At 40.8% G+C, this 72,089-nt stretch overlaps 1 protein-coding gene, 1 long non-coding RNA gene and 1 pseudogene across 12 annotated transcripts in view; 1 reads left to right on the forward strand and 2 right to left on the reverse strand.

Annotated features, from left to right (window-relative positions):
- Positions 1-1,342, reverse strand: part of LOC116637234 — an 8,538-nt gene extending 7,196 nt beyond the window's left edge. For 4 of the 6 annotated variants that reach the window (XR_004300435.1, XR_004300431.1, XR_004300430.1 and 1 more), the window contains exons 1-2: positions 1,181-1,342; positions 1-484 (exon numbers count right to left, since the gene is read on the reverse strand). The exon at positions 1-484 is cut by the window's left edge. This is a non-coding gene — a long non-coding RNA (uncharacterized LOC116637234). The remainder of the gene's footprint in view (positions 485-1,180) is intronic. The other 2 variants (XR_004300434.1, XR_004300436.1) reach the window with 2 other exon arrangements.
- Positions 1,343-3,110: 1,768 nt separating this feature from the next.
- LOC116637230 lies at positions 3,111-5,047 on the forward strand (annotated as a pseudogene).
- A 2,127-nt stretch (positions 5,048-7,174) lies between these two features.
- On the reverse strand, positions 7,175-49,545 carry IWS1 (interacts with SUPT6H, CTD assembly factor 1). 6 transcript variants are annotated; one of them, XM_032412682.1, is made up of 15 exons: positions 49,457-49,545; positions 49,220-49,366; positions 47,106-47,221; positions 30,266-31,415; positions 28,877-29,069; positions 28,278-28,335; positions 22,962-23,059; positions 22,014-22,164; positions 21,459-21,541; positions 20,225-20,354; positions 19,224-19,341; positions 17,175-17,286; positions 16,333-16,389; positions 13,501-13,612; positions 7,176-8,898 (listed from the first exon to the last, which is right to left on the reverse strand). In XM_032412682.1, the coding sequence occupies exons 2-15, from the start codon at positions 49,251-49,253 to the stop codon at positions 8,767-8,769; spliced, it is 2,544 nt and encodes an 847-aa protein (XP_032268573.1). In that variant the 5' UTR covers positions 49,254-49,366; positions 49,457-49,545; the 3' UTR covers positions 7,176-8,766. The 6 variants fall into 6 exon arrangements, 5 of the variants coding, with proteins under 5 accessions (XP_032268573.1, XP_032268574.1, XP_032268567.1 ...); XM_032412683.1 differs by having other exon boundaries at positions 28,877-29,066; positions 49,220-49,527; XM_032412676.1 differs by having other exon boundaries at positions 49,220-49,527.
- Between the last annotated feature and the right edge of the window lie 22,544 nt (positions 49,546-72,089).

Consider the following 72,089-nt stretch of genomic DNA (forward strand, 5'->3'; position numbering starts at 1 on the left):
TCCACAGCAGAACTTTTTGAACTCCAGTGTTATAGCATCTATCAACACAGCTTTCAGTTCACACCTACAGGATCAGGACATACTGGGACCTTCAGTTTGACTCCAACATTCTATCCTCTTGAGAAGAGGGGCTTGCCCTGTCAGACTGGTCCTTCTCTTACAGGGAATTTTCTCTTGGGGTTCCCACAATCTCTGCAGGTGGGTCTCTGCCTGGGCCATGTCAGCCTATGCGTCCTATCAATAATCAAACCCAATAGTGGAGAGAATTCAAGACTTTTCCCCAGGATCCTCAGCCCTAACAAACATCAGTGACTGTAACATCTGAAGAAGGTTATCATCGAACTATTTAGCAGTATGGCTGAATCCCAGCCCTTCCCCAGCCATGACCCTCTGAGGCCCTTCATTAGGATATTAGCGTTATCAGTGTCCTGAGGTCTTCCATGTATTATTCAAGGTATGGTATCTTGAGTGATAACAGTAAAACCTGGAAAAGAATGGACACAGGTGTTCACTTCAGATGGTACAAGTTTAAACAAGGTCCAAGAACAGCTACAGATCAATGTAAAAACTCTAAGCATCTATTTAAATCCCGGTATTTCACCCAGAAAACACCACAGCATAACTGAAAGCTTTGGAGGCAGAAAGAATGGACTCTGGATCCATGGGTGGTTTGCTACTTACAGTGTGACTTTGGGCAGTCATTTCACTTTGAACACATTTTTCTCACTTATGGAAAGATAAATGGTGGCTTCTTGTGAAACCTAAATAGGGTGATTAACTGAACACCACAAAGACATGAGGCCCAGCTGTGGTTCCTCTCCCTTTCAGCAGAGACATGCACAGGATGGTCCTTATAATACCATCTAGGCTATGGGATCAACTTACAAGGTTTTGCTGTTTTGCTTTAAAATTTTTTAAAAAGAAAGTTGGTTGATATGAGATCAATTTCATTCTGAATTCTGCTCTAAGGATAACATGATTATGCTGAAAGTCTACCAAATTTGATCCCTTTTTAAGTATCATACTGAACAACACTATTTCTTAGGAAACCCCTGAATGGTTTTTTCCACCTCAAGGTTTTTTCTGACTTCCTCAATAAAAACAGAATAGCAACACTTAGGAATGGCCAGAAAATATAAGCCAAGAACTAAAAGTCTGAACAATAAGAACTATCACATACTTCATGTGGAAAAAATCCAGCTGAAAAGGTGGCCAGGATCAGAAACCAGGAGACCTGACCTTGAATTCTGGCTCTGCCACTCACCAGTTGGGTGGCACCTTGATCTCTGTGCATCATTATCTTCATCTGTAAAACAGAGACAGTAACATCTCATAGAATTAAGTATAGGGCGCCTGGGTGGCTCAGTTGGTTAAGCGACTGCCTTCGGCTCAGGTCATGATCCTGGAGTCCCGGGATCGAGTCCCGCATCGGGCTCCCTGCTCAGCAGGGAGTCTGCTTCTCCCACTGACCCTCCCCCTCTCATGCTCTCTCTCTCTCATTCTCTCTCTCAAATAAATAAATAAAATCTTAAAAAAAAAAAAAAAAGAATTAAGTATAATCAATGTCAAAATGTGAAGTGCCATATGTTAGGTCAGCTCAACAAACTGAATGGTGACAATCAGATGGACATGGTCCTTGACCCCTGGGAGCTCACAGCCTCTTTGATTTGGTCCTTCCTCCGAACATGGGTTTCAGAAGAGACCAGCTTGGAACAGCTGTCCATAACTACATTGGTCAACTTACCAGATAAGTTCCTCAAAAGACCAGTGTTTACTGACCTCTGCTGGTCTCACACAGAACTGGTCTGGGGAACTCTATTTCTGTACTATCTCTAGCCAAAAAAGTAACTTCTTTCTCAAAACACATACAAAAAAAAAAAAAAAAAAAAAGAATTACAAAGAAATCACTCATTCGCCAAACTCAAAGGGCAGGAAAGCATAAACTCTCTTCTCTTCTCTCCCAACTCTCAAACCATGAGCACTGATTTCCCTCACCCACAGAGATCCTCACATGTTGGGAGACCAAACTCTCTTTACTTTCAATCCACTGCGTTTTTTTTGTTTTTGTTTTTGTTTTTTAAGGATTTTTATTTATTTATTGAGAGCGAGAGAGAATCATAGAGAGAGAGCATGAGAGGGAGGAGGGTCAGAGGGAGAAGCAGGCTCCCCGCTGAGCAGGGAGCCCAATGCGGGACTCGATCCCAAGACTCCAGGATCATGACCTGAGCTGAAGGCAGTCGCTTAACCAACTGAGCCACCCAGGCGCCCAATCCACTGCGTTTTTAACATGTCATCATCGTAAAACATTTACAAAGTATTTTATTTAAAGCCTCACCCATTGCTCTCTAGTCAAATAAACCCAAGGAATAACTAGCTGTCTTAGGGCCTGATGCACTTTGAACCTCCCTTGGTGCACCCATAACTGCAGCCCCACCATGGAAAGAACCTACAGGTTCAGGGCCCCAGGCTTTGTAAGAACTGAGCTAGTCCTGGGGAGCACAGACCCAAACCCTCATCTCATAGAGTGAGTGGTGTTTTCACTGGTTGCTCCTTCAAATCCTGCTTTAAAGCAGCAAGAATGTTTTTATTTTATTTAAGGTTTATTTTAGAGAGAGAGAGAAGTGGCAGAGGGAGTCTCAAGGAGACCCTGCACTGAGCACAGAGCCTGACATGGGGCTTGATCTCACAACCCTGAGATCAGGACCTGAGCCAAAACCAAGAGCTGAACACTTAACCAACTGTGCCACCCAGGTGCCCCAAAGCAGCAAGAATTTTTTTTAAAAAATCTTTTAAGTAAATCCTTTTACAAACTATCACCCCCAAGTTTTTGTCAGATCTTTACATTTATGTACTCAGCTTGCTTAAAACGAGGCATACAGGTAATGCTGTGACATAGCCCACCACTTTTTTTTTTAAAGATTTTATTTAATTATTTGACAGAGAGAGACACAGTGAGAGAGGGAACACCAGCAGGGGGAGTGGGAGGGGGAGAAGCAGGCTTCCCGCCGAGCAGGGAGCCTGATGCGGGGCTCGATTCCAGGACCCTGGGATCATGACCTGAGCCAAAGGCAGATGCTTAACAAATGAGCCACCCAGGCACCCCACCACTTTCTTTAAAAACCAATGAACATATGAAATGCACATGTGGAGCTCAATGGTACCAAAATCAGCCAACTTAAGACAACTTGCTACAGAATCACAAGCATTTTTGTAACATTTCTAGCTCATGTCAACACTAGACAATTCCACCTCTCAGGACTTCTCTAACATCTCAGCAATTCTTTTATATACAAGTAATCTACACTCACTTCACTACACACTACACTCTACCTGTGCATCTGAGGCTGGAAGACATCTGCTACCACAAGAGGGAAATATCACAAGAACAGAGGCAGTATGGAGCTTGGCCTGACAATCTCTGCCTGTCTGAGGAAGAGTAGTATGCAGGTGGGTGGGGAGAAGGCAATTTGGAAACAATGGTTAATCTGATGCCCTCCCCCATTTTACTAGTAAGGGGTCTCTCTGGCTCCCAGGGCACAATCTCAGCAGGCCAGGAGGTAGTCAGATGATATAATTAAAATGATGCAAGAAAAAACCCCTGTCAATTGAGAATTCTGTATCTGGCAAAACTATCCTCCAAAAATGAGGGAGAAATTAAGCCAGATAAACAAACACTATGGAAATTCACTCACTAGAAAAGCGCTACAAGAAATGCTAAAGGTGGTCCTCCAGGTTGAAAGGATACTAGTAACTCAAAGCCATACAAAAATGTGAATTTTTCCAGTAGAGGTAAATATATGGACAAATATAAAACCCAGTATTATAACTTCTTTTACAGGATTTAAAGTAGAAAAGCATAAAAAATAACTGTAAATCTATGTTAGTGGGTACACAATATATATATTCTGTATATACATATAGTGATTTGTGACATCGATAACATAAAGGCAGGCAGACTACAAAGTAGTTTTTGTATGTGATTGAAATTATTTAAAAATATTTATAACTTAGGATGTTATAAGTAATTGCCATAACTACAAAGAAAATGTCTATAGAATAGACACTGAAGTGTTGCTCAAAGAAATGAGATTATACAGAAAGACATCCTGTGTTCATAGACTGGAAGACTTCATATTGTTAAAATGTCAATACTACCCACAGTGATCTATAGAACCAATGCAGTCCTTGTCAACATCCCAATGACGTTTCTTGAAGAAACAATAAGCCATCCTAAAATTCATATGAAATCTCAAAGGACCCCAAACAGCCAAAACAATCTTGAAAAAGAACAAAGTTGTAGGACTCACAATTCTGGATTTCAAAATTTACAAAGCTATAGTAGTCAAAACAGTGTCATGCTCTTTCCCTGCCACCACCAAGCTGCTCAGAGGCAGGGTTTCAGGTACACTCAAGATTGGGCTCTACCCTAGCCCACCACCATGGCTGAGGAAGGCATTGCTGCTGAAGGTGTAATGGATGTTAATACTGCTTTGCAAGAGGTGCTGAAAACCACCCTCATCCACAATGGCCTAGCACATGAAATTCACAAAGCTGCCAAAGCCTTAGTCAGGCGCTAAACCCATCTTTGTGTGCTTGCATCCCACTGTGATGAGTTTATGTATGTCAAGTTGGTGGAGGCCCTTTGTGCTGAACACCAAAATCAATCTAATTAAGGTTGATGACAAGAAATGAGGGGAATGGGTAGGCCTCTATGAAGAGAGAGGGAAACCCCATAAAGTAGTTGGTTACAGTTGTGTGGTGGTTAAGGACTACGGCAAAGAGTCTCAGGCCAAGGATGTCATCCAGGAATACTTCAAAATCAAGAAATGGACAAATAAAAAACTTGGTTCTTGTTCCTAAAAGTGTCACGCTAGTGCAAAGACAGCCGGATAGACTGATGGAAGTGAGCCCAGAAATAAACCCTTGTATACATGGCCAAATGATGTTTGACAAGGGTATCAAGACCATTCAGTGGGAATAAAGAGTGAAAAGGCAATCCACAAAATGGAAAAATATCCGCAAATCATTCATCTGATTAGTTATTATCCAGAATATATACAGAACAACAACTTACTTTAAAAATGGGCAAAATATTTGGGGCGCCTGGGTGGCTCAGTCGGTTCAGCGTCTGCCTTCGGCTCAGGTCATGATCCCGGGGTCCTGGGATCGAGCCCCGCATTGGGCATCCTGCTTGGCGGGAAGCCTGCTTCTCCCTCTCCCACTCCCCCTGCTTGTGTTCCTTCTCTCGCTGTGTCTCTCTCTGTCAAATAAATAAAATCTTTAATAAATAAATAAATAAAAATGGGCAAAATATTTGAATAGGTAATTCTCCAAAGAAGGCATCAAAAGCACTAATAAGAATATGGAAAGATGTTCAATGTCACTAATCATCAGAAAAATACAAATCAAAACCACAATGACATACCATCTTGCACTCATTAGGACGGCTACTATCAAAAAAACAGGAACAAAACCAAAAATAACCCAAAAAGCAAAACATAAGTAAGTGCTGATGTGGCTGTGGACATATCAGAACCCTTTGCACTATCGGTAGAAATATAAAATGGTGCAGCCATTTTGGAAAACAGCATGGCAGTTCCATAAATTAGAATCGCCATATGATCCAATAATTCTAGGTCTGGGTATATACTTGAAAGAACTCACAGCAGGGTCTCAAAGAAATATTTGCACACCCATATTCATGGCAGCATTTTTCACAACAGCCAAAAGGTAAAAGCAACCCAAATATCCATCAACAGATGATGCATGAATAAACAAACCGTGGTATATACATATAATACAGTATTATCCAGCCTTAAAATAGAAGGAAATTCTGACCCATGCTTCAAAATGAATAAAACTTGAGGACATTATGCTAAGTGAATACACCAGTCAAAAGGATAAACAATGTATGATTTCATTTACATGAGACAGAGTAGCCAAAACCAGAGACAAAGTAGTATGGTGACTGCCAGGGCTGGGGCAGGGGGAAGAGAATGTGGAGTTACTATCCAATGAGTAGTTTCATTTTTTAAGATGAAAAGATTTCTGTAGAGGAAAGGCCGTTGATGGTTGCAAACAAAAGTGAGTGGACTTAATGCCACCAACTGTACACTTAAAAACTGTCCTTTAAGATGTCAAATTTTATGTGTATTTTATATATTTATAATTAATGTAAAATAATTAAAATTAGTCCACAATTAATTTTAACTGGAAAAAAATGATTCTGCATCATTCCATTCAAGTGGTCAAAGTTACCACCACCAACACTGGAACAAACTAAAGGTCTTTGTGGAGAGAAATATGCTTAAATATTTGGGGACCAAGAGGCAAGCTGTTAGCAAGTTACTCACATGTATAAAGTAAATGCTACAAATGTGAACAATTGGTTAAATATAGGCAAAGGGTCTACGGGAGTTTATTCTACCATTCTTGCAACATAATTCTAAGTTAGAAATATTTCCAAAATTAAAAATTAAAAAAAAAGCCATTCTGTTAGGCCAGGTTTGAGAGTTTCTAACCCATGGACCAAGGATCATTTATATAGAAACAACCTTTTCTTCAACATAGTATTAAGAGAACCTTCCGCATCATTTTGAATTCCTCACTTACGATTATCACTTTACTATCTGGCACCATGTTTTACCCCATATCGGTGAAATAATCAGGTAATTGGAACTTACCCCATCAAATGGCAAAATGCTATATCAGTAAATTTAAATCTTTTTTAAAAAGCACGACTCTTACCTTTCTTGTTTAGAATTTTTAATGACCAGGGTAATCAACATCTGCTTCAATAGGTGGCTGTGCTTTTATTGCTCTCACAAGCTTTTTTAAAGGCTATTTATATAAAGCAAAATGACTGCAGAAAATAATTGTTTCCACCTCCACCTAGAGATTAGTAATCACCTGGTAACATTTTCATGCACCTGCCTTTTACAGCTCACTGTCCCATCTGTGCTAAGCATGTTGAGTGTAAATGCAGGGGCGCCTGGGTGGCTCAGCTGGTTAAGCATCTGCCTTTGGCTCAGGTCATGATTCCGGAGTCCCAGGATGTAGCTCGCCACCCCCACCCCCACCTCAGCCCCGGCTCAGCAGGGAGTCTGCTTCTCCCTCTCCCCTCTGCTACCCCCACCTCATGCTCTCTCTCTAATAAATAAATAAAATCTTTTAAAAAAAGAAAGTAAATGCAGAGATTCTGAGAGATTCTTTTGAGTGAGTGCATACACTTCATGCCATTTTAGCTGTTCAAAGGCTTTTATGGCAAGTATGATTTTCACGTTTTTTTGAAAATCAAGGTTGTCAAAAACCCTATTCCAATTTGTATGAGTAGAATTTCTATAATTAAAATGAATTATTAGTTCTTGGATTTTGTCATTTTGACTAACTGGAGATTTTTCATAATTAAATCTGCAGAGACTATTAAGGTAAGTTTAAAGTATCACAAAAATAGAACAGTATAGCCATAAATATAATTATCTCTAACCCAACTGCCCAACTGCCATCAGTAACTGGTACAGTGATTTTCAGTTACATCCACATTTCCTCTAAGGCAGTATTTCACCACCTTTTTTTTTTTCATTATAGCACACTTCCCATGAGAAAACATCAATGTAATTTAATTAAAATCAAGTAATTAAAATTTCCCTAACAAGAGAAATAGTTAAGAATTAAGATTTTGTCATTATTTCATTTCAACCCCAACTAGAATATTGCAATTCAATTCTGACACTAACCACCTGGGGTTAGCACTGGACTCAACAGGTTTAAGGGCTCAGTCCTCCACAAGACTGTTCCCATTTTGGATGCCAGCTGCCAGTGGGTCCATTACCACTTCTGACTGACTGGTTACAAATCTGGGGGTTCCCATGATCCCCTTAGGTTCAAGAATTTGCTAAAATGACTGACAGAACTCAGGAAAGCACTATGTTTATGATTAGTTTTATTACAAAGGACTCAAAGTAGGAGGACCAGCCAAATGAAGAGACAAAGGGTGAGTTATGGGAGGAAACAGAGCTTCCAGACCCTCTTTGTGGAATGAAGGCACATCATCTCAGCTTATCACTGTGCTCGCCAATCTGGAAGCCCCAGTGAGCTTGAGTGTCCAGTTTTTAACTGGGGTTTCACTATTCAGGCACGACCAATTACATCATTGGGCACATGACTGAACTCAATCCCCTCACTCCAACCCATCAGGCCTGCCCAAAATCCCAACCCTTGAATTACTTGGTAGATCTTTCTGGTGACAGCCCCCATTCTAAAGCTGTCTAGGGGCCTACCAAGAGTCACCTCATTAGCATCACAAAAACATTCTTATCATCCAGGAAATGCCAAGGGTTTTAGAAGCTCCTTGTCAGGAACCCAAAACAGAGACCAAATTCCTTATTGTACCACAGTCAGGAAGGCTGAACATGGAAGATGGAAGGGTCACAAACCACTGAAATATCTAAGATTTTTTTTTCCCCTCACCAAGAACCAATTTTCACCCCCACTGAGAATACATCCTCTAAGACAATGAAGAGACAGCCCCCCAAAACCAGAATGAAACTTTATTGTGTAAAGTTTGTAGAAGTATGACTAGTATTCTTCTGTACAAAGTACACAACAAACAGTTTTAAATACAAGTGAGAGAAATGCGAATCCTATGACAACATCTGATATAAGCAGAACCATTTACAGATACACTAAAAAATTTTTTAAAATATCATCTTTCTCCAAAGAGTCCATTGCGCATTTCTTAGAGATGGGGACACATCCCAGGCAAGGTCACAATGGCATTTTATTGCCCTCGATGCTGATTTTCACTGCGTGTGCAGATCTGCTTTTTTTCCTGATATCTGTGAACTTTCTCATCTGTTTATCCAGTCGACTGATACCCTTCTTGGAGGTCCCCTGAAACTAAGAGTGGGGTAAAAATTAAAGAGCAAATTACTGAAATACACAAATCTAGTTTTGTCTTTCATGTTCTTTTATCTGAAAGTTAACAGTCAGAAGAGCTTCAATCTCTGTAATAATCACAATATGCTTTGGTGACCTCAGGAACAACAGATCAAGTGTACACACCAGTGTTAGCCATGTACACATATTAAACTCTCTCAATGAAGATTAACAGTTGTCTGTGTCTTATTTTAAAATTCTGCCTCAGTCCATAGAAACCTCCTAGATGAAAGGGGGAAAATTTAAACTATGATCACCCCAATTCCATTAAATTACATTTTGACTATATGCTTTTCCCTTTCGAAGGTCAAACATGGACCAGACCACTTGAGATATTCACCTCCCAACAGTGCTGGCATGAAGAATAGTGATCTTCGAAAGTCATCTGAGAAAAAGCCTTAAGCATAATGAATGAGGTGAGAGGTGAGTAAAGTGAACCCATTAAGTGCTGAAGCTCTAGTTTCAGACTTGGGGTGAATCCCCACTTTGACTTAGCAAGTTCTAGAACCCTGGGCAAATCAGGCCCCTGGTCTGTACTCCTTTCAAGACTGCTGGGAGAAGTAAATGAGATAATAGTGTCAAATACCAGCACACAGTGCTCAAAATAAATATCAGCTATTACTACTATTACTACTACTTTGGAACCAATTAGATTTATGTTAAATAAGTACACCTGATACAAAAAGAAAAGTAAATGAAATCTTTTGATCCAAGGGGCTTACTACTTCTTGCATCCCTTCCTGCTTGCCTTATATGTTTAAAGGTTTGTTATTAGGTTATTTCTTTTATAATTTGAAATGACTATGGGTCTTGAAAAGATGCAGTCTCCAAGAAATTGACCTTTAGAAATGATGAAAAGGTCTGCCACTTACGTCAAAGACCAGGGGGAACTCTTCTTGTTGACTATAGTGTTACTGACAATTCCTATCTTTAAGAATGTTTAGTGGTTTAAAAAGAGACTGAGTTTTTCTACTTCTCCCCAGATGTTTACTACTGAACCACCTGTGAAGCTCAATTCCAAGACTGCTCAAAGAAGGTAGGGCTCAGGAGGAGACACTCTGGGGTTGGTTACCAGTGTGGTGACGTTCCTTTTGAGTTGAGAACCCTCCCAAGTCTTATCCCACCTCTAGACCCAGCATGCACCTCAGACAAGGGCAAAGAACCCTAAGTCAGTCTTGAACAAGAGTGATCATCCACCCTAGATTTTCTAAAACAATCCCAAGTCCAAATAGTCATGTCAATTTAACACTTGGCACTAGTACTCTGAGTTAGCATAAACATTCATTATCAGATGAGAAGCAGCTATGCTACCATCACCCTATCAAATCCCCAGATTTCCTGGACAGTCCTAAACATGTGACCTCCTTTCAGACAATGTGCCCTGATTCTTAGTACTTATAGTCAGTCCACATCAGAAGCCTTACCCGCTCAGATCTCCAATTACCCAACTCCCAGCAGCTTTACACACCAGCAGGAATGTCTCCCAGCACCCTAACCATGTGAGCCCTCTAGCCTCTGCAAAAGGGACACACCCAGGTAACGCTGATCCATTCTTATTTATATAACTTTTAAGACTTGTAGCTGGCAGACGCCTAGTTTCCCCAAATCGGAGAACACATAGGATATAGTACCTGACATGCCAAATTCAATAACCTCTCTCCTGATTCAACTCTGTACCACCTCCTTAGGACATTAAAAGTGTATGCTGCACTGTTTTATCAGTGAAAAAACAAAACAGCTTAAAAGATTAGCAAGATGGGTGTGCTTAAAAAAAATTATGGTACAACTGTATTTTGACAGAATATTAAGTCACTGAAGAATGTTTACTTAAATGAATTTTTATCATGTTAAGTAAAACATAAATCCAACAAAGTATAAAACAACAATTTTGCATAAAACAAAAACACCAAACCACAAAACTAGTAATGTTTATGTACAATATAAAAAGGACAAAAAGGAAATAACCCAAAATGTTAATATTAAGGTGTGGTGGAATTACAAGCGACATTAATTTTATTTGTGCTTTCTGCATTTAAACGTTTGTATAAAAACATACATTGCATTTGTCATTTTACTGTTATCTTAAAAGCACTCCATGGAATAAATTAACATATAAACATACAATGTAGGGTAGGTTACTGCATTATTTAGGAGTGAAAAATCAGAAACCACAGAGGAATAAATAAACAAATTATATATTCACAAGATAGACTAGTATGCAGCCATTATAAATGATAAATGATAAGGTGGTTTAATGAGGGGAAGCGACCAAAATTATATACAGTATAATTTTATGAAAGTATCAGTAGAAAAAAAAGGGCAAAAACTGTAACAAACTGCTTTTGAATGGTGGGTGATTTCTCTTTCTAATCTCAAAATTTTCTGTAATTATAACCAGAAAAAAACAAGTTTGAAGCATTACTGGAAATACATTTAACACATCAAACTGTTAACAGTGGGGACTTCGAGGAAGGGCTTTGGGAATGGGATTATTCTATAGTGTTTTATATTTACTTATGTACTTTCAAAAATAAAAATGACATTTAAAACAAAGAGAGTTTCATTTGAAAGCCATTTACTCACTCCAATCTTCTTCTGGAAAATACATTTTCTAATAATACTCATTAGTGTCTGCAATGTGGAAGCCCTGAGTGAATTCGTAAGGACTCTTCCTGAACAGGAAAACAGCGTCAGGTGGTTTAAGGACAACACCCTAAACTGTAACATGAAACCACCAGCCCCCAAAACATGCCTAGACTCGGGCCTAGATAAATACTGGCACATTATGATCTTGGGAGTGCTAGGATGAAGGAAAGGAAAGCAGCTTGAATTTCCCTCTTCTCCTGCTAGTCATCTCTCTGCTCTAGCTGGGCCACTTGTTCCCACCTGCCCATCACCTACTGGGAGAATGGGATCAGAACCAGCAACACTGGCAGACGGACACATGCCCTTCGGGACACAGGCTTCCAAAGAAGACTGGCCACTGAGAGTTTTTTATTACATTTTCTCTGCCTTACTGTAGTTCTCAATTCTCAAACGTAAGTGTGCTGGGGAAGAAAAAATACTACTAAGAGAGGGATAGCAAGAGGGGAAAAGACAGTGAAAAAAGTAAAGATAAAAAGAAAAGAGGGGCGGTCGAGGAAGAGCAGGGGTATCAAGGGATGTGGATATGGGTAAAAGTACAAAAAAGGGGAAGGAAGTATGAAAAAGTTCTTGGCACTGAAGTAATGCTCTTCTATCTCTCATTTATTCTCAGTAAGTAAGAAAGTGCGCTTTGTTCTGATTGCAGCTTAACAGCAAAAATGAACTGGCACAAAGGTGAGTGTCGTCCGTGAAAACAGCTGCCCAAGCAGGGGTCATGGAGAAGTGACAAAGGGAAGGAAACACACTCAGACTCTCATTAAGAGCACACTGCTACAAAGGTAGCGCTATTCATCTCAGAGCACAGCAGGGAGTGAGTGTGGCTTTAAGGAATGGTCCCAATGTTTTCATTTCCAACCATGTATTAAATATGTAATAATCAAATTTATCTCTTAAATATTCAGTGTAAGGCTTTATGCAATGGGTCCTCTCAAATGCACACTGATAAGCCACTGACAATGGAGGGAAAAGTCACCTCCCTTCCACCAAGAAGCTACTCATTACTTGTGTACATGCCTGTAATGCAGACCACTATGAGTCTGGACCCTAAAAAAGCCTTTTTAATAAAAATGGGTAACAGGAAGATCAAAATGCTTATCGGGGAATTAATTATGAGTTTCCGGGGTACTAATAAAGGAAGGGACTTCCATTTCAATTTCTAAATATTCAATAGGACTCGAAAGTCACGAAGTGTTTGTTAAGGTCATTATTTCAGTAACTGTAAGTGGGCCGGGCCTTTTCTGGTTAAGAAAGCACACGCACACTTGTTTCCACTCTAGCTGCTGACAATTCAAGCTCATGCACAGAGCATGCTTCCTTGGGGATACCTCCCGGATACACTCTGGTAGGGCCAGGACTACAGGGGCATCCTGTTGCCTTCAATGCTGAACTTGACAGCACGGTGCACTTTGCTGAGTCGTTTCTGTTCTGCAAATCGCCTCTTATGCTTTTCCAATCGGCTTAGGCCCTTTTTAAGAATACCAGGCTAGAAAGAGTAGTTTGAATGGAGAATAAAAAAAGATTACTGAAGAGCAATGAAGATCACGGAGTAGTATTTACAATGATGACAGAGGAAGTGTTTACCCTATATATTTCACAACAGAATTACTTAAAACAGTTGAAGAGAAAGGGAGGGGTAGATTGAAGAAGCAGGGAGTACTGTTTCTCATGGTTCTAAAAAATGACTGCATGAGAACACTCTAGGCTTCAAGATTCAGTTGAAATAAAGGGATCGATAATGCTGCTTTAAGTCTGAAGTAAAGCTCACAAGCAATGAATGATCTGGCTAGCTAAGACACCAGAAAACAGCTCTCTTTAAATCAGATAAACCTCAAGAGCTGTTAAGAGTTATTACACATGAAGTAAAAGACAAAATAGTAACTTTCACTTGAGATCCACCTCGCTATTTCCCTGCCTGCTTACCCTGGATGACTCCATTTCCACATTCCACTTAGGTCTGACAACGTAGTCCTTGTTTGAGGGCATGGGGACCCTCGCACGGGCACAGAATCCAGGATCTCCAGGTCTGAGAGCCCTGAGAATGGGAAGAAGAGCATGCTATTATGTAGCCAACCACAGCTGGGTCAGCTGATTCAGCTGCCCAGGTATTTCAAACTTCCTCTGCCTCCCCAGGTTACCCAATCCACCCTCCTGCTGTAGCTGACTTCGCCATCACTCACATTACTCTAAAAATTCTTCAACTTCCCTCCCAAAACCAACTTCCTCTGCATTTTCAGGAGTCCTTTTAGCCTCTCCGCAGCTTCAGATATAATCAAGCCTCTCTCCTTTCCAGGGCTGGTTCCCACATCAGAACCCCAAATTCCAATTTCTCTGGCCTAGTGGAGTCCCTCACGGGCTCACTTGTGAGGTGAAAAATCTGGTAGCCAAAATGATCCCCTAAAACTGAGTATGCCCATAAAGTAGTTTTTGTGGTGTTCCATACGCAATACAATAATTTTTCCTTCTTTTTAAAAGTTGAGATAATCAGAGATTCACATGTAGTTTTAAGAAATAATAGAGAGAGAGCCAGTGTCTCCCCCAATGGTCAAAGATGCAAACCTATCCTACAAGAACTAGGATACTGACGTTGATATAAGTCCATCGATTTTTATTTACATTTCCCCAGTTTTACCTGCATTCATTTGTGTTTCTGTGTTTATTAGTTCTATGCAATTTTATCACATGTGCAGGTTCATGTATTCACCACAAGGGTCCTTCCTATTGCCTTTTATAAAAACACATCCACCCTCCTACCCCATCTGCCAGCCCCTAACCCCTGGTGACTACGAATTCTGTTCTTCATTTCTGTAATTTTAGCATTTCAAGAATGTTATATAAATGGAATATACATAATCTTTAGAAACTGGCTTTATCCACTAAACACAATGCCCATGAGGATCCATCCAAGTTGTTACATCTAACAATATTTTATTCCTTTTAATTGCTCAGCAGTACTCTATGGTACCATGTACCATAGTTTGACTATTCACCTGCTGAAGGACATCTAGGTTGTTTCCAGTTCTGGACTATTATGAATAAAGCTGTACACTCATATATAGGTTTTTTGCACAAACATAAGTGTTCATTTCTCTGGAAAAAATGCCCAGGAGTGCAAGTGCTGGGTCATATGGTGGTTGCATGTTTAACTTTATATGCAACTGCCAAACTGTTTTCCAGAGTAGCTGTATCATTTTACTTACAGCAAGGTATGAATGAGGTTTCTCAACATCCTTGCCAGCATTTGATGGTGTGACATACAGTTACTTTTATGTACAAATTTGAGACTAAATTAAGACTAGCATCCTTTAAAAGTAAAGCCTATTTGTAAATGTCTGGGTATTCCAATCACTCAACCTTTAGGTAACTATTCACCCTACCAGTAAATGAAAAGTGGGTATACAGTGTCTGTGTGGGGGACGGCTGGAGTGGGAGAGAAGGATAAAAAATTCTAAATAATTTCTATTCCCTTGTACAGAGTGCAATCTTTTTTTAAGAGAGAGACAGTGTGACAGAGAGCAAGGGAGTGGGGAGGGGAGAGGGGGGAATCTTAAGCAGGCTCCACCCCCAGTGCACAGCCCGATCTCACAACCCTGAGATCATGACCTGAGCCAAAATCTAGAGTCAGACGCTTAACTGATTGAGCCACCCAGGCACCCGAGTTTAATCTATTCTTAATATCAAATACATGAATAAATTAAGTGGCTAGCCAAAGAAAATTCTCATAACTTATTCTCCCCTAAAGCTGCCACCTGTCCCATCATCAAACCTATCCGTAAACCAACAACACTGGCGCCCTCTACCTCCTCTCCCTCTCTCTTGCAATCTGGGTGCTGCCTGACTGCCAACACTCACTGCACAAACTCCTCTGTAGCCTCTGCAATGGCCCATGCCCTTTGCCACTGCCCCTCTCCAGCATGGCCTCATTCTCTAGGGTCTCCTCCAACATGCAGGACAACACCCACTCACTTACCTTCACTGGTTACACCCAGTGGTGTGGTTTATTTCTTACTCTATACTTTCTCGATTCCATAATCGTTTCTGTGGAAATAACTATCAAATCTATTATGTTTCTAGCCCCAAATCCAAGTTTTAGACCCATGATATTTATAGGACTATTTCATTAGGCATCTCACATTTACTAATGCCCAAAGCAGAATGCACCTATGTCCAAAAAATCTACTCTTCTTCTCCACTTGAGCAAATGGTAATACCACTGTCTTGGTTACTTGGGGTAAAATTTTGATTGGTGTCTTCAACGTTAGCCAAACTCCTCGCCCACGGAGTCACCAACTCTTGGCAATTTTGCTCCTGCTAAGTCTCCTAACCTTCCGCTTCCCCATTACCACCTCAGTTTCACTACCTTCAGCTCCTCTGCACTCTAACCCACCCTACACCACAATGCCACCAGCACCAGCGTTCCAAATAAATCTGGAACTTCACATCTATGCCCACTTTCCAAGGAATCACAAAGAGAAGTGACAATTCCTCATCTTGATTTAAAGCCGTTCAAAATCTAGCCCACATCTATATTCTCAAACTCATCTTCCACCATCTCAATCTTTACTGAAGGAACTATTTCTAAATCTTATATCCTCCAGAGCACCACCTTATTTGTGGATATTCAATAAATGTTAAACTAAAAACCATCCCCCACCAACATAAACATAACATTGTTTCATTTCCATTTTTCTTACAGCAGCAAGCAGAAGATTTTCTATTTGAAGTCTAAGAAGAACAATTAATAAAAAATCTTACTTCTCTTCTCCTGTCAGCACCTTTTCCAGGTCTCTTCGGGGTGTCTGACCGCCAGTGCTGTGAAAAAAGTAATCAATTACCAGGAACGTTAGAACCTTATAACTAAGAAAAAAAAAACAGAGAAGTGAAATATCAAACTTGGACCAAAACTAGGTCCTTTACACTGAATCTGGGAAAATTACTCCAAATCTTGTAGAAGTATGACTTCTTTTAATGATTGTTTGCATACCAGGTTTCATCATGGGTGAGCAGTAACTGCCATTTTTGTAACTTATAACCCTGCCAACCTGGATGCAACTGTATCCGGTTTGCTGATACAAACAACCAGCAACAATCTTTTTTCTCCTAAGAATCTGAAAATGGGCCCGAGAAAGTTTTTCTTGCAACTGGCTGGAACAACACAAGCAACCTCTGAAACTGTGGCAGAGACCACAATCTGCCAGATCAAACCAAAAAAGGAGGGAGTGTGGGCCCTCACTGTACAGTACCACATTTAAACTAAAAGGGTATGAATACACAGACATACCAAGCTGAGAGAAAAGACAAAATCCTATCACTTTGCAGGATTCTTTTTTTTTTTTTTAAGATTTTATTTATGTATTTGACAGAGAGAGACACAGCGAGAGAGGGAACACAAGTATGGGGAGAGGGAGAGGGAGAAGCAGGCCTCCCGCCTAGCAGGGAGCCCGATGTGGGGCTTGTTCCCAGGACCCTGGGACCATGACCTGAGCCGGAGGCAGACGCTTAACGACCAAGCCACCCAGGCGCCCCGCTTTGCAGGATTCTTAATGACCTTATTTACAAAACAACTGAGTTATGAGAACAATATTTACTCCTCATACCTGTTCATTCTCCGTCGTTGAGGCATTTGTTCTAGATCTCTCTGCTCTCTTTCTTCTCTTGTCATACCTTTGTAGTTTGAAGTAAGACCAAATATAGGCCGAGACCATTCATCTGTAACAAGGAAAAATCAATTGTTTAGACTAGAAAGTAGCATTTCTGCTACCGTTCTCTGAAATAATCACACCCTAGTGTGATGTAATATTCCAGGCATTTAGAATATACTTTCCCTAAAGATACCATTATTTCAGGACCATTTTAGGATAAACACAGCATGTAATACCAGTATCATAACCATCTTCAGCTGATTCAGAAAATTCAGTGTCTTAAAGTCATTTAAGCCTTCACCACAGAGGTTTAAAGAAAGTAGTATCTGACTCACTTTGACAGTCATCAGCTAACTGTGTTGGTATTTCATAGACAGCCTAATTTGTAAATTTACTCTACTGAAAACAGAAAATCTTGAACTTCTTCTAGCTTCCTATTCTAACCAAAAACAAGCTCGCTTATTTCTTGTCAAATGGTCTAAATCTTCAAGAATTGCATTTTAACAGTGCAGCGCAGAGTCTAGATTTCATTAAGTCTAAGGAAGCTGCTACAGTGATGTGACCATGAACCAAAGTACAACATGCCCGCTGTTTAGTCAGTAAAAGTCCATGGGTGACAACTGATGTTTTTGTTCTCAAACATAATGTAGCTTACTGCTGCATTTAATACACCATCAAAACAAGCAAGAACCTTCACAGACAGAATATTAGGTGTTATCAAATAAGGAAGCAGGGAGTCTCAGGGAGTCTACATATCTTTACACATATAGTCTACCGACCCCACTATTAGATTCAGAATTACTGTTACAGTAAGTCATGGGTATTGGTGGGAATATTCTGCCTCTCTCAGATTAGGGCAAAATGAGAGTTGAGAACCACTGCATAAAAGCATTAGAAGTTTATCATATAATAGCGCACTGCAGATTAACAAGATCAAAAACGTTAATACTTCTCTGGTTCATAAAAAAAATAAATTTCTCTAAAAAATTTTGATAATCTCGGGGCGCCTGGGTGGCTCAGTCGTTAAGCGTCTGCCTTCGGCTCAGGTCATGATCCCAGGGTCCTGGGATCGAGCCCCACATCGGGCTCCCTGCTCAGCGGGGAGTCTGCTTCTCCCTCTCCCTCTCCCCCTGGCTTGTGTTCCCTCTCTCGCTGTGTCTCTCTCTGTCAAATAAATAAATAAAAATCTTTAAAAAAAAATAAAAAAAAAAAAAAATAAATAAAAAATTTTGATAATCTCAAAAATCAGTAGAAAAATAATTACTGTATTCACATATAGGAGTATTTTTTGATATACCCTTGAAGTTTAAAAAATTCCTTTGCAACATGGAGCACAGGAAGAATTAAGAATGACAAAAACATACATGGTTTTCATTCTTAAAACTAAAGGATTTCATAAATGATACAGTAATTGATTAGATTAATTCCAGTTAGACTCCTGGATTTCTCGGTTATCTTTAAGTAAGAACATGCAGAACACTCTGGAGACCACTATAAAAGTAACAACAATAGCACTAACGGCTAACATTTCTTGAGGCCTTACTATGTGCTAGGCCCTGTGCTTTACATATATCCTCTCATTTAATCTTTACAATTCAAAGTGAACACATCATTATTTTACAGAGGAGGAAACCAAGGCTTAGAGCTTAAATCACTTGCCTAAAGATACGCAGTAGGGTAGGTGGTGAATTCAGGATTCGAACCCAGGTATGACTGACTCTAGGGCCTGTACACTAACCCCGTCCCTGTACATGCTCTTGATCCAGGATTAGAAAACTTTTCACTTGCTATCCTTAATACTGATAGCATACTTAAATATGCTGAGGAACATTTTAAGTCTAAGGCTAAAAAAGCTGGTACCCACAAAAAATTGCCAAAAAAAATTTCTATTCTACTTCATGAACTCATTTTAAATGAATACTGGTAAAAATATAGTTTGTTTTTATACATACATGTCTTTCTGATATACACAAACACAACAAACAAAAAGCAAAATGTACATACTGATTAATTTCCCTGCCATATCCTTGTTGGACCTTGATTCCTTGGGGTGTTTATAGAGATACATCACTGCTCGTCCAATCCCACTATGCTTCAGGGTCTCCTGGCTCACACTAGGTAGCTGGGGAACACAAACACATACATACACATTAATCACTCAAAAGCTGGGAGTCCTGCCAATCTATTCTAGAGGACCTCCAACACCTGGTTCTTTCACAATAGAATAATGAAAATTCCATTTTCAGGATCTGCAGACATTGAACACAAAGATACTCTGTGTTCACACCAAGAGTTGAGAGTTCAGTATTACACCGAGTCAAAGTAAAACTTAACAATGTGGAAAGTGTAAACTAACCATACTCAGAGGTTAGCAGTTTAATCCAAGCGTCAGTACAGGCCTCTGAATCAAATAGACCTAAGTCTGAACCCAACCATAGCCATCTGCTAGGTATGTGACCTTGGACAAGTCATTTAACTTCTCTGAGTCTTCATTTCCTCATCTGTAGAATGAAAACAATACACCTACCTTGCAGGTTTGTTGTGAGGAATAAATGAAGCAATACATGTATAAACACCTAGCACACAGGAAGTTCCTTGGGAATTCCTTCAGAAGTTAACTAGCCTGCCCAAGGTGTCACAGCCACATAAAGGTGGCCCAGCTCAAGATTCACAATCAAGTTTATCTGAATCTGAAGTTGGTGCCTTTTCTACTTCAAGTGCCTCCCTAAAACATGTCCACTGCTGTACGCTTCATCTCAGATAAATAATAGCAACTCCAAGATCTTTTTCCTTCAATACTATAGTTACATGAAATTTTATAAGGCCTTCCTTTTTATGCTCATTTTATTTGGTATGTTTCTAATAGACATACATAATGAAACCCCTCTTCTGGCAGACTACGGCAGAGAGAATGTGTACGTACATGGTGACACAGAGGCTGTGATGATACAAACCACATCAGATAATTAATGAAGAACATATACTCAAGATTATTTGCCTCTAACCTCTTGCAGAATCTTCAACAGCTCCTCTCGAATCTTTAATGCTGGCAAACTCCTATCTGGTAGAGGGGAGAGCCATTCTTTGATGGCAGACATCACACCACTGTCGATAAATGTTTCTTTAAGGTCCTGTCTATAGTTAATTAAAAAAAAAAAAAAAAAGTCAAGTCTATGAACCTTGGTTCTACCATAGCTTCCTCTGGATTTTCTTATATATTTAGTGGTATTTCAAAAAACTGCTTCTCAAGGTACTCATATACATTATTTACTGAGTACCTATTCATGTTTCAAAAGCAATATAAAATTTAGTTCCTACTTAAAAAAAAAAAAACAAACAGATTTGACAGGCAAAGATCATTTGTTAAAAACTTGAATTATACAAGATAGGTTAATGCTGATATGCATGGTACAGACAGTTAAGAATAAAGAGCTCCAATTATTACAACTAAAAAAAGTAATCTTTAATCTCTCAGAATAGAGATTCTCAAACTGGCTTAGGTGATAGAGAACCCAGAATTGTGCTATTCTTTGCAGGATACCTAACTTGGTTAGGTTCAAGGAGAAATCAGTTGCTCAGGAATATGAGTAAACCAATGAAAGAGCCTAGTATTAAGATCTATCAAAAAAAGGTCCTTATCCCAGAAGACCAGTGACATACTTCATGATATAACTGGTCATATAAGCCTCCTACAATACATGCTTCAAGTAGTCCCCCCAGAATTTGCTCTGGTGCTCAATCACACTAGGAAAAGAGATGCAATTTTACCAGACTCAAGAGAGTCGATAACAAAAGTAGTGGTTTACATACTTTTCTTTCCTTAGTGTCAGTTTGCTGTTTGTTTTGTTGTTTGTAACAGGCATCAATCAAGGTTTAAGAAAAATTTGTGAGGGGGCACCTGGGTGGCTCAGTCGGTTAAGCACCAACTCTTGATTTCAGCTCAGGTCATAATCTCAGGGTTGTGAGATCAAGCCCTGCATCGGGCTCCAAGCTGGGCATGGAGCCTGCTTAAGATTCTCTCTCCCTCTGCCCCTCACCCATCTCTTAAAAAAAAAATTAATTTAATTTAATAAAAAGAAAAATTTGTGAGGAAGTAACATAATTTAGGAAATTCTATCATTATTTTTCTGTGAACTGATAAGCAGCAGTCATTACATGACATCTCTAGAACACCAGTACATAGTTTGAATATTATTCTATTAAAAGGAAAAAACTTTTTCAAGGAAACAGAATACTTACTTCTTAAGGTGCATGACCACAGTAGGTAATAATGTTAATTTTTTCAGTGCTGGCTTTTTTTGATTGTTCAACTGTCTGTCTTCCTATCCAGGAAGAAAAAGATTTTTTAAAAAAAGCAATACTTATTATTAATAATGAATTGTAACCACTAAAGCAGCAGTGTCCCTGAGTAACAATTTTTTCTACAACAAAGGATAACCAAAAAATGAACTTTTTGTAGAACCCCAAATTCTGTCTGTGTTAATCAAACCCACAAAACTATTAGATTAGCTTAAAAAATTACTAATTTAGAGGAACAATGTTATTGTTACTAAAGAAGAGTTTCAATATTTACTTGGGTGCTTTTTCCTACTTTAATTATAGAAAATGTCAAATTCTACCAAGATAGAAAACAAACTAATATACTCCTATCACATACATTTCCACAATTAAACACCCATGACCAGTCTTATTTCAGCTATGTCTCCAGATACTTTTCCTTTCCCTTCCTTTAAAAGGCCACACAACCAATTAAGTAAGGAAAGAAAAGAGGAAGCAACCAGTGACCCGTCTCACCTCAGCAGCTTCATTCATCTTGACAATCATGGCACTCACTACATCGTCAGCGTCACTAATAAAAGTGCCACCATCACGGTTACGCCTGCGCTTGCCACTCATGCTCTTTTTCCGCTGCAGCATCATCTCAAAATCCGACAGAAAGTCCATACTAAGCAGCAACACAAAATCAAGTGAAATACAAATTCCCTTTTAAATACATATTTCCTTTTGTCACAGTTAAGAACCACCCACTTTCTTAATTCTAACTCCACGAAATGCTACTTTCTTCCCAAGTGCAAATACTTACAACTTGGCACCTTTGCAGATATCAGACTTCTCTGAACACAGCTTCCAATCATCTCAACAAAAGTATGTGAAATTCAGTCAAGTAATATTTTGTAGTTAGAACTCTGCCTCATTGTCCCTGGGACCCCAAAGTCAGCTTTTCTCTCAAAAAATGTATTTTTATGTTATTTTTCAGTAACTCAAGAAGAGCTTACTCAGTGAGGGTAACACCATAGAACCCCACAAATTAAGAAGCTGAGCACAGGGCAAATGAATGAAAAATAGTAAGAGTAAATATATTTTCAGACAGAAAATACTATACTCTACTATAGAGAAGTAGAAGGGAGAAAAAAAGAACAGAGTCTTTGCTACACTTAGTAAGGAACCAAAATAAGTAAAAACAAAGTCTGATAGTCTCTACCTTCATTTTTAAAGTACTCTAACAAATTCCTTTTTTTATGATCTTTAAAATTTTTTAATTTAAATTCAATTAGTTAACATATATTATTAGTTTCAGAAGTAGAGTTTAGTGATTCATCAGTCTTATATAATACCCAGTGCTCATTACATCACATGCCTTCCTTAATGCCCATCACCCAGTTACCCCATCCCTCCACCCCCTCCCCTCCAGCAACCCTCAGTTTTTAACAAATTCCTTTTTAAAAAATAAAGCAAACTTACTGTTTTCCTCTCTTTATGTTATCATCAGAATCTGAATCTTCTGCTTCTTTTACCTGTGTTTCACTTTTTTCCTCTTCTAAATCTTCTTGGTTAAAACCCTACAGGCCAGGTAAATTTGCCAGGGTTATCACAACTTCCTTACAGATTTTCTTCGGTATAACTGCTCTTAATTTTTTTTTTTTTTCATTTTTAAAGTAATACATTCACAAAGAACAAAAATTAAATAGGTATCAAAAGGTATACAGCAAAAAAGCTCCCTCCCACCAGGCCACTAGTGTTACTAGTTTTCTTATGTCTCCTTCCAGAAATAGCCTACATTTACACACATATTTCTACACATATGTATTTCTTTTCCCCTTTTATTATACAAATGACAGCATACTCTATACACTGGGTACAGTATATACTGGTCTGCACTTCCCACATTTAACAATAGAATATGGAGATCAATTCATATTGGCATAAAGAATCCTCATTCATTTTAAGGCTTTAGACTATTTCACACTAGGACTGTAACCATAATTTGTATATTTTGCCACTGACATTTAGGTATACATATTTGAAATTTTGTGAAATATTTGCTAAACTTTTCATAGAGGTTATACTAATTAACTCTCTTTCCAGCAAAGCATAAGTACACCTGTTTCTCCAACTTCTCACTACTACAGGTTATCAAACATTGATTATTTGCCAATCTCTGGACCGAAAACTAAAAGGCATTTTTCTTTATATTCTCTTAAGAGTAAGGGTGGGTATTTTGTTCATGTTTAAAGGTCATTTTTAATTCTTTCTCTATGGAACTCCCAATATCCTACGTCCATTTTCCTGTTGGATCTTTGTCTTATTGGTATGGAAAGTCTCCTTAAAACTCTGGAAAATTAGCCCTTTGTGACAGGGACTGCACAGTCCTCACATATGTACAGTTTCATTTTGTTTATGGTAATGTTTTCTGCATAATTTTTTATTTTTATGTAATTAAAATGGTCACTCTTGGGGTGCCTGGGTGGCTCAGTCGTTAAGCATCTGCCTTCGGCTCGGGTCATGATCCCAGAGTCCTGGGATCGAGCCCCGCATCGGGCTCCCTACTCCTCGGGAAGCCTGCTTCTCCCTCTCCCACTCCCCCGGCTTGTGTTCCCTCTCTCGCTGTGTCTCTGTCAAATAAATAAATAAAATCTTTAAAAAAAAAAAAAAAGGGTCAGTCTTTTCTTTATAGCTTCTTCCATGTTGTACTTAGATCATTCCAATAGCTCACCTAGTATGTCGTTTTTCTCACTGAACTAAACCTATAATCAAGCTGATGTTAACTCTCTAGAGAAACACATTTTATTCTTGTAAAAATGCTGCTGAACTGAGTATGAACTCCATGAGGGCAATGTCCAAACAATCTCTGGCATACAGGCTCCCAAATATTTGTTGAATGAGTTATTCAACTCATATTACTCCTATTTTCCTGAGGTTCACTTTGTTATTTTTCTACCATCTTGAATCAGAATCTAAATTCACTAGTTTCACTCTCTTTAGTAATTAAAGTACTATTTCTTTTTCAATGCAAGAACTGTCTGACAAGGAAGTCTTAAATTTCTGGGTGGCAAGGATATTTTGCTGATTTTGTAATGAATTTCTAATTTCACTGCTCTGCATTCAGAAAATGTTGTTTATACTTTGTAATTTTTGCAAAAGCTTGGTTTAAAATTTATATGGGAATGCAAAAAAAGAAAGCCAAGGCAATCTTGAGGAATAACAAGCTTAGAGGACATAAACCACCAAATATCCACAGTTCTGTATTAATACTGCAAGGATAAAGAGACTAAAAGAACAGACAAGAAACTGCTAAAACAGACTGGAAATTACATGGACACTTCATTTATGACAAACATGGCACTAGAGAGGAGCAAGAAAGGATGACCTGGGTGAACTGGATATTCCAAATGGGGGAAAAATTTTTTTTAAACATTTTAATTTTAAATAACTCTATATACCCAACGTGGGGCTTGAACTTACAGTCCCAAGATGAAGAGTTGCATGCTCCACCAACTGAGCCAACTAGGAACTCCTTGACTGCTATCTCATACATACCCATTACAGGGGGATTATACAACTAAATGTGAAATAAGCTTCTAGAGGATCATTCAAGAGAGTATCTTTATGACCTTAGGAATAAGCAAAAATTTGTGGGAATTCAAAAAGTTTCACCATAAAGGAAAAGGTGGATAAAGTTGATCTATAGTAAAATTAAAAACTTTTGTTCATCACAAGACTCCATTAAGAAAGTGAAAAGGAAAGCCAAAGAACAGAAAATAATTTTAACTTTTATAATCCCCAATCTTTTCTTTTGTATTCTTATTTGCATTTGTTTCCAGATTACATAAAAAGAGACTCTTCTGTGGCTTTTTGGTCTGCTTGTTCTATTGGTTACCTTCCACTCAGATAATAGATTTGTCCATTTCTCTTTGCAGTTCTGTCAATTTTTGTTTGTATATATGTATTTCAGCCACATTAGTATATATATACAATTCTAAAACCTTTTTATCAATATAAAATGACCCTCTTTTTTTAAAAATATTTATTTATTTGCGAGAGAGAGAATCTCAAGCAGACTCTGCGTTGAGCACAGAGCCTAAGGGGGGGCCCGATCTCATGATCCTGAGATCATAACCTGAGCCGAAACCAAGAGTCGGATGCTTAACCAACTGTGCCACCCGAGCACCCCTTAAGTGACCCTCTTTATCTCAAATGTTTTTCTGCCTCAAAGTCTCATATTCATATAGCTGTGCCCGTTTTTTGATTACTGTTCACACACAGTTATCTTTTTCCATCCTTTTATTTTCACCTTTTCTTTATCTTCTTTCAGATGAATCATGAAATGAGTAAACAGTTACATTTTAAAATCCAATCTGACCACCTCTTTGTCCTTTAATTAGAGCACTTGATACATTTCAATTTAATGTAATCGGAGATATTATCAAAGCTTAAATCTGCTATCTTACCATATACTACTTTCTAATTATTCCCTGTTCTATACCTCTTTCTTTTTCTCTTGCCTTCTTTTGGACTGATAGCTTTTATTTATTTATTTTTTAAAGATTTTATTTATTTATTTGACAGAGACCGAGACAGCGAGAGAGGGAACACAAACGGGGGGAGAGTGAGAGGGAGAAGCAGGCTTCCCACTGAACAGGGAGCCCAACACGGGACTCGATCCCAGGACCTTGGGATCATGACCTGAGCTGAAGGCAGACGCTTAACGACTGAGCCACTCAGGCACCACCCCCCCCTTTTTTTGGATTAATAGCTTTTATTATTCTGCTTTTCCCCCTCTACTGGTTGCAGGCTACATATTCCCATTGTCTTTTCAGTGGCCACTGTAGAGATTACAATGCAAAGTCTACTAATGTCCTTTTACACACATTTGCAAAGACCATGTATACTCCCCATTTATTACTGCTGTCATGTTTTAATTCTATACGTATTTCAATCCACACCAGACATGACTTTTTTTGTAGCATCAATACTCATTTAGACTTAGCCACATTACTTCTGTTGCTTTTTTCTTCCTAAATCCCTGATTTTCTACCTGAGATTTTCTTTCTGCCTTTAAGACTATCTCTATCAACTGGTATATTGGTAACATGAATTAGGAGGAAATCTTCATTCTTGACAAGTATTTTTGCTGAATGGAACAGAACACTAAGTTTGCAGTTACTGGATTCTACGGTTTCTGTTAAGAAGTCAGCTGTTAATCTGATTTTGCCTCTCTGAATGTAATATTTCCCCCCCCGGCTACTTTTAAGATTTCCCTGTCTTCTCTGGCTTCTTGCAACTTTACTATGATGTACTTAGGTATAGATTTTCACTGTATCATTGCATTTATCCTGCTTATAATTTGTACAACTTCTAGAAACTCTCGCTTTACATATCATTTCTTTAAATGCTTCTGCTACATATATTTTTCCCTCTCCTGAGATTCCAATTCACTATGTTAAACCTTCTTATGTATAATTTATATTTTATTTTTACATATCTCAATTCTTCATTCTAAATAGCTCCTTCTAACCTATCTTCCAGTTCACTCATTTTCTTTTCGAATGAATCTAATCTGTTGTTAAACTCACCCACCAAATTTTTAATTTGTTACTATAATTTTACAGTTCCAGAATTTCTACTTGGTTCTCTTCCAAATCTACCTTTTTAAAAATTGTTTGCTCTGGGGCGCCTGCCTGGCTCAGTTGGTAGACCATGCAACTCCTGATCTCAGGGTTGTGAGTTCAAGCCCCATGCTCGGTATAGAGATTACTTAAAAATAAAATCTTAAAATAAATTTTTTTTAATTAAAAAAAAAAGAAAATTGTTTGCTCTGACAAAATTTCTCATCTTTCATCTCCCTGAACAGTTTTTTTGTTTTTTAAGGAAATATCTAAAATTACTGTAGCTAGAACCTCTAGGTCTGTTTCTATTATCTGTTGTCACTATTGTTTCTTTTTAACGTTATCTATGATTGTGCACCACACTGTGTATCTGATAAACTACAGAAATAATCTGAGGCCTGTGATAACCTTTGTCCTAAAGGGATTTGTTTGCATACTCCAGGTGCCTGAGAGCACTAGCCAATGAGTTAAGAGACACTGTGATCGAATCTCTGGGACTGAGGTTCTCTGGGTTGTTAGAAGACTCAAAACTGGCCTAAAATCTGAGCAGAGACTATTATCACTTCCACGTCATCCTTAATCCAAGGAGTCCTAAATCAGAGCATTAGGTTTTCAGGGTCTCCAAACCTCAGCAGGCTCTGACCTTCAAATTTTGTCTCTTGAGTCCTGAGGCTGTCAAAAATATGACCAGCCTCTCAGCCTAAACAGGCAAACATTCCAGAAAAAGCAGTTCTAAATGCTGAGCTTACCTCTTTAGATATCTGTCTGTTGCTGGGGTTTGGCTTAGTCATTCTTTGCTACCTTGTTCCTCTGCTGGTGAGATTTTTAAACCTTTGCCTGGCTTTTCTAGTTGTCGTTAGCAGAAGGGTTGGTCCAAATTACCTAGCCTGCCATTGCTAGAATTACAAGTTTCGTAAGTATTGTGAATCTTTCCCTTTAGCATTATAATGTACCTTCCATCATTTCTTAATATGTTCCCCCAATTAATTCAATTTTGCCTTTTATGCCTTTGTACACACTTTTATTTCATTTTCTGAATCCTCTGTTCTAGATTTTTCTACTGAATACATTATAATTGTTTATTTCTACTTATTGGAATTACCTATTTGGGAACCACTGCCACAGAAACAAAAAAGCATAGTCAAAGAGGAAATAGCTCCTTTATACTTACTGTAAATTCTTCTTCCTCTTCATCACCAGATTCTCCAAATATGTCTGCAATAAGATTTCTAGAAGAGAAGGAAATCATTTGCTTTCTTCTCATTTGCACTATAAAATCTTTTTCTAATAAGGTACAATTTATGTATAGTAAAATGTGCAGATCTTAAGCATCCATTTCAGTGGGTTTTGAGAAAAGTACCTTTTTGAGAAAAGGTAATGTAACCATTACCCTAATCAAAATATAGAACAATTTGATCTCCCCAGAGAGTTCAGTTGTGGCCCTTTCTAGTCAGTCCCCTACAGGAACATCCTAGAGCCAACCACCATTCTGATTTCCATCACCGCAGATTAATTTTGCCTACTCCTGAACCTCACATCAGTAGACTCAGACACGTCCTCTTCACTTCTTTCACTTAATACTGTTGAGATTCATCTATGTTATAGTGTGCAGCAATAGTTCAGGATTCCTGAATCCCCCAAAATCATGCAATTAGGCAGGTATTACCTCTCATTATGAAATTTTAATACAAGTTTAAAAAACTTAAAAGACAAACCCCTCTCTACCACCTCATATGAACCCTTGAAAACTCATGTTATACTGTCACTTACTCTTCTTCATTCCCCGACTCACTATCACTCCCAAACAGATCCTTCTCTTCATTTTTCTTATCAGACAACTCTTCTTTCCCTACTTCTTCTTCACTGTCAGATGCTAGAGTCTTCTCTCTTTTGCCTGATTTGTCTGATATAACATCACTGTCAGAGTCATCTGCATCAGAGACAACACGACTCTTCTTTGCTGCTGTCAAAAAAGGTGCAAAATATCATTAATCTTATTTATCACGGTCATGATATTACTAAGAGGAACAGGTGCTTTAAAATGGCAATACTCGGCAAAAATCAAAGGGCTCCTAACACACAGCTTAGAATAATTAAAAATAAATAACCAGGGGCACCTGGCTGTCTCAATCAGACCATGTGACTCTTGATCTCCAGGTCGTGAGTTTGAGCCCCACACTGGGTAGAGAGATTACTTAAATAAAAACTTTATTAAAAAAAATAATAATAACTAAAAGGTTCAGAGTCATCTTATAATTATGTTATTGTTTAGGAAAAAGTGACTAGAAGTTGAAGAACAAAATCATATTAAAAATGGACACCAAGAGCTACCTCTCCTTTGGTGGAATGGAGAAAATAAGACTACACTGATGTACAGAATTAGAGTCCCTTCTATTCTGCCGAGTATTAGCAGAACTGAAAAGGCTTAGATACACTTTTGTGGAATCCCCATACGCCCCCATCACTGCTGGTCAGTTTGGAATTTCTTATCTCCCTTAGTAAACTGGATGGCATATGTGTGATGGTCTTTTTTCTTCTTCTGTAACAACTGTCAGGTTATAAGGGAATAGGTCTCCCCACCCTACCAAGGAAGTTTCATAAAAAACTAATCAAGTAAAAATTATTATCCATGAAATCAGGGTCCCAGGTAACAAAGACTAGAACATGCTACAGAGACAGAGTCTCTAAATACAGTCCCCCTCACAAACTTCATCGTATTTGGGTATTCAACCATGTTTCCCAAAAGACAGTTACCCAAAAAGACTTGGGAACGTAGTCACTATCTAGATGGAAACTACTGCACTGACTGTCACACCTGCAGCTAACTCTGGATACAGTTGGGTTTTCATGTAAACATATTTCTTTGAAATATTACCCTTCCCCCACAAAAAACTAAATCTTTCATATTCCCATTGAAACTCCCATTAGTTTACTATTTTGAACTAGTCAGATCTTAATACTCCTAGAACAAATCAAAGCAAATTTAATACTAAGATCAGCCACTGAAAACAAAGCAGAACTAGTGTCCTGGTAATATTTTAGAAGATCAAGTTGAATGAAGAGAATATAGATCTAACATTTCAGAAACACAGTGCTTCACAGTTACAAGCTTAGACAATAATTAAAACTACGCATAAACAGTCCAAAACAATGCCTTACATGCTTTCTCTTCATCTTCACTATCAGAAAGGACAGCAGCTTTTCGCTTCGCTACTTTCTCCTCCTCCCCCACCTTTTCTTCATCTTCATCACTGTCAATTTTTGGCCTTTTGGGTTCTTCTTCCTCGCTGTCAGAACTCTGGATCCTTTTTCTGTCTACATGGCTATCTGAATGAAAGGAGTCATTTTGCATTTCTATATCCTCTCCCTTATTCTCCCCATCACTGTCATCATCTGACTCTGGCTTCTGTTTGTGTCTGGAGGCATCCTCAGTTTCAGAATCACTGGCAGGTCCCTTCTGAGGCTCCTCACTCTCAGAGTCACTGACTCGGGGCTTGGGAAGCTCCTCATTTTCTGAATCACTGGCCTGGTTCCTTGGGGGGTCCTCACTTTCTGAATCGCTAATCTGGGGTTTGGGAAGCTCCTCATTTTCTGAGTCACTGGCTTGATGCCTTGGGGGACCCTCACTTTCTGAGTCACTGATACGGGGTTTGGGAAGCTCCTCATTTTCTGAGTCACTGGCTTGGTGCCTTGGCGGGTCCTCACTTTCTGAGTCACTGATACGGGGTTTGGGAAGCTCCTCATTTTCAGAGTCACTGGCCTGAGTCCTCTGAGGCTCCTCACTTTCCGAGTCACTGACCCGAGGCTTAGGAAGCTCCTCACTTTCAGAATCACTAATTCGAGGTTTGGGAAGCTCCTCGTTTTCAGAATCACTGGCTTGGTGCCGTGGAGGTTCCTCACTTTCAGAGTCACTGATTTGAGGTTTTAGAGCATCCTCTGTTTCAGAGTCACTGGCAGGACTTTTGGGGAGCTCTTCCATTTCTGAATCACTGGCAGGATGCTTTCTAACGTCTTCATTTTCTGAGTCACTTGCATGCCCATTAAGAAGTTCCTCATTTTCAGAGTCACTGGCAGGTAACTTCCTGGTCTCCTCACTCTCAGAGTCGCTCCCATGCTGATTAGTGTCCTCATTTTCAGAATCACTTGCAGGAGGCTCTGCGTGCTCTTCAGATTCAGAGTCACTGTCCTTCTGCCTTTGAAGCTCCTCACTTTCAGAGTCACTGGCATTAAGATTTGAGGGGTCATCATTCTCAGAATCTGTCACATGGTGCCTTTTGTTGAGGCCATCCTCTCGATCACTAGGTTCATTCTGAAAAATCAAGGGTGAAAAAATTAGGAAAGTGCAAAAATTTCTGGTGGTGAAATGTTAAAATTTCTCAACAATTTTTTAAAATGTAGGAATATGCACACTTCAATATAAAATTGTTGTTTTATACTTATATGGAAACATGCCACTTTAAAAAAGATCATCTACCTGTAAAACGGCTAACATGGTTTGGATTCCAAAATGGGAAAAGATAACCAATCTTCACCAAAACAAATCTGTAAAGTATACCCCCAGATTATTATATAGGAGACTTATATCTTGAAGAGCTGGACTTAAAACAAAAACAAAACTCTAATGTTCTCACATAATTCTAGCTCCTAAATATATTTTTCAAAGAAATACAAGCAAACAGGTACCCAAGTTCTTTTTAAAAGAAACATTCTTGGGTTTTATAAAGTTAAAGTTATTTTAAGGAAAAGAACTATGAAACTATAAGGCCAAATGATATACGGGACACATTCTCCCAGGCAAATCTAAACAAACAAGGAGAGGGATAGCTCACATGTACGAAGTACCTATTAAGAGCCCAATGCCATTAGGCTCTCTCCTGTTAGTTCATTTACTCCTCATAACAGTACTTTTCATGATAACAAAACTGAGGCTTAGAGCAGTCTCAGTCATACAACTAATAAGCCTGGGACAAAAGTTTAAGTTTTAGGGAAACTAGTTGACCCTTCAACAACATTGAGGGGGTGGAATCTTTAGGGGCACTGACCCCCCCACAGTTGAAAATCATGTATAACTATTGACTTCCCAAAAACTTACACTACTAATTAGCCTCCTGTTGACTGGAAGCCTTACCAATAACATAACATGTCAACTAACACATATTTTGTATGTTATATGTATTATATACTATATTCTTACAATAAAGTAAGCTAGAAAAAAGTGCTATTAAGAAAGTCATAACAGAAAATACATTTACAGTACTGTACTGCATTTATTGGGGAAAAAAAATCCACAAATAAGTAGGCCTGCGCAGTTCAAACCCATATTGTTCAAGGGCCAACTATACTTTAAAGTGAGGAATAATTAACTCAACAAGCTATGTGCAAGTGCTGGGAGTTAAGGCTGAACATGTCTCAATGCCTGATCCTAAGAAGCTGCTTTCTAATGAGCCAGACAAATGTATCATAACAACATAAACTAATATGCACTATCATGAAGGTATGCATGTTATTTTGAAAGCCAACAGGAAGTGATCTATATGAGACTGAGCTATAAAAGGTGTGTAGACAACAGGTATTTGCAACTAGTTTGTGATAAAAGAGTTAAAAAAAATTAACAAGATTATTGAGGAGGGAAGGTGGGACATACAGGCACCAGCAGAAGAACTAAAGCAGGAGGCAAAAGGGAAAATTGTAACTGGCTTTTGGAATGCTGTCCATGACACACCCATAACATAATTCTAACAGCATGTTCGTGTGTGGCTCAATTTACTTTTACTGCAAACAACAGAAACCATCTCTGGCTATCTTCAGAAAAAAGAACAATATTCCCAGAATCAAAGTGGAATGAATGACTAAAGACTCAGAAAGGGTAGGAACCAAGGCAGCTCAGAGTTTAGAAAAGGGAACTCAAGGACCTTTCTACTAGAGCACTATCAATACCATGACTCACTCTAACCATGCTAAATTTCTGTGTCTAGGATCTAAATTTTAAACTCCCAGGACAGGTGATCTAAATGGCCAGATCAGATGTCATGACTCAGTATTCACTGGGTTATACAGCCAGAGCATGGACAGAGCACTGGGAGCCACTGCCAGAGAGGAAGAGATATCATGAACTAGACAGTCATCCCAAAACTTATCTGCTATATTCTACCCTGGATTTCCAGACACATGGTGTATACATTCTAAAACAAGCAACCATGGTGTGCCTGGGTGACTCGGGAGGTTAAGCGTCTGCCTTCGGCTCAGGTCATAATCCCAGGGTCTGGGATCCAGGGTCTGGGATCCAGCCCCTTGTCGAGCTCCTGCTCAGCGGGGACTCTCCTCCCTCTCCCTCCCGCCTCTCCCTCCCGCCTCTTGCTCTCTCTCTCAAATAAATAAATAAATCTTTAAAAATAAATAAATAAAACAAGCAACCATGACAAAGACATTACATATGGTCAGGATTGTGAAACTTAGGAATTCTCATCAATTTTTGAGGAATTTCATAAAAACTGGGTATCTATTCATTATGTGTGATATGGTGAAGACAAAAAGGTAAGAAATCACTGCTAAGCACACTAAGAAAGTGCTTGTCAACAGACTCAAGTTGAAGAATGCACTTAGGCAGTGACACCACAGGACTCAGGAAAAGTGTATTAGAAGTCATACAGTTACACTTAAAAGTTATCAGAACAATATTCAAAATTTTTAGGCTGGTTTCAACAATTAGTTTAAACTGCAAACTTAAAAAACCCAAAATACAGTTTTTTAAAAAGTCAGATATGAGTATAACAAATCAATTGTAGGAACTGCCATTTAAATGCCATGTTCTTACTAATTTAAAAAATTCCCTAATTGTTAACTGTCAAAGAAACTGACCACTCTGAGGTTTTTTAGAATCTTTAAAAATGTCTATAATGCCTCGTACCTCCCTCTTATAATCGTTCACATTGTAGATACAAATAAATACTGGTTACCCGTTAAGGAATGATCTGGTTGTTTGGCTCAGCATACAAACAGAAACCACACTCCATATGGACCAGGGCCACAATACACGTACCCAGAGATGATTAACATTTAAGAGTTACAAAGTAAATAATAAAACTGACATAAAGCAAGTATTAATTTGTAAATTTCAAAGTGTATAAATGTCAAATAGAAATCCTTGTAAAGAACCAAACTCAGGACACTTGTTTCTTCCTAATCCATTAAAAGAGTCAAACAAAACTGTTGAACTGGCATACTAACCTACCATTATAAATTGGTAAAACATTCAATACCAAGTCACACAGTTAAATGCCATGAAGACATTTCTACAGGAGATTTCAAAAATATGTTTCACTGGACCTTAGTTCCAGAAGATGTATTTGAAAACCTCATCTTGGAAGTTGTCAATATGTATCATCTTTCCTAGCATATGAAAGAATCTAAGAAATCCAGCAACAAAATTACATAATGCTATTATACACAATGCTGTTTATCCAGTGTAGCTCCTGGAGTGGACTTTGAAAAACTCCAATTTTACAGCAAGCATACACATAATAAAATGAAGCTATATACAAGCATTCTTTGTCAAAACCTGGTTGACCTTAGAATCAGATAGTCAAAAATAAAAGCACTCCTGATGAGTAGCAGAAAAAGCAAGCTGCACACAAAGCTTAAGAGTTCATAATGATGAAGCAAACTCCTACTCCTGCCTACTACCTCTCCAGGCTCATTTCTGCCCTCTCTCCAATATCAACCCTGTGCACTGCACCAGCAGTTCCCAAACTTCCCAAATGATTCTATCTGCATTAGAATCATTTGGGGAGCTATTGATGAAAAAGTTCCAGATATTAATCCAGTAAGTCTGAAGAAGAGGTCACAGAATCTGCATTTTGACATCTAATCCAAGTGATTCTAACCACACATTAAAATTCTACTGCAGACACATGGAACTACTACTTCATTACCTCCATGCCTTTACAAATGCTGTTCCTTTTGCCTCGAATATCTTTCCCCCATCTTGCCTTTTTCATACCTCAAAACTGGGCAAAAATAGCCTCTTCCTGAGGACTCTTCCATTTTCCTCTCTAGACAGAATGGATTGTGTACAACATAACGTTAACAGTTAACAACACAGACTCTAGAATTGGAAAAATCTGGGGTCCAAACCCTAGCTCAGCCACCTTCTATTGTCATCTAGGAAAATTTTCTTAATTTCTCTAAGCCTCAGTGTTCTCAATCTCATGGAGTTAGGGATAGTACCAATACCTTAGAGGGATGTTTTGAGGATCATATGTATGAAAAGTAGTTAGCATAGTGCCTGTGAGCACTCAATAAATGCTATTAGCCATTCGTAACAAAATATCTTATTACTAATTAATTGCAAAACATTCACCCTTTAAGACTCAGCTCAAACACATCATCTGAAAAGGCTGAGCTGGTTTACCATTCCTTCATACCCCCATAGCATCTTGTACCTCTACCTCACTGAAAGGTGATGTTTATTTTTTTTTTTTAAGATTTTATTTATTTATTTGACAGAGAGATAGAGAGCACAAGCAGGGGGAGCAGCAGGCAGAGGGAGAGGGAGAAGCAGGCTCTCTGCTGAGCAAGGAGCCCAATGTGGGGCTTGATCCCAGGACCCTGGGATCATGACCTGAGCCACCTAGGCGCCCCGAAAGGTGATGTTTACACAATTATCTTTATAATACACTGACCTTAAGATCAGAGACCATTTTTTTAAAAAATGTACCTTTTACCTTTAGTATACAGAAGACACTTAAATTCACCAAAATGAAACAAAACCCCGTAAGACAATGCTTAACGGCAAAGAACCAACACAAAATAACGTTTTCTCCTCAATTTCGTAGACTCAATGGCAAAGCCTGAGACCTAACACAAAGAAAAGAAAGTGTAGATGGAACTAAAAGAACTGGCAAGAAATACGGTAAACAAGGACAGCAGTGCCAAAAGAATATTCTAGTTGCTCTAATGTAGTCTCTGTAGGAATGCTTCCCTTATATTAGGACAAACTCTTGTGGAAAGATCCAAGCAAGAGCAGACTGCAATTCAAAATGAGGCTGGGCTAATGGGACTATCCCCAACTTCAACAGTAGATGGATGTGGGCCCACTCTGCTTTGCCTACAGTTAGAAAACAATGAGAAGCCAGGCTCCATTTCCAAACAACCTCTATGTCAATAGTCCCACATACTATTTTCTTGTGTGAGACCCTCTTCTACCTTCTACACAGATGAAATCTACAGGCTTCTGGATTTTAAAATACGTATTTCCTCCAATATATTTCCATGGAACAAAAACCAGCTGACCATAAACCACAAAGCTAATTTCATGCTGTCCAAGAAAATATTCAAGTAAAACAACAAAAATTAGAACTGGCAACTAGTTATAACCAGTCACATTCGTACTCAAATTGCTTTATTAAAAATGTATGGTTTTGGTGATAACTATTGAAAAAGATTTTTTTAAAAGCTTTCCCCTTTTCACTATCTGCCTGACCACAAAAGATATGTGAAGATTCTGAGATTTCAACATGCACTACAAAGAACAAATACATCTGATGAAAATCCCACTGATGTTTATATCCCTTTTAGGAACCTAGTCAAAAAGATGTTAATAAGTCACAGTTGAATTCTATCAAACATTTAAAGAAGAATTAATACCAATCCTTCTCCAACTTTTCTAAAAAGTAGAAGACGAAGCTGAGGGAACACTTCCAAACTCATTTTATGAATCCATCATTACCCTAATAACAAAACCAGACAAAGATACTACAAGAAAAGAAAATTACCGGCCAATATCTCTGATGAACACAAGTGAAAAAATCCTCAACAAAACAGTAAACCGGGGTGCCTGGGTGGCTCAGTCGTTAGGCATCTGCCTTCGGCTCAGGTCATGATCCCAGGGTCCTGGGATCAAGCCCCACATCGGGCTCCCTGCTCCACCGGAAGCCTGCTTCTCCCTCTCCCACTGCCCCTGCTTGTGTTCCCTCTCTCACTGTGTCTCTCTCTGTCAAATAAAAAAATAAAATCTTTAAAAAAAAAAATTAGTAAACCAAATTCAACAGTACACCATGACTAAATGGTATTTATTCCAGTAATGCAAGGATAACTCAACAAATCAATCAATGCATTACATCACATTAACAAAATGAAGGCTAAAAATCATCATCTCAATAGATGCAGAAAAAGCATTTGACACAATCCAACATCCACTTATGATAAAACACCTCTCAACAAACTGGTAAAGAGGGAACTTATCTCAACATGATAGAAGCCATATATGACAAGCCCACAGATGACATCATAGTCAATGGGGAGAGCTAAAAGCTTTTCCTTTAAGATCAGGAAAAAGACAACATTCTCAACACTTTTATTCAACACAGTGGTGGCAGTCCTAGCTGCAGCAATTAGGCAAGAAAAAGAAATAAAGGCATCCAAATCAGAGGGGAAGAAGCAAAACTGTCATTATTTGCAGACGTCATGTTATATATAGAAGACCACCAAAAACTGTTAGAACTAATCAATGCATTCAATAGTTTCAGGATACAAAATCAATATACAAAAATCTGTTGCATTTTTATACACTTACAACAAAACCTCAAAAAAAAGAAAATAAGAGGGGTGCCTGGGTGGCTCAGTCGTTAAGTGGCTTCGGCTCAGGTCATGATCCCAGGGTCCTGGGATCCAGCCCCGCATTGGGCTCCCCGCTCCATGGGAAGCCTGCTTCTCCCTCTCCCACTCCCACTGCTTGTGTTCCCTCTCTCACAGTGTCTCTCTCTGTCAGATAAATAAAATCTTTAAAAAAAGAAAATAAGAAAATAATCTCATTAATAATACATCAAAAAGAATAAAATACCTAGGAATAAACTTAACCAAAGAGGTGAAAGAGAACTAATCCAAGATGGTGGAAGAGTAGGAGACCTTAGTTTCATCTGGTCCCAGGAATTCAGCTAGATAGCTATCAAATCATTCTAAACACCTGTGAACTCAACCAGAGATCTAAGAAAATAGCTACAACTCTACAAATAGAAAAGCTACCGCTTTCTGCAAGGTAGGAGGTGCGGAAAAGTGAATCCTAGGGGACATATGGGAAGATAAACTGTGGGGGCGGGGGGGGGCTGCTCTGTAAGGTGGCCACTGGAAAGTGATATAGCAGGGAAGCATAAAATCAGAACGTTTATAAGTCTGCTCTGGTGAGGGACTGCCCTGCCTGAAAGGCGCTCAGGTGGTGAAGAGGGTTGGAATCCTAGGTGGGACAGTATGGTCTCAGGATCCTTGGGGTCACAGGAAGACCAGGGGTGCCTGAGTGCAGCAGAGTTCCCAGGCATCAAAGCGGGGGAAACCGGCTGTAAACAGTGAGCCCAGGAGTGGGCTCTCAGCTCAGGGTTGCCATAAATCACAAACCTAGGCACAGTCAGGCAACTGCTCTCTGAGCAGGGGCCCAGCAAGTGGCAAAACCCCCGAGAGGCCCCCTTCCTCCCTTGGGAGGAACGGCATGCATGTGTGCCGCAGGAGTCTGCAGGGTTTGGAGATTCCAAACATGGTCACATGCCTGAGATAGAAACAGTCATAGGCTAGGTGAGCACAAGTGCGGAAGGAAACCAAGGAGACAGGAGTGATTGACTGCTTTTCCCTGGGGGGCTCTGAGAAGTGGGATCCCAAGGTTTTTGGCTATGGGGCTGGAGATTGGGAGGCCGCCATTTTCATTCTCAGCCTCTAAAGCAGCACAGAAAGCCTTCAGGGAACAAAAGCCACATAGAGCAATCCAGAGCTGCTTACTTATTAGCATGGCCCCCTGGCAAGGACAGTGCAATTCTGTCCGGGCAAAGACACTTGAGAATCAAGGCAACAGACCCCACCCACACACAAGAAGATCAGCAAGAACACCTGGCTAAGACCAAGTTTACCCATCACAGAGAACTGCAAAACTCCAGCACTAGCAGAAAATTGTATATAGAATTCATGGGTTTTTTCCCCATGATTCTTTAGTCTTTCAAATTTTTTTTCTCTTTCCTTTTTCAGCCAATTTCTTATTTTATCAATTCTTTTTAAAAATATTTTGTAATTTTCATTTTTACAGCTACATCATTGTAATTAATTTTGTTTTTGTATATATATTTTTCTTTCTTTACAATTTTGGGATGCAGTTCTTTTTTTTTTTTTTTAAAGATTTTATTTATTTATTTGACAGAGAGAGACACAGCGAGAGAGGGAACACAAGCAGGGGGAGTGGGAGAGGGAGAAGCAGGCTTCCCGCCGAGCAGGGAGCCCGATGTGGGACTTGATCCCAGGACCCTGGGATCATGACCTGAGCCGAAGGCAGACGCTTAACGACTGAGCCACCCAGGCGCCCTGGGATGCAGTTCTTCTAACAGACCAAAACAACCCAGAATCTAGTGTATGGCTCAGTTCTCTTTACCTATCTGATCATACTCTCCCTTTTTTTCTTCTTTTTTTTTTGTTTTGTTAAAGTCTTTTTAAATCTTCATCTTTACATTCTATCCTTCCAATGTATTTAATTTTAATTTTGTATATATAAAAGTTTTTCTTTCTTTACAATTTTGAGATGTAGTTTCTTCTAACAAACCGACCAAAATACACTCAGGATATAGTGTATTGTTCTATTCTGTTCACCTGTCTGTTTATATTCCTTCTGTTTTTCTCTCTTTTTATCTTTTAATTTTCATTTTACAGTTACATTCTATCCTTTCATTGTATTTAATTTTATTTTTGTACATATATAAGTTTTTCTTTCTTTACAATTTTGGGATCTCGTTTTCTAACAAACAGACCAAAATACATACAGGATCCAGTGTATTGCTCTATTCTGTTCACTTGTCTAATTATATTCTCTTTTATTTATTTATTTATTTTTTCCCCAGTTTCAGGTCTCTTTTGATTTGTTTAGGGTATACTTCCCTGAGGTCATTGTTGCCATTTTAGTATTTTGTTCTCTCATTCATTTAGCCTTCTCTGGACAGAATGACAAGACAGAAAAACTCACCTCAAAAAAGAACAAGAGGCAGAACTGACTGCCAGGGACCTAATCAGTCTGGATATAAGATGTTGGAACTAGAGTTCAGAAGAACAATTACAAAGATACTAACTGGGCTTAGGAAAAAAGCATAGAAGACACTAGAGTATCCCTTTCTGGAGAAATAAAAGAACTAAAATCTAATCAAGTCGAAATAAGAGACTATTAATGAGATGTAATAAAAAAAATGGAGGCTCTCACTGCTAAGATAAATGAGGCAGAAGAGAGAATTAGTGATACAGAAGACCAAATGATGGAGAATAAAGAAGCTGAGAAAAAGAGAGATAAACAACTACTGGATCACGAGGGGAGAATTCGAGAGATAAGTGATGCCATAAAGCGAAACAATATTAGAATTGGGATCCTGGAAGAGAAAAGAGAGAGAGGGGCAGAAGATATACTGGAACAAATTACAGCAAAGAACTTCCCAAATCTGCGGAAGGAAACAGGCATTCAAGTCCAGGAGGCACAGAGAACCCCCCTCAAAATCAATAAAAATTGGTCAATGCCTCGACATATAATTGTGAAACTTGCAATCTCAGAGACAAAGAGGAAATCCTGAAAGCAGCTCGGGACAAGAGGTCCGTAACCTACAACGGTAGAAACATTACACTGGCAGCAGACCTATACCAGAGACCTGGCAGGCCAGAAAGGACTGGCATGATATATTTAGGGTGCTAAATGAGGTAAATATGCAGCCAAGAATACTTTACCCAGCAAGGAGGTCATTCAAAATAGGAGAGATAAAAAGCTTCCAGGTCAAACAAACGAAAAGAATTTGTGATCACTAAACCAGCCCTGCAAGTAATATTAAAAGGGATCCTTTAGGGGAAGAGATAGCCCAAAAGTAACATAGACCAGAAAGGAACAGAGACAATATACAGAAACAGTGACTTGTAAAATGGCACTAAATTCGTATCTTTAAATAGTTACTCTGCATGTAAATGAGCTAAATGACCCAATCAAAAGACACAGGGTATCAGATTCGATAAAAAAGGAAGACCATCTATATGCTGTATGCAAGAGACTCATTTTAGACCCAAAGACACCTCCAGATTTAAAGTGAGGGGGGTGGAAAACCATTTATCATGCTAATGGACATCAAAAGAAAGCTGGGGTGGCAATCCTTATATCAGACAAATTAGATTTTAAATCAAAGACTGTAATAAGAGATAAGACTATAGAAAACACACATTAAAGTGGCAGACTGCAACTCTATCAAAAACATTAGATTGTGGGGGCGCCTGGGTGGCTCAGTCGTTAAGCGTCTGCCTTCGGCTCAGGTCATGATCCCAGGGTCCTGGGATCGAGCCCCGCATCGGGCTCCCTGCTCGGCGGGAAGCCTGCTTCTCCCTCTCCCACTCCCCCTGCTTGTGTTCCCTCTCTCGCTGTGTCTCTCTCTGTCAAATAAATAAATAAAATCTTTAAAAAAAAAACAAAAAACATTAGATTGTGAATGGATTAAACAAGTCAGTCAAGAGACAGAAACCAGAGGGGCACCTGGTGGCTCAGTCAGTTAAGTGCTGGACTCCTGATTTCAGATCAAGTCATGATCTCAGGGTTGTGAGATCGAGCCCTCCATCGGGCTCTGCACTGGGCGTCGAGCCTGCTTAAGATTCTCTCTCTCCCTCTCCCTCTGCCCCTCCCCACCCAAAAAGAGACAGAAACCAGATTAAAAAAAATACATATCCAACTATATGCTGAGTACAGGAGACACACTGTGGATGCAAAGACAGATTATACATTCTTCTCAAGTGCACATGAAACATTCTCCAGGACAGACCATACACTAGGCCATAAAACAAACCTCAATAAATTTAAAAGGATAGATATTATACAAAGCATGTTCTCAGACCATAATACGATTAATTAGAATAGGAAAAATGGTAACAATCTGAATATGAAATTAATAAAACAATTCCACTCACTAAACATCAAAGAGAAAAACACAGGAATAAAATTTTTTTAAAATGCAGCATTTGTATACTGAAAATTATAATGAATTGTTGAAAGAAACTGAAGACCTAAATAAATGAATAAATACCCTATATTCAGGGATCAGTAGCTTCACATTGTCAAGATAATGACACTACCCAAACTCATCTATAGATTCACTGCAATCCCTACTAGGACCCCAGCTAACTTCCTTGCAGAAATGGACAAGCTGATTCTAAAATACATATGTAATTGCAAGGGACCCAGAAGAGGTAAAACAATGTTGGAAAAGAACAAGTAGCACTCCCACTCCTTGATATCAAAACTTACTCAAGATACTATGGCACTGGTGTAAGTACAGACACAGATATGAATCAATTAGAACTGAAGATACAAAAATAAACCGTTAACATCTATGGCCAACTGATAGAGAAATCAGAACCTTCATACACTACTACTGGGAATGTAAAATGGTGCAGCCACTGCGGAAAACAGCCTGAGAGTTCCTCAAACAATTAAGAGTAAAGTTACCATATGACCCAGTAATTCCACTCCTAGGCACATACCCAAGAGAAATAACATGTCCACACAAAAACTTCTATGTAAATGTTTATAGAAGCATTTCTTGTAACAGCCAAAAGGCAAAAACTTAAATGTCCATCAACTGACAAATGGATAAACAAATGTGGTTTATCCACACAATGGAATATTACCCCAAAAAGAAATAAGTACTGATACATGCTACAACATATATGGGTATGGTGTATACATATATCCAACATATATGGTTTACAATGACTAAACCTTGAAAACATTAAGTGAACGAACCAGTCACAAAAGACCACATATTATGTAATTCCATTCACATGGAGTGTCCAGAAGGATGGGAAGGGGGGAAGGGTGTGAGTGATAAGCAGGTCATAGCTAAAGAGTTTCTTTTTGAAGTGACGAAAAGATTCTAAAATTGACTATGGTGACGGTTGCACTACTGTGAATATACTAAAGATGACTGACCTGCACATTTTAAATGGGCGAACTGTAGGGTATGTAAGTTTATCTCAATAAAGCGGTTTTTAAAAAAAGACAAGTGATAATTTTCAAGATCAGATGGTGTAGAAAAATCCATAATGAACAAGATATCAAGATTTTAAAAATACAGTATTACTGATTTTTCCTTTTGTAGGCTCCAATATGGACCAGCAAAGCACTGTTACTTATCTTGACTTTCCGTATTTTATATTTTTAATTTTAATTTTAAAAATATTATCTTGAATCAAAAACTAATGATGTAATGTATGGTGATTAACATAACAATAAAAAATTTTAAAAAAATTTAAAAAATTATCTTGAGTTTTTTCAAAACTTTCCTTAGAGATCTAAACAAATACATGCAGAGTGAATACTATTAAGTGAAATGGATTTTTTCAGAAACCAGCCTAAACTCTAAAATGCTAATGGGAAAAACCTTTTTTGCATTATTGGAGAACCATGTTTTGCGTACCATCTTGTGGTAGGCAAAATAATGCCTCTCCAAAAGATGTCCACATCCTAATCCCCAGAACTTGTGCATGTTAACTTTACATGCAAAAGGGGCTGTGCAGATGTAATTAAGGAACCTGAGATAAGAAGATTATCCTGGATTATCTGAGTAGGCCCAACATAACTATGAGGGTCCTTATAAGAGGGAGACGGACTCTGGAAAGCAGTATGGAGGATCCTCAAAAAGTTGAAAACAGAGCTATCCTACGACCCAGCAATTGCACTACTGGGTATTTACCCCAAAGATACAAATGTAGTGATCTGAAGGGGTATGTGCACCCCAACATTTATAGCAGCAATGTCCACAATAGCCAAACTATGGAAAGTGCCAAGATGTCCATCAACAGATGAATGGATAAAGATGTGATACATACACACACACACACAGACACTGAGAGGAATATTATGCAGCCATCAAAAAAAAAAAAAAAAACAAAACGAAACAAAATCTTGCCATTTGCAACAACACGGATGGAACTAGAGGGTATTATGCTAAGCAAAATACGTCAATCAGAGAAAGACAATTATCATATGATCTCACTGATATGAGGAATTTGAGAAACAAGATAGAGGATCATAGGGGAAGGGAGGGAAAAATGAAACAAGATAAAACCAGAGAGGGAGACAAACCACAAGAGACTTCGTAATCTCTGGAAACAAACTGAGAGTTGCTGGAGTGGAGGGGGGTGGGAGGGATGGGGTGGCTGGGTGATAGACATTGGGGAGGGTATGTACTATGGTGAGCACTGTCAATTATATAAGACTGATAAATCACAGACCTGTACCCCTGAAACAAATAATACATTATATGTTAATAAAAAATAAAAAATAAAAAATAAAAAATAAAAAGAGGGGGCAGGAGGATCAGAGTAAGAGACAGAGATGTGACCGCAGAGGTCAGAGAGATTTGAAGATGCTATGGTGCTGGCTTTGATGATGAAGGAACCACGAGCCAACGAATGCAACTGATCTACAGAGCTGGAGAAGGCAAGGAAATGGATTCTCCTTTAGAGAAGGAACATGGCCCTGGTAATAACTTGATTTTAACCCATTAACCCCTTGAGACCCATTTTAGACTTCCAATTTCCTTAGAATTATAAGATAATAAATCTCTTTTGTTTTAAGCCACCTGATTTGTGTCAAACTGTTATGGCAGCAAAAGGAAACTAATACACATTTCTTAGGTTTTGGGCCTGTCATCAGAATTGTTCAATTTAATACAAACGGTACTCTTTTAACATCCCACTATCTTCTAGAAAATATTTTTCATAGGAAAACAATCCAAAATTTCTCTTGAGAAGCCATTTTAAACAGCCAAAAGAGCATTAATGCAGCACTCAACACTTAATAAGGGTAAAATTGGCATTCTCAAACTACACCCTAGTAGTTTAAAAAATTAGGATAATCCTCCTGGAAGGGATTATCTATGGAAAGAATAAAAATATGTTCACAGCAGACTTCATTTTTAATATCGAAACACTCTAAAGATCAACAATCAGGAAAGTGTTGAACAATTAATGGTGCATCCATTTTATGAAATATTATATAAGCAATAAAATTATGCTTAGTGAAACTCTTTAATGACATAGAGAAATTCTTAGGTACAACCTTAAGTGAACAGATAAAAAACATTATATAGATACAAAATATACAGTAAAATCTCAAGTAACTTAAAATGTACACACACATTATATATATGAGACAATAAAAATGCAGGACAAAAAATATAAAAAGTTAACAGTCATTTGTGATAACAGTATACCGATTTTAATTTTCTTCTTTAAGCTTTTAATACAGTTTCCAAATTTTCAGCATGCACATTTATTTAGAATCCACCTCATTACAAAAAAGTAGTTGAAGATGCTTAAAGGTAAGCCTACATTACATTTACAACTGAATCATGAAGCCCTGAGTCAATCATCTCATGCTATTTTCCTAAGTGGAAACATTAATAAAGCCCTACACACTAATAAACTGTAACAATGTTTACATTATCAAGTAATTTCTACCTATCAATTAATACATTATTAGAATTTAGTCTAAATACTTAAGAGCATACAAAAAACTGAGCGGCATCAAAATAACTAAAAGATATGTCTTTCTCCCAGTCCATTTAGCCTCCAATCTCATGTGCCCCCTCCTTACTCCCCTCTTGCCGCAGTGGCTCCTTGGCGTTCCTTGAACACATCAAGCACACTCACACCTTAGGGTCTTTGCCTGGAATTGTGTGTGTGTGTGTGTGTGTGTTCTTCTACACAGCCACAGGGCTATTCCACATCAAGCACACTCACACCTTAGGGTCTTTGCCTGGAATAGTGTGTGTGTGTGTGTGTTCTTCTACACAGCCACAGGGCTATTCCTTTACCTCCCTTCACGCCTTGATCAAAAGTCACTTTCTTAATAAGGCCTATGTGTACCTCCCTATTTAACAACAGAACCTGCCCTCTATTCTGGCACCCTTCAACCTTTTCTAACTTTCTTCTTTCTCCACAGCACTTATCATCTCCTAACAAACTACACAATTTTTAAAAAATACTGTTTAATGTCTTTCTCCCCCTTATGAAAAATAAATCCAAGTAGAGAAGCACTTTGGTGATGGTGAGACCTCATCTAGTCCTGGATAGTTCGAAAGAACCCAACACATAGCAGATGCTCAATAAATATTTGTTGGATGTCTAAACACACTCATGACATGTCAAAGAACAGAATCAATAATACAATCTCTAATTGTATCTCCTACTTAAAATTGGACAATTTTCTGTTCCCGTGTAATCAAACAAAATATATGAGACATGAACTTCTTAAAAGAAAAATCTCATCATCTTCATCATTCCTATGGGTTTCAGTTTGTTTACCAAAAACGTATAGCTGAATTACCGGAAAAATGTCCCAATTTTATTTTGTTAACACTGTGTAGTACAGACTGTGAAACCAGGGAAGAAAATTAAATAGTTTTTAAAATGTTTATTAGGCCAAATATGTTGAAATGCTGTACACAAGATCCAACATTACTCTGTATTATTAATCAAAAACAGCTTTTTAAATTCTATTTAATGTCATTACATACATTATATACACTGGAACAGTTCAGACTGAGAAAGCCAAATCCTGATAAGAATTCTGATAGGTGATAATCCCCATAACTTTCTATCCCAACTGATATTTCTTCAGCTTGCAAATGCTCATTGCCCCTATCAGACATCATTTTGGGATGGGGAGACCTACTCAAATATCAAAGGGCCTGGCCCATTTTCTGAATCAATATGCACATTTGAAAACTGCCTACTATCTGAAGAGGGACCCAATCAGAAATTCTTTCCCTGTGATTTCCTAAGAAACCAGACTACCCCTGTTTATTTTTAAAGCAGTTCTCTATTAATTTAAAATCCTTTACTCCCAGGGTTTGAAGCCTACAACATGTGACAGGATCTCTACAACTCCTAAATAAAAACACGTCTCACAGAATGCAAGGGAAAAGCCTCCCCAAAGATGTTGTTTAGCCAATACCTCTGAATGACGTTCTACACTTCCAGTGTCTGATCCAGAGTGCTGCTCATTTACATCATCCTCAACGTCTGACCCTGAATCCCGTTCATCCTGTACTGGGGTAGCGCCACCATCATCTGCTTAAAAATAAAACAAAAACCCACTTAAGGTGTAAGATGGATGACATCTACAACTGAAATGAACACAATGAATCAAGAATAATGTAAGAGCAAAGGTTACCACTGATGAAGCATGACTAATGATGCTAATGGTGTAAATAAGACAACGGTATAACGCTTATATATAAATACCAACAATCAGAACACATATTGTGACATATGTGGCAGCAAAAATACGTCATAAAAGAAATGTGAAGCTTAAGAAACATCACTAAGGACCAAGTCAACAACCTCTAAATAATAGTGTGCTCTTTAACTATTTCAACTTTACGTTAACACCTGAGTCTATTCTCTCCACACCACTTACCACCTTCTAATGTACTACATGACTTACCAAGTTATTTTGTTTAATGTGGGTCTTTTCTCACTTGAATGAAAGAGCCAAAAGAGCAAGGATTTTGGTTCACTGCTGATTCCCTGGAGCCCAGAACACTGCCTGGCACAGTACAGTAAATATCTGTTTATGAATGAAGAGCACAAGGAACTCCAGTACAGAAATAGTATAAACTTAAAATAAAGCATATACTGTACTGTTACAAAATGGTAAAAATGAATTGCTACCTACCTTTAACCAATACTTTAAAAATATAAAGTAAAATTGTATTTTGAGAGGGATTTAGGGCTGTTGGAGCATATGGCAAGACATGGTTAGAAGTTTAATAAAAATAAATGAAGCAGTCAACTACACAAAACCAAAAAGTTGTATAAGCATGAAATCACTATCATACTAACGAGCTACTCTACTTGGCTAAGAAGTAAAGAATATTCATACAAATTACAAATAATTCAGATGTAATGAATAAATATGCTGCAATAGTGAGAGTATGGGGGAGAAGAGGCTAAAATCCTGTCCTAGCACAAAAAGGAATCATTATGGAATGCCTAAAAATGATGCAACAAGAGCGAGCATAAATTAAGAATATGAAGGTAAAAATAAAAAAAAACTGCTATAAGAATGAAAAGTCAGGGAACTGTTATTTTTTCAAGTCTTCCAGCACTTAACCCATAGACATGTATTACATATATTTATTTGAAAAATAATTTAATAATTTAGAAAGAACTATTTTGAAATCTATTTTGAAAATATCAGGCAAACATTCTAAGCAAAACAGCAGTGCATGCCTGGAAACGCGTTTTGTAGTCATCACTATTCGCTATCATATAGCGAATCGAAGTGAACCCAAAAACAGAAAAGAGATTAACATTCAGACATTTAGGCACTCCGGACAGAGAATACTTCATGGAAGTAGGACACAAAGTGAAAGGAAATGTAAAATTCTTCCCCACTAGGTCATGCCTTATTCGTCCTTGTATCTCTGGTGCCTAGTACAGTGTTAGCAAAGGGGGTGCCCAGTGTTTACTGAATAAACAGGAAACAAAGATTAAGAGGAAAGGTCTCAAGATGAAGGAAAGGCACAAAATCACCAGTGCCAGAGTACACGCCTTACTCTAAAATATTTATGCAACTCAAACAAGGGTCCTACGTTTTCTTTACTTGAAAACCACTGTTAGCGGCGAGATTAAACCAGCCCTAACTCCGTGTGAAAAGTCTAGGAAAGATACCGCACCCCCTACTGAACCGCTCCCTTGAATTCTCGCAAAACACTCGCAACTCCAGGAAAAAAAAAAAAAAAAAATCCGTAACTGGAAAGACCTTCCCTAGGACTTTACACATAGAAGCACTTAAAATGTGGAAGTGGCTTCCCAGTTTCAGCAAAAAACTTCGCCGATTCAGAAGACGGCTCTCCGTCTAGAATCCCCTCTCCAAGGTTCTAACTTTGGGGCCGCAGCGGGTCAGCGGGCTCTTCGCGCTCCGCTTCTCAGTCCACGGAGGGCCCAGTCGGGGGAGGGAACGTCTCCGGGGCCTCCCTCCCCTACCCCGCGAGGATGAGAGGCCAAGCCCCGCTGAATAACTGCTCCGCCCCCCAAGCCCTGTCCCCCAAGTCCCTGCCCCACCTGACTGGTCGCCGCTGTAATATTCCGAATCCATGGCAGGCGGGCTCTCGGCGGGGAGTGTCCGCGCCCCGCGCCACCCCCGTCACCTCCTTCCTGGCGATGTGACCCCCCGATGGCGCGGCCCGATGCTCAGAAGCTCCCGCTCGACTAGAGGGTTTCGAGAGTGCAGAGAGTAAAACAGCAGCTGCGGCAGGCACAAACACTTCGACCTAAAAGCCCCGGCACAAGAGGCCGTACCTGGCAAGCGGGCAGGCGTGTGGATCCGCGCTCTACTTCCCAGAAGCACCTCTGGGGCGAAAATGGCGTCTGCCCACGACCCTCAAAAGAATGCAGCGCGCAGGCGCCGTCCCCTATCATCTGGCCAATGAGAAGACGCAACGGCAATGACGCACAGCGTGGCCGGAAAAGAGACTACTGGGTAAATTGAGCGGGAGCTCTAGCTTCAGTTAAATACCTTCTTTTGCAGGAGCCGGTTATGTTCCCCACGGAGATAACGTTACTTTATTGGTTCTCTGCCCGTGCGCCTTGTTGGAAGATCTTCTTGAATTATGCTTCTGGAAAATGAAGACCCGCTACAACTACATTTTCATTATACGGCAAATTAAGTATGCTTCCCGTCATGCAGCTAGGCGCTTGATTCCCGCCCTTAGTACGGGACGGAAGTGGCGCACTGTTCTCTGGGGCTTGTAGTTCGAAGCTCTGGCAACTCTGGTGCGTTACTAACTGGCGTGATTGAAAGGGTCCCCTTTCAAGGCATTTTTCTTCCTTTTTTTAATCTTTTTAAAATAACAACTTGAGGCGCCTGGGTGGATCAGTCGGTTAAGCGTCGGACTGCTTCGGCTCAGGTCTTGCAGGGTTGTGAGTTCAAGCCCCACCTTGGGGCTGTGAGTTCAAGCCCAAGCATGGAGCCTACTTAAAAATAATAATGACTTAATTCCCATCTTAAGAAACCATTTGGTCAGTAATACGGAGTAGAAGTTTTTACTTCCAAAAGGGTCCCCTTATGAAAGACATTGTTAAACTTTACTTGAGCCCTGTGTCCCTGGTGAAGAGCAATGGTTAAGAAACCTCGTGACCTATCAGTTATCTTTGAAGGGCTTTCTGTAAAGAACCACCCTTCTGCCTATGACTTAGATAAAACTCACTCTCGACCCTTTTGTTAGCCTGTAACATAGGCCAGGCAAAGAAGACCTTTTGCCTTGTGTCTGAGCCTGCTCCTAAGGGCCACTCAGACCCTGCAACTTCCTGTTCTTTGTTTCATGAATAATTGGCTGAGATTAGAAGTCTGCCCTCCACACTGAAACTAGCTAGACACAGAGATAAACATTTTCCGTTCACCTGACTGACTGAAACTTCTTCTGATTGCAAATCATCCCACTTTCCTCCCTATGAAAGCCTAAGGCAAAAACAACCTCGGCAGGCACTCTGATCTTCATATCTGGAGAGCTCTCCCTATTACAATCTAAATAAAATCCATTTCCTTACTTGTTTGCTTTTGTCTCAGACAAAGCAGAGAATGTTCTTGCCTTTTGATTAGAGGAGGGCCAGTAGAGGTAAGCAAAGATTCCCCAGGATGCGTAGACCTGCATACATTGGGCCTTTTGTTAGCAAAGCATAGACTGGATTTCTAGGTATGCCTAGCCTGTTGTAAGGCCTCATTTGGTGCTCTGGAAAGTCCACCTCCTACCTTGGGCTTGAAAGATGTGGATTCTCTGATGCCATCTCTGCTATAAATTCTCAAAGTGCCCTTAGTCAAGACACATCCTTGCTTTGATATTCCTTGAACCCTTTGTTAGCCAGTCAGAATATGCTCGCAGAACCCAGTTCTAGGTTCCAGAAATGGGCATGGGAAGGGAAGGAAGAGAGAGGGGTGGTTTCTCTCTAGAAATTCTTATTTTCTTGTAAGAGAGTTCCCTCCTTCTCCTGTGTAATAGAAACAGCTTTGAAATCTAAGCCTGCCCCCTACTGTGGGAATGACATCTCAGGCTACTACAAGAATCATAAGAACAAGGAATTAACAGTGCCTGAAACCAAAGGTATAAAATTAAAATATTAACTTCCCTTCATTTGATAGAGGAAACCCTAAGATCTATGCTCTCTTCTAAAGAGAGTGGGTGAGAGTACACCTGTGTAAATAAGGCAAGATGAATAGGGGAGAAGTCCAGGAAGAGAGATTCAGTAGAGGGAACCCAATGCAAATCCTGCCATAAAGAGCTTGTAATTTCACTGGAGGTACAAGACCAACAGCCATGAAAGTGATTGGGCTAAACAATGTAATTGCAAGAGGATAATTACTGAATTTTTTTTTAAAGATTTTTTTTTATTTATTTGACAGAGAGAGAGAGAGAGTGAGAGAGGGAACACAAGCAGGGGGAGTGGGAGAGGGAGAAGCAGGCCCCCCGCGGAGCAGGGAGCCCGAAGCGGGGCTCGATCCCAGGACCCTGGGATCATGACCTGAGCCAAAGGCAGACGCTTAACGACTGAGCCACCCAGGCACCCCTAATTACTGAATTTTAACATAAAGATTCTAACTGTTCCAGTGGTTGGAAGAATGGAGAGACAGAAGCCAACTGAACATGCAGCAATGTGCTGAGACCCAGAAGGCTGCAAAGAAGCATCAGATCTAGTTTTTGTACTCAGGAAGCCAACTATGTACTTAGTGAGACAGGACACACCTTTTGAATTAAATAAACAGAGTCTTAGTTAAAGTAGTATGCTTGTCAATGCAAATACAGGTCCCGGAGAGTTACCCGCAGCTTTTTCACCAACTGGCTGTCCCTTAGAGCCCCCAATAGAGAAATGCTAGAGCAGCACAGATACGCCTTTCTGAGTCTCAGCTGCCTTGCATTTTAAGGACTGGCGTCTCTCCAATCTCCATGCCCTACTCCAGCCCCAGCACAGTTGGTCCATGCTGGTGGAGGTGGAGAGGCACCCAAAAGGGAGGCTGTTTTTCCCACAAAAGATACTAAGGACAGAGAAGAGATGAAGGGAGGGAGGGCTTGCAGCAGTTCACTTTTTCCCTTAACTGATAACCCAAAGACAGTTCCCTAAGTGAATGCAAGATTTATTCAGCCAGCCTTTTGAGAGATTGTACCTTGCCAAAAACGTGTCCGGGAATGAGAGGTCACACCATATAAGGAACAGCCTGGCACTGGCAGAGCTGCAACCTGGGGCTCAGAGATCTGGGTTCAGGGCCAACCTCTGGGGTTGTTGTGCTTGCTGAGCTGGGATGAGCTACTGTCCTCCTACATGAGTCTCAGTTTCCCTGTATGTCAAATGAGAGAGTTGAATCAGAAGATTTGAAGGCCCCTTAGTTTCATTATGCTGTATCACAGAAACCCAGGCTCCCAAGTCTGATCCTCCTTCTTACACTTGAGCCACTAGGGGGCCCTGCTAGTGAAAAAACAAATGGAACAAGTACGTCCTAAGCTTGCACCCCTGTGCTCTTTCTCACACATCCCAGCCTCACAACTCACTGGGACACATGCAAAATTTGTCCCGCCTAGTTGTTTGTAATACTGAAAACTGAGACTCACTTGAAAGCCATTAATAGTGGATAATCAATCACTAAACAACAGTATCATGGCATAGCACACTAATATAATTGAAGTGGATCTTTAGTTCTCACAGGGATATCCAGATTAAGTGAAAAAAAAAATACCTACAGAATACTATAAATGGTATAATTTTATTTATGTGAACAACTAAAACAGCATACAAAAACCCAGCCTAATAATTCCTTAGTAAATATGGAGAGAAAAAGACTTTCCAACAAAGATTGAAAAGCCAAAAGCCATAAAAACCTGAAACATTTGACATTAAAATAAAAACTTTAAAAAAGTAATGAAATGAAAACTTAAATGTGTGCATGGCAAAAACAACACATTATTAGCCCAACCAAAATATAAATGATTAGGAGAAGAATTTTTTTTTCAACTCATTAGAGACCAAGGGCTAATCTCCCTAGAGAACACTATAGAAGAAATCAATGAGAAGACCAATAACTCAGGCACCTGGGTGGCTCAGTCGGTTAAGCATCTGGCTTCGGCTCAGGTCATGATCCCAGGGTCCTGGGATGGAGCCCCGCATAGGCCTCCTTGCTCAGCGGGGAGCTTGCTTCTCCCTCTCCCTCCGCCTCTCCCCCAACTCCTGCTCAGGCTCACGCACGCACTCTCTTTCACTCTCTGTCAAATAAATAAATAAAATCTTTTAAAAAAAGAAAATTGATAACAGAAAAATGGGTAACTAATATGACAATTCACAGAAGAGAAAATATCAGTGGCTCTAAGATACATGAAAAGATATTCACCCTAAAAGAAGATAAAAAATTAAAATCATATTGAGATATTATTTTTCACTTCTCAGATTGCAAAAATCTGGTAACATTCTACTGGTAAGGCCATAGAGAAAGAGGCCCTCTCAGTGCTGTGGGGGTATATTGGTACAGTCCTCTACAAACACAATTTGGAAATATTTATAAAAATTACAAATGCATATGGTCTTTGGCCCAGCACATGGGCCAATTTCACTTCAGCAAATGTATCCTACAAATACACTTGACCAGGTACAAATTACATATCTACAAAATTATTCATTGCAGCACTACTTGCAAAATATTGGAAATAACCGAAATATCCAAACAGGAATGATCACAAAATTATGATACATTTGTATAATGGAATGTTATGTAGCTGTAACAAAAAATGAGGAAACTCTCTTATATATTGATACAAAAGATATCTAAGCTGGATTCAGTGAAAAAATGCAAAATGCAGAACAGTGTTGGAGTATCCCATCTTTTGTGACAAGGGGAGGATAACATATATTTGTTGTTTCTTGTAACTATATTCTAAAAATTTGAAAAATAGTATAAAAAATGTATTTGTTGTCTGTTGGGGGAGGGAGGGAGAGGATGGGAATAAGCCGTTAAGTTTTTCTATAACACATAGTCCTTACTCTTGGTCCACATGATAGCGTCTATCTGATTCTATTTAATGTTGTCATGTCATATCAAATGATACAGCCCACTAATAGGTAGCCCACAATTTGAAAACTGGGAGTGCCAGTCTTTACTTGCCCATGGTGTGGAAGCCACCCAGGTCGATTTGCTATGATTGGGCTTCATCTCCAGTCCCGATGATCCAAGCAAAGATGTCTTTGTGGACTCACTCTGGTCTCACCTTGTAGAGAAACCGTAGATGTGTGCCTGGCCCTGAGCAAAGCCCCACTTCAATATGTAATTATGTGTGTGGTTGAATAATTATTCAAGTTACAAAAGAATTCTTTGTTTTTGTTTTGTTTTAGTTTGGTTTGGTTTTGGTTTGGGGTTTGGGTTTTTTTGTGGTGAGCTCCACATCACTGAACGTGTGTAAGCAGAGACTGCCAGTGTGTCAGAAAGGAATTCAGCTTTGGAACCATGGTTGCACCAAGTGACTTTCACATTTTTTTTAAACTATTTTTAAAAATTGTGGCAAAATACATATAACATAAAACTTGCCTTTTTAGTCATTTTTAAGTGCACGATTTAGTGGTATTAATTACATTCAGAATGTTATGCAACCATCACCCCTATCTATTTCCAAATTTTTCATCACCCCAAACAGAAACTCTGTATCCATTAAGCAATAATTGCCCATTTTCCCTTCCCCCACAGGCCCTGGTAGCTTCTAACCTTTCTTCTCAGTGAATTTGGTTATTCTAGATATCCCATGTAAGTGGGATCATATAATATTTTTCTTCTTATAACTGGTTTATTTCACTTAGCATATTTTCAGGGTTCATCAGTGTTGTAGCATGTGTCAGGACTTCATTCTTTTTTACAGCTAAATAATATTCCATTGTATGTCTATACCACATTTTACAAAATCCATTTTTCTGTTGATGGACACTTGAATAGTTTCCACCTTTTGGCTACTGTGAATATAGATAGCAAAGTTGCAGGAGACAAAATCAACACACAAACATTAATTTTATTTATGTACACTAGTAGTGAACAATCTGAAAAGAAAATTAAGATGACAGTCCCATTTACAATAGCATCAAAAAGAATTAAGTACCTGGGAATAAACTTAACCAAAGAAGTGCAAGACTTGTGCACTGAAAACTATAAAACATTGCCAAAAGGAATTAAAGAAGATATAAATAAATGAAAAGATATCTCACGTTCATGGATCAGAAGACTTAATGTTGTTAAGATGGGTAATACTACCCAAGATGCTCTTCAGACTCAATGCAATTCTATCAGAATCTCAATGACATTTTTATTTTGCAGAAATGGAAAAACCCATCCAAAAATTCATAGTAAATTTCAAGGAATTCCTGAAGAGTCAAAAATAATCTTGAATAAGAACAAAGTTGGAGGACTCACACTTCTTAATTTCAAAATTAACTACAAAACTACATTAATCAAAACAGTTTAGCATTGGCATAAGGATAGACATATAGACCAATAGAATACAATTAAGAGTCCAGAAATAAACCTTCACAACTATGGTCAATAGATTTTTTTGACAAGGGTGCCAAGACCATTCAATGGGAAAAGAACAGTCTCTTTAATAAATGGTGCTGGGAAAACTGGATATCCACATACAAAAAAAAAAAAAAAAATGAAGCTGGTCTCTTATCTTACACCACCAAAAATTAACTTAAAAAGGATTAGAGACCTAAATGTAAGAGCTAAAGCCATAAACTTTCAGAAGAAAACATAGAAGCAACTCTACATGACGTTCTATTTAGCAATGGTTTCTTGAATATGACACCAAAATCATAGGTAACAAAAGAGAAAATAAAGTGGACTTCCTTCAAACTAAAACCTTTTGTGCCTCAAAGGATCACTATCAAGAGTGAAAAGAGGGGCGCCTGGGTGGCTCAGTTGGTTAAGCGTCCAACTCTTGATTTTGGCTCAGGTCATGATCTCAGGGTCCTGAGATGGAGCCCCCATGTCGAGCCATGCATCGGCTCCGCGCTCAGAGGGGAGTCTGCTTCTCTTCTCCTCTGCTTGACACCCTGCTCGCACACTCACTCTCTCTCTCAAACAAACAAATCTTTTCTAAAAAAGTGAAAAGACAACCCACAGAATGGAAGAACATCACATATCTGATAAGGGCTTCTTGAATACATGAAGAACTTCTACAACTCAGTAACAAGAGGGCAAACAAACCAATTTTAAATATGGGCAAAGGACTCAAATAGACATTTTTCCAAAGAAGATCTACAAGTGGCTACTAAGCATACAAAAAGATGCTCAGCATCATTAGTCATTTTTAAAAAATGCAAATCAAAACCACAATGGGATACCACTTCATACCAACTAGAATGCCCATAATCAAAATGGTGGAAACTAACAAGTGTTGAGGACCTGGAGAAATTGAAATCATACAGTTGCTGGTGGGAATGTAAAATTGCGCAGCCACTGTGAAAAAGTTTGGCAGTTCCTCAAAAAGTTAAACATAGGATTCCGATATGACCCAACAATTCCACTCTTTGATATACATCCCAAAGAACTGAAAATGGGGGCTCAAATGGAGTCTTTGTTTTTTAATACACTTATAATTTTGGAATAATTTTAGAATTACAGAAAATTTGCAAAGATAGTGTAGTTTCATATATCCAGTGTCCCTGTGTCCCAGTGTCCCTGATGTTAACATCTTATATTGCCAGTTGTCATCACATTTGTCAAAATCAAGAAACCAACATTGGCATATACTATTAACAAAACTGTAGACTTTATTTAGATTTTGACTGTCTTTCTACAAATGCCCTTTTTCTGTCCCAGGACCCCATCCAGAATGCCACACTGCATTTAACTGTCATTTCTCCTTAGTTTCCTCTGGTCTGTGACAGTTTCTCAAACTTCCCTTGTCTTTCATGATCTTGACAGTTCTGAGGCATCCTTGACAGATATTTGGAGGAATGTCCCTCAGTTTGGTTTGCCTGATGTTTTTCTCATGATTAGACTGGGGTTGTGGCTTTGGGCAAGAATACTCCAGAGTAAAGCACCCTCCTTACCACAGCCTAGGGACATGTCTTATTGCAGGCGATGTTAAACTTGGTCACTTCGTAGATGAGGAACAATCAGTCTGCTAGGGCTGCTGTAATGAATACCACAGACTGGGCAGCTTAACCAACAGGGATTTGTTTCCTCACAGTTCTGGAAGCTGGAAGTCCATTATTAATATGGCCTCAAGGGTGGTTTCTCCTAAGGAGTCTCTCCCTGACTTGTAGATGGCCAGCTTCTCCCTCCCTCTTCACATGGTCTTTCCTTTGTGCATATCTGCAACCTCTTCTTTTCTTATAAGGACATGGGTCAGATTGAATTAGGACCCAGCCGAATGACCTCATTTCACCTTAATTACCTCTTTAAAGGTCGTATCTCCAAATGCAGCACATGGCGAGGTACTGGGAGGATAGAAATTCAAAATATGAAATTTGACACACCTTTCAGCCCATAATACTTGGGGTTAGTTAGGGTAGTATCTTCTAGGTTTCTCTAATGTTAAGTTACTATTTCTCATTTTCCATTCTTTTTTTTTTTTTTAAAGATTTTATTTATTTATTTGAGAGAGAGAGAGAATGAGAGACAGAGAGCATGAGAGGGAAGAGGGTCAGAGGGAGAAGCAGACTCCCTGCCGAGCAGGTAGCCCGATGCGGGGCTCGATCCCGGGACTCCAGGATCATGACCTGAGCCAAAGGCAGTCGCTTAACCAACTGAGCCACCCAGGCGCCCCCATTCTTTATTCTTTGGAAGCAAGTCACGAAGTCCAGCCCACAGGGGAGATATGTGGAATTCTTTTATTAAAAACAAATAAGTAAACAGAAGATATCCTGGCAAGTTCCTTCCATCTCTCCTGTGTCTGTGGCATGGGGGCTGTGTGAGTCCCTCGTACCCTAAAACCCAGAATGATTTGCTGCAGAGCAGGGCTCAGTAAACACCCACCAAGCAAGTGACTAAGTGACTGTGTCAGGGAAAGCGTTGTACAACAGGCCACCTTGATTGAGATCCTGGCCTTCCTTTTGGCTCCAAACTCTGTTTGAAGATAGTTGATATTCTTGGGTCTAGGTTTAACAGGAAATGTAAAGCTGAAAAATAATTTTTTTTAAAGATTTTATTTATTTGAGACGGAGACAGCACAAGTGGGGAGAGGGACAGAGGGAGAGGGAGAAGCAAACTCCCCACTGAGCATGGAGCCCGATGCGGGGCTTGACTCCAGGACCCCAAGATCATGACCTGAGCTGAAGTCAGACACTTAACCAACTGAGCCACCCAGGCACCCCTGGAAAGATAATTATATCAAGAGCAGATTCAGGAGAAATTTTGTTACTAGGGGTTGTAATCTCTACTTTTAGGGACTAGGCAAAAAAAAAAAAGGTTGACTGACATTTTTTTCCAGGGCTCTGGGTAGTGAACACATACCAGCAACAAGAGCAAATCTTGCCCTGCCCTACCTGCACAATTTGTTTCCAGCTGGCCTGCAGTTCCCTCAGCCAGCAGGTGTGGGTGACAGCTCCCCTGCATCTAGTCAGCTTCAGATACTAGAACACATGGGACTGACACCACTGCTCCCTGCCCAAAAGAGGCAGCAGTTTCAATTGGACATAACAAGCTAACATTCCTGGGACAATTACGGTTAAGATGGAAGCTCATTCATTACTCAGATTTATGGGTGGTTGTTTTTTTCTTTAAAGATTTTATTTATTTATTTGAGAGAGAGATGAGAGAGAGAGAGAGAGAGAAAGTGAGAGAGAGCACACAAGTAGGGGGGAGGGGAAGAGGGAGAGGGAGAAGCAGGCTCCCCACTAAGCGGGGAGCCAGATGCAGGGCTCGATCCCAGGACCCTGGGATCATGACCTGAGCTGAAGGCAGCCACGTAACTGACTGAGCCACCCAGGTTCCCCAAGTTTATGGGTTTGAATCCTGGCGCTGTCATATTCTAGCTGTATGACCTTGGACAAATTACTTAACCTCTCTGTGCTTCAATGTCCTCATCTATGAGTTGGGGATAATAGTATTTAACTCATAGAGTTGTTATGAGGATTAAATGTGTTTATATATAAATAATGGTTCCAGGGAAATAATATATATGATAGTTATTATTTTTATTAGGCACTGTGAAGATACAAAGAAATCTAACGTGATTCTTGTCTTGAGAAGTTTATAGTCCATCAGGAAGTCCTACTTCAAAAAAAATACATGCTAAGGGGTAAATTATGTGATTTGAGTAACAAGTGCCATAAGTATTAAAGGCTAGAGTAAACTATAGCAGTCAGGGCCATCTTCCTGGAAGAAGAGTATTTGAGTTGGTATTTAAAATACAAAAGAAGATTTGGATGGGAGAAGGATCATGTTTTAATCATGGTTAACTATTATAACAACAACAAATTTCAGCGGCTTGACACAAAAATTTATTTCTTGCTCCTGTAAATAGGGTCAGTGAGGTCAGTGGTAGGGTAGAGATGGTACTCTGCTCCCAGGGGTCATTCAGGAACCCAGGCTCTTTCTGTATTGTGGCTTCACCTTAGGGCCTCGGAATCCACTGTTGGATGCTCTGCATGTCACCAGCAGAGGGAAGAAGAGAGCACAGGACATCACAGGGGCTGGAAGTGGAGCGTAGTACTTATCTTCATTTCGTGGCCACTCCTGTGAGTGAGGTTGGAAAGAGTATCTTAGCTATGGGACCAGAAGGAAAAGAAACTGGGCTTGATGCATACAGAGCATTGCAGTCAAGGGTAAAAACTCTATCCTGATGCTTCTCTTCTCAGAAAGGAAGCCCTTCACAAGGCACCCCTCACCCTCAACCTCTTCCAAGAGTGGGACAAGATATCATTACCATCATCATAGTCAGCATCATCAACATCATTTCCCTGGTTCCCTGGTTTATTGAACTGCCACATAATCAAGTTTTGCCTTCTCCTCCCATTACCTCAACCTCCCCAGGGCAATCAAATTAGTCACCAGGATGCCATTTGACCCTGATCATGGCAGAGGTCCCCTGTTTATGACCAGTGGTCCAGGTTTAAATACCAGGACCCAACACTGAGATTTATCCCTTGGATTTCCCACAGCACTCCAGAGGGGAAGAAAGGACTCTTTCATTTTGTGTCGCTGCTCTGGCCCTCCTGCTGCCTTGGCTAAACCCCTGCGTGGATCCCACGGATGGGTTATAGTGATAAAGCACAATCAGAAATGAGTCATTTCCTCCATGACTGAGAAAGTGGATGCCTCCCTGGCTCATCAGGACTTTGGATCCGAGCTCTGCCCGGTCTAGCAATGTCTATCTCATAGTTGCTGATCCAAGGAGGATGAAGTACTTGGGCTGGCCTGAAGACAGTCATTTCCTTGGCATGTCCCCTGGGGGCACCAGTCCGATAGTCCCTTCTCTGCACCCTCCGTATCTTCTGAGCATATCTTCCTGCCATTCAAGGAGGCCATGTGCAGCATCACCTCTTCCAAGAGGATGTCCCCTTCTGGCCTTTGATGTTCTCCTCTTTCAGCCTCAGCTGCACCTGGACCTACTGGGAATGGTTTTGTCCCTCAGGAGACATTTGGCAATATTTGGACACATTTTGATTGCACCACTGGGGGAGTGCATCATAATGGGTAGAGGCCTAGGCAGCTGCTAAACATCCTACGGTGCATAGGACAGCTCTTCCCAAACCCCCAACAAAGAATAATCCAGCCCAAAATGTCAGTAGTGCCAAGATTGAGAAACCCTGAACTACACAGATAAAATGTGTCCTGTGATACACATTCCTGTCCTGTGCATAAATGTGTTGGCAGGAAGGCATTTAAGCCCCGCCCCGCCCCTTCCCAGATACTCCTCTGCCCTCGGAACCTCAGAGACCTCTGCCCTCAGAAGTGAAAGGCTCTTCTGATCCCCGGCCAGGGCGAGCAAGTTGGGGAAGCACCTTCCCTGAAAATTACTAAAAACACGATGTCTCCTCCGTCCCTGGGGGCTGGGGGAGGAGGGAGTCCAGGTTTGTGTGCGGGTTGGTGTGGCGTAAAGTAGGATGAGCCCAGGCCTTGGAGTCAGGTCGACCTCCATTCAAATCTTGTCCCTGCCATTTCTAGCTGTGTGACGTAAGCAAGTTTCTTAACCTCTTTGGTTTTCACTTCCTCACTATGAAATGAGGCTAAGCACCCCTAATTTGTGGGTTTTGATGAGGATGTGAGATGGCACCTGCAAAGAGCCCAGCACCTACAAACACTCATTGAGTGCTAGTTCTCTGAGACGGAATTCTCACACTCTCTGAAGAGTGGCTCAGTCACAGAGACCTACGGGGCTGGCTGTGCCGTTTTACAGTGTTAATGGATAACTCGGCAGTTGTAGCCCAGAGGGGAAGGTTAGGGCCACCAGGAAACAAGTTGCTCTAGGATGTGTTGGTAGAGGTGAAACGAAGCGCAACTGTTTTCGTTGCTATGGTGATACAATGGGCTGGATGATTGGGCAGAAATGGAATGAAACATAAGTTGTCCTATGGAAGCATTTTGGCTCAGCTCAGAAACATTTATTTTTTAAGATTTTATTTATTTATTTAAGAGAGAGAGAGAGAGAGAGAGAGAAAGCACACACAAGCAGAGGGGAGGGGCAGAGGGAGAGGGAGAAGCATGTTCCCCTTCAAGCCCAAAGGCAGGGCTAGATCCCAGGAACCCCAAGATCACGACCTGAGCCAAAGTCAGACGCTTAACCGACTGAGCCACCCAGGCGCCCCTCAGAAACATATTTTTAAAGGTTAACAGAATATTTGCATCTTGAGGAGAATTGTGGCAGTCACATTAGGCTGCAGGAAAGCCAAGTTTGGTCACAGGTGTGACGGGGAAGAGCCTGCCCTGACTGCTGTCAGCCCCTCTCCCTGATTTCCAGGGCTTGGGGTACCTCAGCAATGGAACACCTGAGGCTGCAGGAGCAGTGTCCCTCAGGGTGTCCTCCTGCGAGCCCTGCCAACTCACACAGCAGCCAGGCCAGGTCCTTGCAGTAACAACATGCACACCTTTTGCTGGCAGGGAGGACTTGACGTACCACTCAAGAGAAGTTAGCAACTAAACACTCATGCCCCTTGCTTCAGTAAGTTCCCTTCTGGAACTTTCTTGTAGCGTCATAATGCAAAGAGAGCTGTGAGCACAGATTTGTTCATTGCAGTGTTGTGGATAATAGCAAAGGATTGGGTGCCTCCTGACGTCCATCCAGGGAGGGCGATTGCACAAATGATGGGGCATTTGTAGGAGGGACTAGAACACTGTCGTTAAAGACTGGTGGTTAGAGTTTGGTAGGGTGTAAGAAAATGCTTATGATATAAATGTGAAATGTAAAAAACAAAGTGGGAAACAAGTTTGTTTGTAGGTATCCAAAATGTGTTTCTGTCAAATTTTGTTTAAGACGGGCTCTGGCTAGAGATATCTTACAAATTTCTTTAATCTGCACACATATTCTATTCTGTTATTTATTTTGCACAAGGGCAGAGGAAGAGGACTGTTGAGGACTCAGCCTGGGGCCAGGGGTCCCAGAGCAAGGGGCTCACCATTTGTGGGAGCTGCCAGGAACAGCTGTGCCAATCCTCTGAGAGTGAGATGGTATCTTTCCAAACCAGAGAAGCCATGTGCCACAGGAGACCCCCTAAAACAAGTGTTGGCCCAGAAACTGGCTGAGATTTTAGAGAGCGAGAGGCCAGCTGGTGCCAAGGTAGGACTTGGGCAAGCACTCACAGGGAGCGGGTGTGGGGCTTCCTTGGGTCCCCATGATGCCTGGGAATATGCTGAACTCCCTGGATGATCAGCTGGTTGTCACCATAGGGCTTGGCTGGTGGCCAGCAATAGGTTCGTGGAGAGCAGACTCTGATGGCCGTGGGGACTCTGCTGAAGAGGCCAGGGTTAAAGATCAGGCTGCTGTGAAGCTCTGCTGGCTAGGGCTGCAGCAGCCATGTGGGAGTGGATGTGCCTGGAGCCCAAGGACAAAGTCCTGTAATAAATTACATGGGCCCAGACTGCTGGGCCATTTCCTCTTGGGGCCCTTCTGCCTCTTCCGCCTCTCCCTTACTCTCTGACACACCCAGAGCCCTGGCACTGCCTCCTTGCCCTGCTCTTTCAGAGTGCCTGGGGTGGAGGGGAAGGGAGTCAGCGAGACGCCCGTCCTGAGAAGGTAAGGGAGCACCAGAGGCTTCTTGGCCTGCCAGATGCACCCGGGCCTTTGGGATGGGACGAGAGAGTCACCGTCCAAGCTGGCTGGATGGAAGGTGGGAGGCATAGATCTGGGGAAGCACTGCAGGGCTCACCTGGAAACAAGGTGGGAAAGGCCTGTGAAGCAGAGAGCCGGAGATTCCTTTCAGGAGCCGGGAAACCAGGAACTCCAGCCCAGAAACTTGTTCCATCAGCACAGGGCCGGCCTGGAGGGCCGAGGAGGAGGAGGAGACACTGCCCTGGCCCTCTGCTGTAGGAAGGCAGACTCACTGGCACAGGGGATGGCCAGGGTCAGGGCTACCCTAGCCAGCAGGCTTCTCCTAGCAAGGGACTCACCAAGCAATCATGGGACGTGAGGGACAGCCTGGGTGCCGACGATCTGGTGCCTGGCAGATGTCAGCTCCGCCATATGTGCCATCTTACTGTGTCCTCACAGCACACTGGTGTTAGTACCTCCAATTTATGGACAAGGGAGACTGAGGACTGTGGAAATTGGGGTGCCCACAGAAAGAAGCAGAGTCGAGACTGGACTCCAAAGCCCAGGCTCCTCTGTCTCACCTGTGTACCTTCTTGGACAACTGCGGGCAATTGTGTTAATCGCCTCTGAAAGGCCTAGGCCCCTGGGTGAGGCAGGACCCTTCCTCCCTGGCCTCAAAGCCTCCTGGAGTGGAGGATTGGGTTGCTGGGGGACAGGGTGTTTGGGGGAGGGACTCTGCCATGGGTTTCCATGAGTGGCCTCACTTGAGCTGCCAGCATGGTGGGCATCCATCCCCATTTCACAGATGAGGAAATTTGAGATGCAGAACTGGGAGGGTCTGGCCGCTGGCAGGTGTGGGACCCCATCCTAAATCTCCTAAATTGTGTGTGTTTGTTTCCCCACGACCAGGCCTCCCTCTAAGGCCATACTCTGTAACTCTGGACTTGAATTTTGTTCTGACCCATAAAATCCCTGAACTCCATTCAAGATTTTAGTTAAAAAAAGAAACAACACAATTCTTCATGTGGCCCTCCAGGCTTGGAACACACAGCCACAGTAAAACTGTTAAGAACCATTCAGCTCAATAGTGCTTTTGGTAGGAATCCTTCCCCATTGCCCAGGACCTGCTGGGCACCCTGCTGTCTGGTCTTCGGGTGCCCCTTCCCAGAGGACCTGTCCATGTGTGTCTTGGGTCTTGCTGCATCCTCACTTGGGCATGGGGCCAGGCGCTCAGAGTGTGCAGCTCTGTGGGGAGGTGGCTCGGCAGGATGAACACTCCCAGTTACCTAGATGCATTTATATCACTGTGTGCTTTTCATGTCTTCCACAAAGGCTCTTGCTTCCATGTTGTCACTCAGGGCACGCGACAAGCTGCAGGGAAGAAGAGCAAGAATTGTATGTTTTTCACAAAAGAGGACATGGAGATACAGGAGGGTAAAATTCTTTGCCCCAGGCCACTGGCTATGAGCACCTTGAGGGCACAGGCTGGATCTCCTCAGGATTTCTCTGTCCCCCACACCCACCCAGGGCATGGCAGAGAAGGGGCACTTGGGGAAGGAGGTGAAGGGCCAGGTGGGCTGTGTACTTGGGGAAGGAGGTGAAGGGACAAGTGGGCTGTATAGGAAAAGATGGTTCAATGACCAGGTGGAGAGCTGGGATGTTCCAGGCTAAGGAAAGGGCATCACAAAGTTGCAGAGGAAAGAAAGTACAAGTCCGTCTTGGGCGCTGCTGCCTGCTAGCAGGAACCAAGTGCGGGACTAGGGAAGCAGTAGATTCTCCTTCCGTGCTGTTAGAGATGTTCTCTTCTGCACTGTCCAGTACAGTAGCCACTAGCCACATGTGGCTACTGAGCACTTCAAGTGTGGCTGGAGTGACTGAGGAACTGAATTTTTAATTTTTTAAAAATATTTTATTTATTTATTTGAGAGAGAGAGACAGACAGAGATAGTGAGAGAGAGCAGGAGCAGGGAGGAAAGGGAGAAGCAGGCTTCCCGCTGAGCAGGGAGCCCGATGTGGGGCTCGATCCCAGGACTCTGGGATCATGACCTGAGCCAAAGGCAGACGCTCAACGACTGAGCCACCCAGGCACCCCCTGAATTTTTAATTTTAACTAAAATGAATTTTTTTTGAGGTTATAGATGTTAACTAAATTTATTACAGTAATCATTTCACAATATATACGTATATCAAGTCATTATGCTGGACACTTAAGCTTAATATAGTGTTGTATGTCAATTATATCTCAATAAAACTGCAAGGGAGAAAAAACACTATGGATATTGTTGTAAAGATCTTATGGCATTAAAATACAGAATCTAACACCGTTTCAAAAGAAGTCTACCTATGATCAGAGGAATTCCATGCTTAGATCATGTATTAACAGGTTAAAGGAGAGAAAAATATATGGTCCAGTGGCTGGGAGTGGAGGGGTTGGAAAGAGTGACGGGGCCACAAGACAGGGCTCCCAGAGCCCTCAAAGGGCACTGCGATATTAAATAGGGAGTTGGCAATAGCCCTCTTGCAGGCTGGATGCACGAAGAATTAGGGATCAGCTCCAACCTAAGAGGAGCAAGGTAACTCCATGCCTAAATTTTGGGGGCTTGGTATATTCCCCCAAAACCCTGCCACCCCAGTAGCGTTAACTCCAGAGCTGGGGCAATGTGGCCAGAGGTCAGAAGGAGCCTCGGCAGCTATCGTATGATTGCTGAAGACTAGGGTGGGAGAAACGGCAGGGGCAGGGCAATAGGACATCACTGCCGACTCTGTTCTAACCCCCTGGTTGTCAAGGAGTGTTGGTCTTGAAGTCACCCAGCACTAGCAAGATCTGCTGAGGAGGGGTCTCCGAAAGGTGGTGCCCCCCAACACTTTTGGTAATGAGCAAACATTTTCTTTGCTGAGAATCTGTGTTCAATTAAGGAAAGTCTCATCTTGTGATGCCAAAGAGTGACAGGGGTGTAGGCATTAGGGTGTTCTGTAGCAATTGCTGGTCTCCTTCCGGCCAGCCTTCAGATCATCGAATTTCATGATAAACTTCCATTTAATCTGATGCTGCTGTTTTCACCTTGGGCTGGCGAGGCCTTGGAAGGCAGACCGTACGATGTAGGTTACAGTCTAGGGATATGAGTTGGTCAAATGAAAGCATGAATCTAAGATGTTGTCTTGTTAAGAATCTCAAAAGCAGGCATTCTTCATGAAATGGTTCAGGGAAAATCTTCCCAAGAGCAGAAGAAAGTAAGTCAGAGCTAACTAAAATGCATTTAACATAAATCGCTACATATGGCTAGTGGCTACCATATTGGACAATGCAGTCCTAGAGAGTGCAGCATGTCGGACTAAGGAGAGGGCTGAGGTGGAATAAACAAGGATTTCCCAGCCAGACGAGCAGGGGTTCAAATCCCGACTCAGTCACCTACCAGGTGTGGGACCTGAAGCCCCAGTTTCTTCACCTGTCAAATGGAACCATATCACTCACCTTGCAGCATTGTTGTACAGATTAAATTAATGAGCTACTATTGGAAAACTCTCAGCATGGAGCCTAAGTACAGTCTGAGGCCCTACTTTGTTCTGGGGGCTAAGGACAGAGTGCTCAAGGTAGGCAAAGGAACCATAGCGCAGTGGAACAGAGCGACATGCCCAGATACATGTATCTGTAAATCTCCCTCTCATAGATCACCTGCCTTATTCAAAAAGTAAACAAAAGAGAGTCGTTTGAGGCAGCTTACAGAGATACCTATAATGCAACAGAATCAAAAATAAAATAAATGAGACAACAAGATGAAGGGAAAAGTAAGGTAGGAAAGTACAATTCAGCTAGAGAAAGGTTAGTAAAGGAAGGCCCAGTATATTTGCTAAACATAGCCACCAAGTTTACTCTGAGATTCCTGGTAGGCAATGCAAAAACAAAATAGAAGCAGTGGCAAGTTTAAACATGTCCTTGTTAAGAACATGCCAGTTTCTGGGAAGAAGCCCATCTTTCCTGATGGGATGTCATAAAGGGAATAGCAAGCAAGGAAATGCCATTGGCAAAAATAGCAAAGTCAAGAGGGCTTCTCAAGGGCCCTCCCTTCCAAGTTGTCCCTGGGCAGGCTGAGGGCACTCTGCCAAACCAAAGCTAGGGAGAAGCTATTCTCTGGGTGAAGGTAAACCACGAGTTTCAGTACAGGACAAGAATGCCCTTCCTGAGGACTGGCCAGAGTCTTCTGGGAACGGAGAAGGTAGACATTAGTGAGGATGGGTGAGGACAGTCAGGGAAGCTACAAGGGGACACTTAAGCCAGGTCTGAGTGGGTCAGAGATGAGGCTGTAGAGGTGAGCACTTCACCTGCCCCTGCAGGGAGCCCTAAAGCACCTGAATCCAGGCGTGTGTGTTAGGTGTGAGTGGGGGAGGGATAAACTTAGTTTAAGGTGCTCATCATACCGCATTGTGGAGGACCAGCACCCCGGCTGAATTCCCTGCAGCTGCACTGCCCCTCTGGAGGGGGAGCAGAGCCCTACTGGAAGGAGAAATTCTCCCAGTAGAGCTTCTTCAGCAAGGCCACCCTGCCATCATTGACTTCCCCAGGAGGCTCTAGGAACCAGACCCTAAGGAAGCAAGGTCTCTCAGCACTACATCAGCACACAATGCACGGTTTCTGGCAGTGGGGGGAGCCAGGCCCTGTGCCCACTAGGGGAGGATGGGATGGAGGACTATAGCTTCACATCCTCAGCCTGGCCTTACCTGGGCAAAAGAGAAGGGAGCCCTGGTGAGGACCCAGGAGCATCATGTGTCTGGGCCAGGGGCTACCTCTCAGGGACGTCTATCTCCTGAACTGCCAGTCACATGGTATTCATGGGAATGGCACCCCACAGACATCGCCCCAAATGCCAGGCAATCCTGTGTGGGGTGGGACTCCCTTTCAATGGAGGGGGCATCCCTCTGGGCTGCAGAGAGGGGCTGAGCCATCCCGGCTGGATCAGGACACACGGAGGAGCTCAGAATCTGGGTTGACAGGCCCGGTCCCAGCATGGGCTGCCAAACCCAGCACCAGGGAGAACTCCCACCTCAGTAGTGCCAGTCAGCCCCTCCCATTCCTTCCTGTCCCTGAGCTTGGTGGCTGATTCTTGCAGATGGTCGTCCCTGTGAGAAAGGGGTGGGATTTCAGGCACCCAGAAAAGCCCATAGACAACAAAATAAATAAAAATATATGGACAGGGAAAAGCCAAACATGACTGAAAGGAGCAAATTGTGAAGGAAAAATCTTTCTCCACCTCCATCCCTCTACACCCCACCCCAGTCCTCAGCTCCAGAAAAAAACACTGGTAATGGTTCCATATAATTACTCTAAAAAAGATGTATCTCCTTCTTTATATATATGCACCTTCTATATGTTTACACAAAAATGGCATAATACTATAAAAGTTAACTTGCTTTTATTACATACTCCTATATCAGCATATATATTAGATCAAAGCATCCAAAACCACCAATATGTGACTATGTTGAGTGTCTGCAGTGGGATGATCTAGCCAGGTCCCCTATCACCTTCTGGGCTGGGCTGCCTTCCCCTGAGTGGTAGCTGTTCTCACCCATGCCCCACCGTGCAGCCTTTGTTCCCCTTGGGGTGACAGATTGCACATCAGGCACCCTTGGCTCTGGAGGAGTTGGCTGGTGACACGGGTAACTTCCAAGCCTCTCAGTCCCTCCCCCAGCCCCAGCCCCAGACACTCTTTCTGCACCACTTCCCTGGGCAATGCTTTGTCAGCCCTCCAGGGTAGCGTCCCCCTCTAGACTAGCTTCCCATAGACCAGCATCTCAGTGTGGGTTTTGCTTCTCAGACTCCAGCCTCCTCCTGTGTGCCTCATACACCACATGGCATGCAGCCCCTCCTGGTCCCAGCAATATTTGGATTCTCTCCCCACTCACCTTTCAGCATTTTCCTACCCCTTCCCCCATGCTCTACTTCAGTGATGCCCAGAAGCGCATGATTGTGGTATGTGTAGCTTTAGACATCCTGCAGCTCTGAGAAGGACTTTGGGAACCAGCAGCTCACCCTTTTCCCCCCAGATGATCGTCACTCCCATTCTTGTGCCTGAGGTTAGGTAGACCCTGGGGCCAGTGCAGGACACTGACCCCAGTGGACTCAGCAACACACTGACCTGCCACAGGGCTGGACAAGGGCACCTGAGCTAAGAAGAAAGCATCTCACTAACAAGAGGCAGGAACTTGTGAATACCCAGGGCTTTCCCTCAGGGGCAACGCCATACCTGCTTTCCTGGGATGGGGAGCAGGGCTGTTTCCATCTTCCGGGTGGCCATCCATCCATCTACCCACCCACCCACTCATCCTTCTATCCATTCATTCAGCAAGCATATTGCGAGCCCTTACTGGAATGAGTAGTGCACAGTTCTGTTCTTAAGATTCTCACCAGTGTGGGAGAGACACACACACTGACGCTTAAAAACAGGGATAAGTGCTGAGATAGGAAATTATAGCTGCACCATGAGAGGGTGACTGTGTGTGGATACAGACATGCGTGTGTACATGTTCCTGCCAAACTCACATCAGATCAAGTGCACACACACCCAAGTGAGAGAGAATATGGGCTATTTCCAGAACTGCATGAAATTCATGGCTCCCTGTGGGAGAAGAGGTGAGATACAAGGCTGAAAAGCTAGGCGGGCCATGATCTTGAAGGACCTGACTGCCATAAAGATATGGTACACTCTGGGGTGCCTGGTGGCTCATTCAGTTAAGCATCTGACTCTTAATTTCAGCTCAGGTCTTGATCTCAGTGTCCAGGGTCCAAGCCCCACATTGCAGCCTGAAACAGTGCGGAGCCTACTTAAAAACAAGCCAAAAAAAAAGATATGGCACGCTCCTAGCTGTGAAGAGGCATGACGTGCCAATTATTTGCATCTTTTAGGGATCACTTAGTTGGTGGAATGAAGAATAATTTCTAGAGAGACCAGAAGCAGCAAGTCTACCTGTAAGGCTTCCAGTCTCCCAAGGGAAGCATGATAGAGGACTAAGGGATGGGCAAGACAGGAAAGAGCCTCTAGTTTTTCCTTTCTTTCAATGTCTTTTATCTGGCTTTGGTATTAGGGTGATGCTGGCCTCATAGTATGAGTTAGGAAGTGTTTTCTTTGTTTCTGTTTCCTGGGAGATATTGTAGAGAATGGGTCCCATTTCTTCCTTAGATGTTTGGTGGAATTCATTGGGGAAACCATCTAGGGCTGGTGCTTTCTTAATTATTGATTCAATTTCTTTAATAGGTATAGGCTTATTCAGATTGTCTATTTCTTCTTGTGTGAATTTTTGCAGTTTTTGTCTTTTAGGGAATTGGTCTATTTCGTCTAAGTTACCAAATTTGTAGGGATCTAGTTGCTCATAATATTCCTTTTTTATCGTTTTAATGTCCATGAGATCAAGTTAATTATTCTTGGGATGTTCCTCTTTCATTTCTGATATTAGAAATTTGCATCTTCTCTCTTTTTTTCTTGGTTAGCTTGGCTAGAGGTTTATCAGTTTTATTGATGTTTTCAAAGAACTAGATTTTGGTTTCATTGATTTTCTCTATTGATTTCCTGTTTTCAGATTTGTGATCTCTGTTCTAATTTTTATTGTTCCTTTTCTTCTGCTTGCTTTAGGATTATATTGCTCTTCTTTCTCCAGTTTCCTAGGGTGGAAGCTTAGATTATTAATTTTAGATCTTTTTTCTTTTTTCTTTTCTAAAATATTTAAGTTTTTTAAAGATTTTTATTTATTTATTTGAGAGAGAGAGAGAGAGAGCTGAGCAGGGGGAGCGGCAGAGGGAGAGGGAGAAGCAGACTCCCTGCTGAGCAGGGAGCCTGACGTGGAACTGGATCCCAGGACCCTGGGATCATGATCTGAGCTGAAGGCAGACACTTAACCCACTGAGCCACCCAGATGCCCCTGAAAGATTTTGTTTTTAAGTAATCTCTATACCCAATGTGGGGCTCAAACTCACAATCCCAAGATCAAGAGTCACATGCTCCACTGATTGAGCCAGCCAGGCACCCCTTAGATCTTTCTTCTTTTTTAACATAGTCTTTCAACGTTATAAATTTCCCTCTAAGCACATCTTTCACTATATTCCACTAATTTCGATAAGTTGTATTTTCATTTTCATTTCGTTGAAAACATTTAAAATTTTTTTCTTGAGACTTCTTTGATTCATGTGTTAATTAGAAATGTTTCTTAATCTCCAAACATTTTGGGATTTTTCTGCTATTTTGATTTTTAGTTTAATTCCATCATGGTCTGAGAGCAGACATGGTATGATTTCTATTCTTTTAAATTTGTTCAGGTATGTTTATGGCTCAGAATGTGGGTCTATCTTGGTGACTGTTCCACATGAATTTGGGAAGAATATATATTCTGCTGTTGTTGGATGAAGTATTCTACCAATGGCAACTACATTCAATTGATTAATGACACTATGGAATTTGACGATGTCCTTACTGATTTTCTGCCTGCCAGACTGTCAGTTACTGACAGTGTTAAAGTCTCCAACTATAATAGTGGATGCATTTTTTTCACCTTGTAGTTCTACCAATTTTTGCCTCATATATTTTGATGCTCTGTTGTTAGGTGCATACATGTTAAGTAATGTCATGTCTTCTCTGGGAATTGGCCCTCTGGGCCAATTTATTGTTTATTGTTATGTAATGTCCCTCTTAATTCTCCTTGCCCAGGAGTCTGCTCTGTCTGAAATGACTTTAGTT

Source organism: Phoca vitulina, unplaced genomic scaffold (assembly GCF_004348235.1).
Source record: "Phoca vitulina isolate PV1807 unplaced genomic scaffold, GSC_HSeal_1.0 scaffold1, whole genome shotgun sequence".
NCBI lineage: Eukaryota > Metazoa > Chordata > Mammalia > Carnivora > Phocidae > Phoca > Phoca vitulina.

Coding starts and splice junctions, on each gene's coding strand:
- IWS1 (XM_032412682.1), bottom strand. CDS start 49,253: ATGGATTCGGAATATTACAGCGGCGACCAGTCAG. Junction 21,542..22,013: donor AGATGAATGAAGCTGCTGAG/GTGAGACGGGTC, acceptor CTTCCTGGATAG/GAAGACAGACAGTTGAACAA. Junction 19,342..20,224: donor TGTTGAAGATTCTGCAAGAG/GTTAGAGGCAAA, acceptor TGTGTTCCCCAG/CTACCTAGTGTGAGCCAGGA.